Raw genomic sequence first — 69878 nt, forward strand, 5'->3', positions numbered from 1 at the left:
AGTGTTTATAAATGCAATCATCATTAACTAATAATTCAGAGAAGAAATTCAAGACATCACTCTGGTTTTCTTTCACGGGCCTCTCCTTTTTCTCTTTCCCCTGAAAGAACACATTCCTTTTGTTCTTGCTTCTCCTTCGGGATGACTCTCCTCAGATCATCTTACCTACTCTCATGGTTCCGACAATCCACTGCAGGCTGGTGACAGAGCAGTGGTTTTTGCTGTCACCAGGTATCTCTAACTTGATGTTCCACAGCCATCTTAAATTTCTTCTAAAACTAGACTTCACATACCCTCTCTACACCCTAAGAAGCAATGACTGAAAAGGGACACTCTGTTGTGCTTTTTTGTCTTAACTTAGAACAAACAATATATGTGGAATATTTTTAATGAAGAAGAGACGATTACTATGCCTATGTATTATGTTTAGAATCAGTCTAACCGGACACACAAGAACTTAAACATGGTTATGACAAGGGGAAAAGGCATATGTTTCACTTGGACTTCTTCGTGCGTTCTGGATTTCGTGCCATGATAAGTAACACCTCTTCAAAGACAGTACAAGTTGGTCACGCGGGAGTTGGAAGAAACAGGTGAACGGGATGAGAGGACACTTATCCTAATAAGCACAAAGTAATGTAGAGAAATGCTGAATCAGGTATTATACAGAAACTAATATAACATTGTATGTTAAATACACTGGAATTACAAATAAACAACCCCAAATAAGTATAATTCTATAAATAAATAAAAGGGACCCTTTCATCAATCCCATCGAACCCACTCCCAGTATCGGAGAATAATGTCACTCTCCCCACCCTGTTGCTGCTAAGCCTCTGCTAAGCATGTCCTCAAAGGCACATCTAAGTACCATATTCTGTTGAAATACCCCAAAAATGGATCCTTCATCCACCTACTCCTTCAACAAAGATCCTAAGGACATATAATAAGCCGAGCGAGGGCTGGAGATAAAAAGATGAATGGGATCCTATCCATACAAACCCCTCAGGAAGTCCCCCAGCCTAGGGACACAGCAGCCACGCCACACATTTACATAGCATTTTGTGAATAATTCCTTAAGTCTTTTGCAAGCATTTATTTGGGCAAGAGATCATAAAATATATTTTTAAAATAACATAACAAAAAACACATTTGAATGAATACAAAATTAAATGACAGGAAGTGACAGAATTTAGTGTTTATAAATGAGATCATCAATAACTTTAACAATTCAGAAAAGAAACTCAAAGTGTATTTAAAAGTTGTGACCATGCTTTATAATACTTTGCAATAAAAAAGTATTAGGCTTTCAAAGGTAATGCATGACAAATTTTTCAAAAGATTTCATAATGTACTCCTAGACACTGTCATACATGGACAAGAAAAAAAAAAAGACAAGAACTTTGGCAAGCAAAGTATTAGTCCTTAGCAGCTTGGTAGAATTTACTTTTATACAAAGACTCCTCAATTTACATTTATTCTTGTTACAGGAGCAGAAAGTACTGATATGCCAAGCGGAGTCTTAGATAGCAAAAATAATTATTTTAAAAAGCCTGTACTCTATGAAAATGTGCACCACACAGCATCTGTAGAAACTGGGTAAATGTAAACCATGTGATTATTAACTCTTCTAAAGAAAACTAACCCCCAAATCTCACATAATATCCCATTACCCACATCTCTTGTCTGAAGATAGCCTCAAACTTTACACTGATGTGCACCGATTATTAAAAATTCTTACCTCCATTACTAAAAATGTTTCTGTGAAGTCCCTTGGCAGTTTTTTCAGTATTCTACTAACAAGACATATCATGATCAATAAACGATCACAAACTTTAGAAAGATGTACTGAGGACAGGGAAAGGACGACCAAGTCGGAGGTTTCTGCCTCCAACCCCTAGAAGAGCTTTTTACTTTGAGACCCACAGCTCCAAGAAGACAACTCAAAATTCCTTACATTTAAAAAAATACTTTGTCATGAATAACTGAATAATTAGATTTCTAGGAAAATGAGGCCTTTAAATTAAAATTTAGCAAAACTGACTATAATGAATTTTCCTCCAATCATTTATGAATGACAGAAACCAGTTGAAATCTTACATACAAAAGATACAAATACTGCATTATATGTAGTGAATATTGGCACATACCCTTTTGTATTTAAAGCATAAAATGCAATCAGCAAATCTGATGCTCTTAAGATACATTTATGACACAGCTCAAAAAAACCTCTACAAGGCCTGGAAACTGCCCACAGTCTAAGGCTTCCCAATGGGTTTGTAGCAAGCATCAGGTTGCCAGAGGCGAATATCAACAAGAATTTGATTGAGTTTTTGCATCCAGAGATCCCGCTCTTCCTTGGTATCTGCAGACAGCCAGTTCCTATGGGTGCAAACAAAAAAAGTCAGGATCCTTTCCCCCATTCCATACCGCCCTGTTCTCTTGCTGGGGGAGGGGAGAAAAGGCTAAACAAACAGCTAAAATGAGTTACTCTTTACTAGTTTTTAACAGATGCTAATCAAAAGCCTGTAAGGCTTTTCAGCTGCAATAAAGGAAAATAATCCCCATAGGTTGGTTCACGGAATCAAAATTCACAGTGATCCTGTTTGGTTAATGATGGAGTTTCCACACTAAAGACAGTCACTGTCTTGTACAGGTGCTCTGGCCTGAAGGACAACCACTGAGTGTGGGCCACTTCCTAACAAGAGCTAGCACACCAGGTCTTTATCTGGAAGCTTCCCAAATCCTCAGATCTGGGCTCCCTGAGAGCTGGGATCACCAGCTTGTGGACTTTCCCTGGGCTCTACAAGTAATACTATTTTGCACTATTTCCCTTTATTTTTGTGTTAGTAGAACATGGTTATCTACAATAAGTGATCTGAAGATCACTTTGACTTTGTCTACCCTAACTTCTCCATCCATATCAGGAATCACTTCTTTGCACCCATATTTAGCCATGAATTGAATAACAAGTTGATAGGGTAGGTCAGAGTAAGCAAGAGGATAATTCCCTAACTCACAAGCCAGATCATTCTTCTAGAGAACAGCAGTTGTCAGGTCTTTATACTGTACTCCTTCTGCATCTGTAATTTCCCCACATTGGTACTAGAAGTAGGATAAGCAGTGATCTGATCATCTAGTGGATGGAGATAACACAACATGTACAACAATAATAGTGGCCATTTCCTGAGCCCGTTCCATGAGATCGAGACTGTGCTAAATGTGTTTACTCATCAATCTATCTCTATCATCACTCTGTGGAAACTGATGTTTACATCCTGACTCAGTGTCTTGTTACCAAATGTAACCATGGCAAGTCACTCAACATTGCTGGCCCTCACTCGTAACAGTTCATTTCCTTAATCTCTAGCCAGAAATTTGCAGAGTAGCCTGAGATTGTTTCTGTAAGTTACCTGATTTCACTGAGGGCATTTTGGGGATGGGAAGGAAGGGGCATGTAAAGTTTCTTTAAATAACACTTGCCTTCTCAATTATACACAAAATCTTCAAACTTAACCCAAAGTACATTAGCTAATTGCCTTGAAAATGGCTATACTGTGAGTATACTGGAAAACAGGATTAGCCAAAATATAGTTTGAATGTTAGACTTTTTTTTTTTTAATTTTTAATTTTTTATAAACATATATTTTTATCCCCAGGGGTACAGGTCTGTGAATCGCCAGGTTTACACACTGAATGTTAGATTTTTAAAACTATATTAATTTAGTTAGAAGATTGTTCTCTTAGTGATCGTGTGGGTTTTCTTTCTTCTTTAAGACCGTACTCTCTTCAAAGACAAGGACCATCTTGGATATTTCTAAAAGTGGTTAGAACGTAGTGGGCAATCAATTACTTACTGGACATAAGTATTTCTGTTTATGGTGTAATACATACTTGGTGACACAGAGTGTGTCCCTGCATTGGCTGACAAGAGTCTCTCGGTCATCTTCTCTCTGTGGTCGGACAGTAATTAATTCAAATGTATTGCGTCTTGCACAAAATTCTCTGTTGGCGGGTTCTATTTGATGGCTTGTACAATTGGCCAGATTTATCCTTCCTATGGGATTCTTTAAAAACAAATTAAAAAACAATAAACAAGACCATTTACATCAATATGCATTAAGCAGTATTTAAGTTGGTACAATCTAAAAATTTAAAAAGTCATCAATGTAAAGGTTGAAACTTAATTATAATAGGTTTAGAGAAACATATTTATTATATTATTATATCTTGCTAGCAAAACGGAAACTCAAAGTGCCAACTAGAGCTTTGAGCCAACTTAAAAAATAAACTCTTTGTTATGGATTACTCAAAACAGATGCAGAATTAAAAGAGCAGTAAAATAAACTTTCCATGTACCCATCCACCAGCTTCAACAATTAGAAACCCAGATTAGGGGCGCCTGGGTGGCTCAGTGGGTTAAGCCGCTGCCTTCGGCTCAGGTCATGATCTCGGGGTCCTGGGATCGAGTCCCGCATCGGGCTCTCTGCTCGGAAGGGAGCCTGCTTCCTCCTCTCTCTCTCTCTCTGTCTGCCTCTCTGCCTACTTGTGATCTCTGTCAAATAAATAAATAAAATCTTAAAAAAAAAAAAAAAAAAAAAAAGAAACCCAGATTACTTTGTAATTCTATTTATTTCTATTTCCCAGTTTGGGAATAATAAATAATCATATTTGAGCAATAATATTAATTTCTTTGAAAATGAGATACTATTTATCATAAAATTCTATTATCAAATATTAGAAACAAAATCAAAATCACTATATTCCTGTGATGGCTTTCTATTACTGTTTTATTCCAGATTTAGGTAAGTCAACTATTAATAAAAACAAAAGTGAATTCAACATATTTCTGGCTAAATATGTTATTAAAAATAGTATGAAACATTCTAGGAGAAAAGACAGACAAATATATGCCTTAAGGTATTTTAAGAGGGATCAAATCACAGGGAATGGAAAAGAATGAAAGTTTTACACACACACACACACACACTCACACGCATGCATCTTGCAACAAGAACTTTTTTTTTTTTAAAGATTTTATTTATTTATTTGACAGACAGAGAACACAAGTAGACAGAGGCAGGCAGATAGAGAGGAAGGGAAGCAGGCCCCCTGCTGAGCAGAGAGCCCGATGTGGGACTCGATCCCAGGATCCTGAGATCATGACCTGAGCCGAAGGCAGCGGCTTAACCCACTGAGCCACCCAGGCGCCCCGCAACAAGAACATTTTTAATGGCTTAGTAAACATACTCAAAGGGGCATCTGGGTGGGTGTGGACACCAGCGGGAACCTCTACAGGAAACACAATATGAAATGCAGGGCTTTCAGCACTGACCAGAACTATTAATATTACCTTTCGTTTCTCATCATCTGGATAAGTCCAATAAGAGATACAATTTCCAGAAAGAACACACCATCTTCGATGCCAAGCACCAAAACCACTAACATCTTCAAATATGGTCTGAAAAGTCAATGAAATGTTAACTTGAGAAACTTGAGGATCGATTAAATGATAAATCTACATGTTAAACTTCAATACGTTGATATACTTCATAGCTCAAAATCAACTTACATGATTTGCATCATCCTTTACCCTAATAATGAAACTCATTGATTGCTAATATCCAGAAACTGACCCAGATTTTCAAAATCATCTATAAGCATATAGCATTTAAGAATTTCCAGATATTAACCTCAAATCAATACCTCTATCTAATTTAGACCTTTTTAAAGCATCATATCCCAAACCAAATGCTCCTTAAACAAGAGAAAAGTGCTTTAAGTGATGTAGGGTAGAATAATGAGAATATCATACTTTATATGTTGACAAAACCAATAAAAGCTTATTAAATTAGACTTATTTTATACAAAAGACTGGCATTTAACTTCTATTCAGAACAAAATAGGATTGGGAAAGAGTTCAACTCATGATTTTGTGCCTTGACGGATTACTTTGATAAACGTCAGAGCACCCCGCCTACTGCTGAGCCACAAAGCACAACAGAGTAGCATTTGCCGGCAGTCAGGTGGCTGCCGGCTCATGCCTTAGAAACACAAGCTACATTCTAAAGAGAGGTGAAGCAGTCATGTCCATCAAGGTCAGGACTCTGGGAAAGGTAACTAACTTGGGGCTTTTTTCCATGGAAGTACTTCTGCTTAAACAGTATAAGCTGGAGCTGCTCCCTGCCACCTCACTATTCTTTACTTGTAGTCCTAATGAGCCTTAATCACACAGAAGTCTTTCCTTTGGACTTAAAAAGGAAAAAGACGTCCTTTAGGAAATACTATTTGAGAGAACAAAGCAAGGTAAAATGAAACAGTGCTAGAGATCAGAGGTTGGCAAACTTTTTCTGTGAAGTACCAGAGAGTAAAGATGTTAGACTTCGTGAGCCATCGGGTCTGTCACAATTACTCAATTCTACAGTAATGGTAAAGCAGTCATAGATAGTGTGCAAACAAATGAGCCCATGTTCCATTAAAACTTATAAAAACAAGCAGCAAGCCACACTTTGCTGACCCTAGCTAACCGATCATCTCAAAGCACATTTGTGTCTGATTTCAGAATGCATTCGGCTTTTCCACCTTCACATGGATCAACTAAACTTTATACAACCCTAGGATAGCAGACATATATTCTTCTTGATTCACTAATTTGTGTGAATTTGCCTAAAGTTGGCTTGAGTTAGAAGAGTACAAGCTCTAGCCATGGAGGAAAGTTACTTTGTGTGAAGAAATGTTTCTATGAGAGAACTAAGCCTGAAATTTATTAGCTTAGTTAATTACCCCAAATTAATTAGCTTGCTCTAGCCACATACTCTTTTACCCCACCTTTCTTCCTTCTTCCCCAGTTTATCCTCTTTCCTCCCCAAGGCATGTTTTTAAGCAGCACTGGCTCACAACCATTCAAGGAAAAAAGACAGGAATGTTGCTATTTCAATCTCAAGCACAAAATTAGCATAAATGACTCACCAGCTCCCTCTTATGTTTATGCTCACCCTTTACATCATAAAGCTAATAGACAAGGAAAAATTTGACGGGTAAGAAGAGCACATTATTATTATTATACCTGACTACAATCAGAGAAGAATAAGAAGAGGACAGCATTTTCATTTTTTATAGCTGAGGAACGTTCAGGCCAAGAAAACTAAATGACAACACAAAGCAGAACTGGAACCTTCTAGCTAATCCGGAACTTCCTGACTTGCCGTTCATCGGTGAAGGCAGAACTAGACTAGCACCATTTTAGAATTACTTAGCAAGTTTTTTTGGTTGGTAGTCACCTTCCTTCTAGCTGTCCCTGACATACCAGGAAGGAAAACTGAACCAAGCAACCTTAGTTTCGATCACTAGCTCTATTTTATAGAGGGTACAAGTAATTAAAAGGCACTGTTTGGCAGGGGATAGAATTTATTTGGGGAGTTCTGAGCAGTTTCTTACCACATTTTTGCAAATGTGGTTGTGATGAGAATGGGCTATAGGGTCTGAGACAGAGTAAACCTGAAGAGGGCTAACTAACACTAACTTGTTGAGAGCCCAGCTCAAAAATTCAGTCAATCAGACATTATATGCAAATGAACTAATGGTCACAACAATCTGTCAGTTGCTAAAGGTATCTATAGTAAAATATGAAAATATTTACATTAAATAAAGTCAGAAGGTAAACACTGCTTTCCATCAGAAAATGTATAAAACACTTTTTCAAAAACATCTAGTGCCACCTACTGGCTGTACATGTGAGCAAACTAAGGCAGTCTGGTCTACAATCTGGTTGGCCACAGAGCTCCTCTGTATCATTCAAATTCTTGCTTCACAAGAAAGCGAGGGATTAGATTTCCTCTACTTTGTGCACCATACCCACAATCTTCTGTGTACGCTATACATACTTTTCTCATCTGATAATCAAAAAAGTATATAGCCTTGAAAAAAAAAGTATAGACCCTTGAAACAGCCCAGAGGTCAGGGGTGCCGAAAATCCACATCTAACTTTTGACTCTCCCCAACCCCCACCAGAACTGAACTATTAATAGCCTATTGTTGGCCAGAAGCCATGTCTACAATAGAAGCAGTCAATTAACATATATTTCACATATTACATGTATTATAGACTGTGTTCTTAGGATAAAGTTAGTCAGAGAAATGAAAATGTTAAGAAAATCACAAGGAAGAACAAATACATTCACAGTACTGTATATATTTACTGAAACAAATCCATGTATAAATGGACCCACATAAGTGTTGTTCAAGGGTCAACTGCTCTTCTGAGTAAGATCAATCCCGTGAACGATGGCTTGGGTTTCATGTCTTCTCACTCTCATGACCTCGTTCCACATATCACTACTTAAATCTAGTGCAGGTTCCCCAGCACGTCTTCAGTCTCTCTGCCCTATTAGAAGCCACCCATCTGATTTAAAGATTCTCAAGTCTCGCTGATCTTATTAAAATGTCAACCAAATCCTTCTTTCACCCTTACATAGCTCTGCAGGTACCATACTCTCTCCTCTGCAGCCAAACTTTGTTTCACAGAGCTGCTGGCACTCTCATTCCTCACCTCCTACCCTGTCCATAACCATCTGCAATCCAGCTTTGTTCTCTGCCTTGTAAAGGAGTCCCATGGTCTCCGATAGTAGTCCTGATCTAAGTTGACCACTCCCTCTTTCAGACTCTCTCTTGGCAACCATGCCACACACAGAGCCCTCCCTGCAGGCCCCTTTGAGAGCATCTCTTTCTAGGTCTGTGGCTTAAATGTTAGTGTACCTCCTGGTTCTGCTTTGCTCAGCCCTCCCTGCACTTCAATTACTATCTCTATGATGCAGATTTCCAAATCTTCATCTCAACCAAAATGCCCATCTTGAGCGTCAAACTCAAGATCTTTTAGAGTCATCTAAAATTCAGATCATTTAAACTTAACTCATCCAAACTTCCCTCCTTGGGGGATGAAGGAACTGGCATGAAAGAACTTTCTGGGGCAATGTTCTAGATCTTAATAGAAATTTGTGTTATAAAATGTATGCTTGTGTCCAAACTCAGGGATGTACACTTGAGATTTGGAGGAACATGCTAATGTCTCCAGTATACTTTGAAAATTCTTTCCCTCCAAAAATGGTATTTTCAGCAATGGCCAGAGGGGTAGCTAGAAGGATGGCTAGGTAGCAGATACATGATAAAACAAGGAGAGTAAAACACGTTAAAGGCACCATCTAGATGGTGGCTATCTGGGTGTTTGATGTAAAATTCTACCAAACATTGCTGTATATCTGCAATTTTCCACAGTAAAATTCAGGGAGCAAAAAACTTTTCCCCAAATGTGCACACTTGCTCCTTCCCCAAGATCCCTTATCTCAGTGGCATCGTGCCACCCAACAAGTTGTACAAGGCAGGGATCTAGGTGACATCCTTACTTCTACTTTTCCACCTCCTCTGCTGCAGTCAAAACCCCCCACGCCTGCCCTCCCTCCTGCTTCATCTCTCCAGGACAGTCCCCATCAGTCCCCATCACCTCTCATGGAGTGACTGTCTCCTCGCTAATCTCCTTCAGAACCACCCGTTTCCATCCTCCTCTCCGCATGGCAGGAAGAATGACTTTTCTAAACCTCAAATATATGTTATTCCTCTGCGTAAAGTCCTTCAAGTGTACTTGCTGGCTTCCAGATATAGTCCAAATTCTTCCAAAGGCCCTTTAGCCCTCAGCCCCGTCTCCCCTAAGTACACTGTCCTCTGCAGTCGCGCTCCTCGCTGTCCCTCCTCCCCACACACACCCAGGCCCTAAGCACCGCTGAAGGACGAGCCACTCACTGTCTGTGCCCTCCTTATCTCTGGTGGAGGGGGAGAGGGAAGGGCACTCCAGGCTGGCTTACAGGCTCTGCCCTTTGTCCGGAATACTTCTTCCCCTCTTTCTACCCGGCTAACTCACTCACCAGTTTACAAGCTACTTCCAGTGACTTTCTTTAACGCCCCTCCAGTTACCCCCCGGCACTCTATGCTCCCACCAATTACAGCACAGCATCGCACTTGCCAGTTTACTTATGCTTTCTCCCTACTAATCTAAAAGCTTCTGAGGGGAAGTCTTATTTTTTTGTGGCCTGCCAGTTTCCAGCACCAGCACAGTGACTGACACAGTGCGGACGTGCATTCATACATTTACTGAACCGATGAATCGTGTAGTCACATAGGTTGTCATTTCTATGCGAAACCAAGTCTATACATCACAACATGGAAAAAGGAAAATACAGATTAAGTGATGTTACTTACCAGGAAACCTCTTTCTTCAACACTTGAATTTACTTGACATTTTATTTTTAAATAAATATGACCTTCCAAAGGAGATAAAAAGGGCACCTGTGAAGACAGGGGGTAAGTTATTTGCAAAACCGTTTCAAAGTGTGATTTTTTTTTCTTGATAAAACATGTATAAATCATGTTTTATGATTAAAGAAGATTATGCCTTGAAAGCACAGTATTTTCTAAAGCTGGAATGTAAAATAGGTGGCCCGAAAGTCCACTGGTTCCTTAGCAACAAATGCTTTTGAAGAACAAATTCATTCAAGGTAGAGTTTGATAAAAATAGAACCCTAAGTTCCAAGTTAATTGATAGAGAAAACATAGATTTAAGAAGAGATTACATGTGTTTATCCATTCTCCATCAACAGAATATATTCCACTGGTAAATTAATACATTAATACTCAGTAGTAAAGAATAGTGAGCTGCAGAAATGGAAAAGCTGATCCCCAAATTCATATGGAATTGCAAAATGTCCCCATTATTAATAACCAAAACAATCTTTAAAAAGAACAAAATTGGAGGAATCGTACTTCCTAACTTCAAAACTTAATCCAAAGCTACAGTCATCAGCACAGTGTGGTAAGGGTGTAAAAGAAGATCTGTAGACCAAAGGAACAGAACTGAGAGCCCAGAAATAAACCCATACAGCTATGGTCAACAGGGGTGCCAAGGCCAATCAATGGGGAAAGAGCACTCCTATAAGCAAACAGTGCTAGGAAAACTGGATTTCTACATTACAAGAGTGAGGTTGGTTCCCTATCTTCCATCACATACAAAAATTAACTGAAAAGGGATCAGTGACCTAAACCCATGAAACTCTTAGAAGAAAACACAGGAGTCGATCTTCATGATCATGGATTCAGCAATAGAGTCTCAGATATGACACCAAAGCATGAGCAGCAACACAAACAACAAAATCAATAAATCAGCAAAATTGAAAGCTTTTCAGTGAGGATTCTCAAAAACTTAAAAATGTAACTACTACATAGCCAAACAATCTTCTAGGTATTTATCCGAAAGAATTAAAACCAGAGTCTCCAGGTATATGGGCACTCCGGCATTCATTAAATTCTTCACAAGAATTAGAGGGGCAAACAACCTAAATGTCCCTCAACACATACAGACAATATGGTACAGAACCCTTTCTCCCCATTTCGGAGTATGAAAACTACTCTAGGCCACGCAGAGCCTATTCTTCTCCAAGTAGGAAGCTCGTCTTCCCGGCTCTCAGACTCTCCTGTGAATGTGCAAGTTCCCTTTGGTGCCAAAGGCCATAGCCTGCAATTTGCACAGCAGATTTTGAGAGCAATTGTGTGTCTTTTCCATGTTTGTTCTCGTAGCCTACTGCCAACTTCTATCCAGGCATTCAACCAACAGTTGCTGAAAGGATACTCTTTGACCAAATAAATACCCAGTTTTCCTATTTAAAAAAAAAAAAAAAAAGGAAAACGTGGCACATAGGTAACCCCTGGATTTTCAAAAATCTGCCCACTTGACTTTTACCAAAGACTTATGTTAGTACCTGTCTTTGCTAACTGAAAGAAATCTGAAGAGGATTTTCACTTTTATGAAAAGAGGCAAAAAGCAAAACGAGCATTTAGCGTTTGTGTTTGCAGCTAGCTGTTCTGGAGGCAGCGTGCACCCCAAACAGCGAGAGTGGCACCCAGCTCTTTCCCTGGGGACCACAATCAGCACCTCAGCACGAAGCCACCAGAACTCTGAACTGTGTCTGTGAGCATCTGTGCTTCGTCTCCATTTGTTCTGTGCATCTGTTAGCAAAACGTGTGTCTTAAGGTACCAGAAAAGCCTAAGAGAATTTACTTTTTTTTTTTTTTTTTTTAAAGATTTTATTTATTTATTTGAGAGAGAGACAGTGAGAGAGAGCATGAGCGAGGAGAAGGTCAGAGGGAGAAGCAGACTCCCCATGCAGCTGGGAGCCCGATGCGGGACTCGATCCCGGGACTCCGGGATCATGACCTGAGCCGAAGGCAGTCGTCCAACCAACTGAGCCACCCAGGCGTCCCGAGAATTTACTTTTGAGTGGAAAAAACTTTTTAGGTATAAGGCTAGTTTTCAACAATTCAGTCTTCCAACACAATAAAGAGAATTTAAAGGGGGAAATCTTGGCCAGAAAGTGTAGATTTCCAGAGACTAATTCCATGAGACAAACCTCTAGCTTTCTGAATTTAAAAAGTATCATAATGTAAAATCAAAATATTATGTGCCTCATTATCCTTCTTGTTATAAATTCCCTTGTTCTTTTCTTTTCCATGTTGTCAGTTTTAAGTTCCTCAGGCTCTCAATCTTAATTAATAGATTTCCACGTTTAACCCAGGGAATGCTACTGGTAAAAAGAATCTCATAAAAATGAGAAGAAAATGTTCACTCTTAACTCTACAGCTATAAAATGCTGACAGTATTATTGGTCAGAAGCTTGTGCCAATGGGTGAATTGAGAATAGTCACAAGATGGTCAATATCACTGCCCCCTGCTGAGTGTAGGAACATGGGAAAATGTATGAGCCTGTTAGGTTTTCTGTTTGACAAAATGGTCTTGAAGATATTCACACTTCTAAGATTATTGCTAAGATCTATAAAATGTAACTCTATAACTAGCATGGCTGTAATTTTTTATACAGTGGGATATTTCTAAGAGAGGGGCGTACTGTTAATAATTATTAAGCCAATGGGCATACACCAAGGATAGTTTTGGGCACAGCAGAACACCTAATCACTCTTCCTATAACCTTGAAATTCAACAATGCTAATTGGTTGTTTTACTTCACAACTGTTTGCCCTATTATTATTTGAAATGACATCTCTATTTCCGGTAAGGTGTAAATACCTATGAGGGTTCTTTTAGTCAAAAGATGGGCTTCGAGATATTATTCTCTCTTTATCTGTGAAAGTATAATAAAATCTATGGCTATTTTGGAGTCTCTATTCAAAGAAAGAATTTGAGAGCCTGTGACTCATGGCAATTCATAATTTAAATTGCAGGATATCAGATTTAACCTCAAATAGGAAGGCAATCGCTATCAGTGGTATCCTAAATCCATAGAGCAAACAGTCTGGGTAAACTTCAACAGAAATTCCATTCTGAAGGTGATCTCAAGAGATAACCTTTGTGACTGTTGTATTGTTGGTCACAGCTCCAATAAAATAAGCAAACACTCGCTTACATCACTGGAATCTGGTAGGATATGGGTGACTTGTGTGTTCTCTCAGTAAATGAAGCAGGGTTATTGTGTGAGTATAGACTTCCATTTTTCTCACCAACTTGAAAGAACATCTAACTTAACTATTTTAAATATTCTCCTACATCAATTATAAACTATTAGAATAAACATTTGCTTCCTCCTGCCATTCATAAAAGCACATTTGAGACAAATTTTATATATGATTATATTGTATTTGATTCAGAAAGAGACTTAAGAGTATTAGACACAACCAATTAAATTGAGTGATTTGATTTTGTACTGAATCATGTGGTTGGCTATTTAAGTTAAGTTTAATTTACTTTAAGTTAATTTAAGTTAATTTAAACTTTAATTTAATTTAAGTTTCTTAATTTCAAAGAAATTAAGAAAATGGAAATACCGGATTTTTTAAATTTGTAAATGTGATATTTTGAATTAAAATGGCACCCAAACAATTTTTCAAAATGAGTCTATTTAACATACATCATTGAAACCTCTTTCATTTTAAAGATTAACAAAATCTCTTACATGCAGAAATTGGCATTTTGTACATTTCTATATACCCAGGGAATGCTTGTAATTGATCTTTGCAAGGCTAGTAAAAATCCTAAAAAAAGACCTAAGACATATGATTATATTTAGTATAATTTTAGTGTTCAATGCATTCAAAATCACTAAACAAACCATCATCTACATAGCAATGTACCTATTAGCCAACTGAGACCAGTTTTATCTGAAACATTACCATAGGTCTTTCCATATACGGGAGGTCAACAATATTGAATACTGAGTAAATACTGAATACTGAATACTAAATAAACAAATAAATACTGAATACTGAATGAATACTGAATATTAAATACTTTTGTTTTTAGACAATTGAATACATTTTAATGTTAGTTATTAATTTGGTATTTTAGTAGCCAGAAAATCAAATAAAAATGTCTACAGAATCTTAAAGAACTGTAACGTGAAAAAAATATAGAAGAAAAGCCCTAGTACCAAACATGCATGAAAACAAGAAGACTGTCAAAAAAAGCTTAAAAGAACTATGAGAATAAAGAAAAAGATTTCCACCTGTAAGAATCTAAAGAAAGAATAACGTATATCACATCCTTAATTATTTAAAATTACCAAAAACACATAAGAGTGGTTAGTGAAATGAATACATTGAGCCAAAACTTCAGGATTGATTTTTTTAAGCTCATTAGTTTCAAGCAAAGAAAATATAGCAACCTTTTCCTGGAACATATAGCCCAGTAGTTCTCGCTCTTTTACATCATAATTTATCTAAAACAAACAAAATAAAAGACAAAAAGAAAAAAAGACCCAAGATCACTCAATTTGTTAAACTAGCTGTATTACTAAATAAAAAGTTATATACATTTTTAAAATTAGCATGTTAAGATAAAACACATTTATGCGTTAACAATAATCAAAATTTAAAGGTAGTCTGTTTTTTCCCTATTAACTAAAAGACAAATGTTTCATAGAAATTTAAAGGTAGATTGTTTTAATCTAACCTTATATTCTCTACTGGGAAAACAAGATCCCAGAGAAATGAAGTGATTTGCTCAATGTTTAAAAGGAAATTACTAGCAGGATCAGTACTAGAAACCAGACCTCCAAATTTTTATACTTCCTCACCTCCATATTCTGACTAGGAAAATCTCTTAAAATATTTAACAATATCCCTGTATTATACCACAGGAATCAGTCCAAGGACCAAAATTTGCTACCAGGTCTCTCACTCTTTGAATGGTTTCATTGGCTATTAAAAGTTTAGTCAGGGGCGCCTGGGTGGCTCAGTGGGTTAAAACCTCTGCCTTCAGCTCAGGTCATGATCGCAGGGTCCTGGGATCGAGCCCCACGTCGGGCTCTCTGCTCAGCAGGGATCCTCTCCTCTCTCTCTCTCTCTCTCTACCTGCCTCTCTGCCTACTTGAGATCTCAGTCTGTCAAATAAATAAATAAAAATCTTTAAAAAAACCAGTTTAGTCATATCACATTATGGTGAAAAAGCACTCAATAGGGACAAACACTGAACTTTGAAGCTTTTAATTTGGGGAGGAAAGTATGGGAAAGAAGTCCCTTTGATTTATGAATACTCTCTAAGAAACTAACCTATCCTTCCCTATATTATCAAAACTAAATCTATTAAATACTATTCATTTCAAAATATCAGTTCAAATGGGCAAGTTACCATGTTTAAAACTGTAAGCTTAACATCTACATGCAAGAAGTAATACTCTCGTAGTCAGAAGTAACATTTAGAATAAATCAGTATACACTGTATACAAAGCAGTACACACTGCTTTGAAGATTTAACTATTAAGAGAGAAGAAAGAAATACTTCCAACATCAAAAATGTAGGGACACCCACGCCTAGTTAAAATTTACAATTCTAAGAACATACATTCTCACCCAAAGATTTCAAATACTTGAAAGCTCTGGGTTATTTCCATTGACCTAATTTTTCTAAAAGCAAATAAATACATAAATTTGGAGTACCTTGTCCAGAGCAAATTTAGTGTTTCCTACTGAAGACAATGACAGCGTATAAGATCCAACCAAGGCAAAGTTGCTGGTGCGCACAGCATTGAGACCTCCTGGACTGGCCATGACTGGAGAGAAAGGAAAGGAAGTTTAGTTCAGAGTGACTTTTGTGAGTGTAAATAACAATTCTTCACCACAGCCCAACAGAAAGAAATTAGTTTGTCACAGAGAAAACTGCCTCATTCTCCTCCATCTCTAAAGAGTGAGAGAAAACAATTTTCCTAAAAGAGATGTGAAAAACCTTCATTGCTCTGGTCTAGGATGACATAATTAACAGCAGAGACTGAATCTACAAAGTTCTTCTCAGTTACCTTCTTATGCCAAGAAGAAGAGACCAGAAGCCCAAAGGAAGTGAGTGAAACCAGCTCCATTCTAATCCCCTCCGAAAAACTAAAGCCACTCTAGAGAATGCCTTTCCTGGCTTCCTGGCACCCAGGCTCCCAGTGAACTAGAAGGATGCTTCTCTGACATAATATAATGCGAATCATGATGAGCAAAGTTAAAAGAAGTAAAGTTCACAGTGTGGAAAACACAAAACCAATCTACACAATGACAGAAGTTGGGGTGAAGAAAGGAGCCAGCAGCTGCAGCTGTAGCCAGGGGACTGGGTATCACACAGCTACTGCCTCCTAGATGGAGCCTGAATGTCGTGAGGCCAGACAACATCTGAGAGCCTGCCATTCTGCCCGGTAATCTCATATATTACTAAAAACCATACAGAAAATATTACTCAAAGGAGACTAAGGTGAACACTCATCAAGATGCCCATATGTATAAAGCATGTGCACCACTGCTTAACTCAATTCCTTATTCCAGTGTTTGAAACAGTTCAAGATTCACTCACCTGAAGAATGAAGGCTGCTTTTCTAAAAGAAAAAAAAAAAAAAAAAATCGGAATAAAGAAGTATAAGTTACTTCCTTTATTCAATACAAAGATTTAAGTATTAAACATTAAACTCCTTAACACTGCAAAGGCTACACTTCAGAAAACAGTATTTTTCCCCTTCTTAAGTATTAGATTTTCTCCCCAGTAGTATATTTTAAAGATTTCTACAGTGCTAAGGGATTAGAAATGGCTACCAATTTACAATCCTGTGTGTAAGATGCAGATTTCTCAATGGAGCTAAATTTTTTAAGAATTTACTTACTGTGGTTATAGATGTGAGAAGTCGTTTTGGAGTAATCGCCTAGAAGAAAAGATTAACAGTGTCTTTCCCAGTGTCTTTCCTGCTAAACATTATGAGTCAGAGCTTAAAACTAACCAACCTTGAGATACTCTCACATAGAAAATAATCCTGAAATATGAATACCTTATTCTTGAGTCCTCCATTAAAGGCTTTCCCTATATTGTCATTCCTGTTTTTATTAGAACTAAAATAAAATTTTGCTAGATGATGACTTAGGAAAAGCACAACCCAGAGCCAAGACTGGGAAAGCTAGAAACTGACATGCAGACTCTACTGTTTCTGCCTGCATGTCAGTCCCAAGTGCTGGTTAACCAAGAACATGGCAGGCAAGAGTGCAGAAGAAAGGCCTGAGACACATTTCAGCATGCTATCAAAGCTGGTTGTCAAGTAAGTGTAGAGCAATTAAAACTGATACAGCTATTGTTTCTGATAATAATACTTCTACCATGTTTTTCATTCTCACCTTAGACTTATATGCCTTTTTCTTCTTATCAGGGCCTGAGAGATCTTTCTTTTGTACCTACACACAAACCCAAAGCATAATTAGTTTAAGAGTTAATATCTCTAAGGAGAACATAATATTGGTTATTTGGGAAAGCTTTCACTACTTACCAAGCTATAAACTTCAATATTTATTTCAAAGTCATTGGACACATCTTGTCTGGAAAAATAAATCATTAAATAAAACAGTAAGGAAAACATTGACTTAATGCCATTAAAAATGATGCCCCCTAATAGTGTTGCAATATTTTGGGATTAAAGGAATTCACAGTGTTTATAACTACAGGCAGTTTTATAAACCATCAAAGAACATAAAAATTAGTAAGAGCAGTCTATTTTTCCTATAATACAAGCCAAATCTTTTCTTTGGTATTTTACAACTCAAGATCTTTAATAAGTACTTTTTTTCTAATTGGATTTTGATTCTGAATTTTCATAATAAATTTACAAATTTACTAAATACATCTTTTCAGTGAGCTGGAATATTAAGTACATTTACGATTTAAAACATATATACATAAAAATTAAGGTCCACATTTTATATACATATTTATTTATATATATTTATATAATATATAATGTGGACCTTAATTATTTTTATGGTACATATGTAATATGTATTTATATTTTATGTATTTACCAAATCATTAAGTACCTATAGTCACATGCAAGAAATGTGCTACTCACTGGACAGAAATACCAGAAACATATAAAAGATTTAAATCAACAAACTGAAACGGAGTCATTTGTCCATAGAAGAATGTAGATACCACATTTCAAAGACTATACATTCCATCTGTATTCTCTATTAAAAGAAAAATGTGTTTAAACCATCAGAAGCCTAATTTACTTACAGAGTAAATGTAGTAGTGAATGTCAGAGCATCACCATTAAGAGAATTTGAAGTACATGCTAATGGTGTGGCTACCATATTTTCAGGTCCTGCTTTTAGTATAATTAAGAAATAGTAATTTGCTGCATCTGCAAAAAGTAATCACATTATGTAATAAGCACAAGCAAAGTCAGATTTGACTAATCAGCATTTCAGAAAACCAAAGGAAAAAGTAATACTGCGACCGATTTATGTAATTTACCTAAAAATTACTAAAATCAACTTTCCAGATACAAAAAGCTAAGTAAGACACATAAGCAGACAGTCATAATCATCATCAATAAGCCTCATCAAGGTGTCTTCCTATAATTTATATGAACTGAAATGACATCACTCCATATCCCTCAGTTTCTGCTGACTTCAAATTTTACCTATTGATTCCTAATTCTTTAGCTGACGATATATTGTTCAACAATATAGGCCTCAATATGTTCCTTAAAATATTATATTTCTGTGAAAGTTCCTTGGAGATAAATTCTAATAAAAACATAAGAGTGTTTCTTTACCATGTTAGTAAATACCCACGTTTCAAGGTACGTATTATATTACCAAGATTTCTTCCAGACCACACCAAAATCAGACAACAGCAACAATCAGAACCTATGTTACCTTGTTCCTAAAGAAAGCTCCATTCTTTATTTTCCTTGTAGCTTAAATTCACTTCTTACCTATGTCTAGCCCTCTCTCTCCTCAAACAGAATGGCCCATGCAAATGAAAACATAAAAGAATCTTAAAAGAACTACACCAAAATTTAATGAAACTTTGATTTTTATTAAGTGTGGTATAATTACCCTGCCCTCTTTTCAGATTCTGGTGCCATATTCTCCTTTGCCCACTTTGCTATGATTTATCATAGCACACACATTTAGGAAAGTTTACTTATTCAATCTAGAGTGACAAAGGCAATAATAATTTCAATAGAACCATCTTCACTGTGGTGGTCATCTTCACCTCTACAACTAATAATTTTTGACAGAGATAGATCACAAGTAGGCAGAGAGGCAGGCAGAGAGAGAGGAGGGGAAGCAGGCTCCCGCTGAGCAGAGAGCCCGATGCGAGGCTCGATCCCAGGACCCTGAGATCATGACCCGAGCCGAAGGCAGAGGCTTTAACCCACTGAGCCACCCAGGCACCCCTGGAATGAATTTTAAACAGAATAAAGTAGATTCTCTTCAATGTCCCATTACTTTCCACAATAAAACTAAATAATGAAAGTTGAAATGATGTGCTGTATCAAGACATCTCATCTTGGGAAAATACTTTATGTTCAAAACTATGTTTAGGGCACCTGCGTGGCTCAGTTGGTTAAGTGTCTGCCTTGGGTTGAGGTCATGATCCCAGAGTCCAAGGATCCATCCTGCATCAGCCTCCCTGCTCAGCAGGAGTCTGCTTCTCTCTCTGCCCTCCCCCATCACTTGGTCCTCTCTCTCTCTACCAAATAAATAAAATCTTAAAAAACAACAACAACAACAAAACACCTATGTGTAACTCACCTCCTTTCAGTTAGAACCCTGTTACCGTGTAGATCAGCAACCCCATATACGCAATTTTCCCTTGGTTATTTTTATGAATATATCTTCATTAAAGGAACTAAAGCCCAAGATAACAAGCTGTGCATCTTTTTGCATGCTCTACTTGCTCCCATTTGCATAATTCCTATCCAGGTAAGGCCCATAATTTAACCTAGGACCCAGAAGTGATGCAAATAAAAATCACCATACCTGGTTTCTGAACCGTACCACAGACGAAATCTGCTTTTAAAGGCAAGCGGATTTCTGACAAAGTAACTGATCCTTTGGATGGGACAAATTCACTTGGGGCAATGGGACCAGCTTTATTCTTCTTCTGAGGCCCTTCATTCTTCAATTTATTCAACTCATCAATCAAAAGGGCTCTCTTCTCAGCTATGTAAAAATATGCAATATCACAAATATGAAAACTGTAACTGTACATGAGACCAACTCAAGAAAATGTACTTAAGATCAAAGACAAGATCAGTGCTTCTTTATAAAACAGGTGGTAGTAGTTGGGTAAAACCTTGACTGCTCATCTTTTTATAATGTCTTTATAACTTAATGCTTGAACTTTTTGCCAGTTTTCTCGTATGGTATAATCTCTGTGCACTAACATGCCCTAGCATTCCTCAACACACATATACAACTAAACTCACGCACTTTTTTTTTTAGCTCCATGAAGATAGGTGCTAAGACAGAGTGTATGTATACGAATACACACACACACACACACACACACACACACACACAAACACACACACATATGTTCATATATTCATTTTTGGCATACTCTTCACAACTGCATATCTTCAAATGCATTCCAATTCTTTCACCTTTTGTGCAAACTCCATTTTATGTGCAGAGCATTCACAAGTGTCATAAGAAACACACAAAAACACAGATCAACCGAAATAGAAAAAAGCCCCTTCTTTAAAATAGAGATTTCTAACTATCCTAGACAAAAGAGTCTTGTTTCTAGTGTAGCACACGTACTTGCAATGAGGAGAAGTCTTTCCGCTTCAGCTTCTTCTAGTGACCCTTTTCCATGATCTTCGTCAACACAACAGTTAAGGGCCTGGCTAGCTTGATAGATGACTGTCTGCTGCAAATTTATTTCATTATTGAGTTCCTAGGGAAACCAGCAAAAGGAAGAAAAAACTCACATTTTTAATTGCCATTTTCACTTTATTGAAACTTCAGTTCTAACTAAGCCTGTTGGATAATTTCTGAAATATCCAGAGAGTAAAGTCAAAATGTTATTATCTCACCATTCAAGTGTCTACATTATGCACCAAAAATATTCAACACGCTGTAATAATTATACTATAAACAGTCTTTCTCATGAAGACTTTCCACTCATACTTATTAAAATTATAATTGGGAGCACATTCAACAAAGTATAAAGATTTAGACATTATTTGATTCATTTTATTTAAATTATATATATTTATACTTTTAAAATTGCCTTCCTTAGCATACAAGAACATCTAAGAGCAAAAAAATTTCACACTTCACTACCATCCAACTTAGAGTTGGACTTTAAGGATATATGACAAACGTTTAAATATTTCAGAAATATCAAACAATATCAAACAAGCAACATTTCCAACAGAGAAGTCCTTCCTTTCTCAAGTTACACTGAACTCAAGAGCAATTTACTGAGCTCTAGTGTATCAGACAATGCCCTAGTCACTCAGGGTATACAGATGAGTAAGGCTGAGCCCTTGTCCTTAAGGAGTATACAGTCTTGTACAGAAAAACATTCCAAAGCTCCTTTCCACAGAAGTACATACCTGCATTTTCTGTTTGATATTAACTTGACCAGGAAAGCCATTCTTTTTCTCATCTAACTTGGAAGTAACGTCTTCCTTCCGAACAATCACCTGCTTTATTGAAGGACGTTCTGTTTCTTTGAATCTTTGAGATCTATATGCATCAATGCTTCAGGAAATAAGGTATACTCTATTAGAAATCCAGCAACACACTGAGCACTCTCTTTTACTGAACAGGTGGAATGCAAAATGCCATTTGGTAAAAGAGAGGCTGAAAAAAGTCATTCCAAAGTTTTATAGGTGAATTATTAATAACATTATAATACAATTTGCTATATCTAACCATGACCCTTAGTGACTGAATCCCTTCTGAAATGTTCTTACCTATAAAGAAGATCACGATCTTCAGAACCAATGCTATCACCTGACTCAGCTCGAGGGACACGGGTTCTCTGGAATTTTCCCGGCTTTGGACTTTCATCACTTACACTGCTGTCTTTCAATTCCAATCTCGGTGAGGAAACCAAACTCTGCAGTGAAACACATGAGGTATTAGTAGGTTTTATGGATGACATGGATTCTAAATGATAATTCTGAGGAAATGAAGAAATTCTCTATTATTAGGAAATAAACATCCAATAAGCCAACTGATGCATCATAAAACCAAGCCCAACTAAAATAAGTTCCTAAATAGTAAATGAATAAAAGTTCAAAGATAGCTAAAACCGGGGTGCCTGGGTGGTTCAGTGGGTTAAGCCTCTGCCTTCGGCTCAGGTCATGATCTCAGGGTCCTGGGATCGAGCCCCGAATCAGGCTCTCTGCTCAGAAGGGAGCCTGCTTCCCCCTCTTCTCTTTCTGCCTGCCTCTCTGCCTACTTGTGTTCTCTCTCTCTCTCTCTGTGTCAAATAAATAAATAAAATTTTTTTTTAAAAAAAAGATAGCTAAAACCTACATCTGCAAGTGTCTTAAAAAGTATTTCTAATTGCATCAACTCGCCAAGCTGCAGTTATTCAATTTATGGTGATAGCTAATAATTGTAGTTGACTGTCCATAAATGTTAGTTCTCTGTCTGGTGCTAAATACTAATATACTAATGATATAATATTCACATCAGCCTGAACTAGTTTTAACCTCCTTTAACAGGTGAGGGAACTGTGGTAAAGAGGTTGAATAACCTGGGCCAGAAATAGCCAATGGCAGAGCCCATACATCTGGCCTTTTAAACCATGTCATGCTGTGGATTTTATCTAAGGTCACAGGAAATCACCAAAGCATTTTAAGCTCTCTTTTAAGAGAACTGACATCAGAGTTCCAGAATTCCCCTGGCTACAGAGGGCCAAATCCCCATGTACCAACTAAAACAAAAGGGGATCCCATTCTAACAGTTTGTATCCCAAGCCTGTTAACATTCCGTCTTTCCTTACCTCTGGACTTACCACACCAACTGTCTGTGCTAATGGAGCGAGTAAAGACATGGAGGAGATATTCAGTGCGTCTTCCTGTTCTTCATGGTCCATCTCCTCTTCGCTCTTTTCCATATCTAGCTCACCTTCCACCAGGACATCACTGAAGATGTCATTAATCACTTTTGAACTATTGATATCATCATCATCATCCACACTCATCTCAGTTTCACGTACCACTTCTGAAAAAGATTGCAGTAGGTAGATTCTGTGACTCAGATCTTTAAGAATTAAAAGGACAGCAGAGCAGATCTCACGTTCATGCGCTTACTAAATATACAGTAAAGCAATAAAGGTTGAAACTGTCGAAAGTTGAGTCAATGCTTCGGGTTTAAGAAAAAATATTAAGGAAGAATGCAAATGGCAAGGTAACAGCCAAAGGCTTCAGACTCAGGAAAAATGTTCTTTCAAGTCACTCTTTTTCTATTGTTGGGGAGTTCCCTTTCACATGGCAGTGAATAATAGGGAAATAGTAACATCACCTAAGGCAGGGATCCCAAATAGTCTTCAAGAGCCACTTATTCCTCTAAGAGTGTGGAAGAACAACACATTTCCTTTCCCTGTGAAAGTGAGTGATAGCCTTAATCAGATTTTCACAGGGGTCTATGACCTAAAGATAACTGTTAAAAGTGCTATCTCTTTGTGCAAGCTAGAGTATTTCCTAGTTAAAAGAGAAAGACAGAGAGATTTACAAAATCAGAAGACATTTTGAAATACAAGACACTATATATTTGAATATGTGCTTCTACCAATGTATTAATAGGAAATAAAGCATAAAAAACCAACCAGTCTGCTGCTCGACCTTTGGCTCTGATGTGACTTTTAAAGACTTATCCTCTTCTAAAAACAATGTGATTTTCAAAGGGCTAGACTTCGTCATTTCACATTCAGTGAAACCTAAAAAAATTGTAAGAAAAATCATATTAGTTTATGTTAAGAACCTAGAATTTTTCAGTTAAAGAATCTTATGTATTCTTTTTTCGGATTATAAAACTATGCATTTCAAATCTAGAGATGTATGCAGAATCCCCCCCAAACAACTGTCCTCTCTTCACATTCCCATTTATCTCTTCCTCCCCAAAGAGAAAGGCAATGTCAATATTACAAGGTTACTGCTTGTTCTTCCAGTTTTGCCCCTATGTATGCAAATATGAACATCCTTTTGTTTTATCAGAAAGTAATCATACTATGCATTCTGTTCTGCATTTTGTTTTTCACTTAAAAAAAAAAAAGTGTCAATAAGAACACTTCAGAGATTAGCAATATAAGAAAACTACCTCAACATAATAAAGGCCACAGAGAAAAAGCCCATAGCTAACATGATACTCAGTAGTGAAAGACTCAAAGTTTTTCCTCTAAGATCAGGAACAAGGCAAGCTTGGCCACTCTTACCTCTTCTATTCAGTGCAGCTTTGGAAGTCCTAGTAAGAGCAATAGGCAAGAAGAAGAAATAAAAAGCATCCAGATTGGGGCACCTGGGTGGCTCAGTAGGTTAAAGCCTCTGCCTAAGGTTCAGGTCATGATCCCAGGGTCCTGGGATCAAGCCCCACATCCGGCTCTCTGCTCGGCAGGGAGCCTGCTTCCCCCCCTCACTCTGCCTGCCTCTCTGCCTACTTGTGATCTCTCTCTGTCAAATAAATAAATAAAATCTTTAAAAAAAAAAAGCATCCAGATTTGAAAAGAATTAAAATTACTTCTGTTCATAGAATAAAATACTTAGGGGAAAAAAAAAAAAGTGAAATACTTAGGAATAAACCAAACCAAGGAGGTGATAGATTTATATGCCAAAAGCTACAAAACGTTGCTGAAAGACATTAAATAAGACACAGATAGCTGGAAAGACATCCCATGTTCATGGACTGGAAGACCTAACATTGTCAAGATGTCAGTACTACCCAAGGCAATCTACTGAGTCAATGCATTCTTATCAATAACATTTTTTGAAGAAACAGAAAAGTCTATCCTAAAATTCATATGGAGCTTCAAGGGACCTTGAACATCCAAAATAATTTTGTAAAAGAACAAAATTAGAAGACTGACATTTCCAGATTTCAGAACATATTACAAGGCTACAGTGATCAACACATTTGGCACAAAAACAGATCCATAGACCAATGGAATAGAAAGAATAGACAGCCACAAAACAAAACCTTACATATTTAGACAAATGATCTTTGACAAGGCTGCCAAGAGGATTTGGCGGGGAAGGAAAGTCTCTTCAACAAATGATGTTGGGAAAACTGGATATTCACATGCAAAAAATGAAGTTGGACCCTTATCTGACACCATATACAAAAATTAACTCACAATCGATTAAAGACCCAAATAGAAGACTCAAAACTATTAAGGTCCTATAAGAAAACATGGAAGGAAAGCTTCATGACAATGGATTTGGCAATTTCTTGGGAGCGACATCAAAAGCACAGGCCACAAAAGTACAAACAGACAAATGGGGCAATATCAAGCTTAAAAACTTTTTTTTTTTTTTTAAAGATTTTATTTATTTACTTGACAGAGAGAGATCACAAGCAGGCAGAGAGGCAGGCAGAGAGAGAGAGAGGGAAGCAGGCTCCCTGTCGAGCAGAGAGCCCGATGCGGGACTCGATCCCAGGACCCTGAGATCATGACCTGAGCCGAAGGCAACGGCCCAACCCACTGAGCCACCCAGGTGCCCCAAGCTTAAAAACTTTTGTGCATCAAAGCATATATTCAACAGAGTTGCAAAGACAACCTACAGAATGGAGGACAATATTATAAATTATATATGTGATAAGAGGTTAATGTTTGGTTAATATAAAGAACTCCTAAAACTCAACAACAAAAATAAAATATCCTGATTAGAAAATGGGCAAAGGACTTGAACAGACATTTCTCCAAAGATGATATAGAAACAGCCAACAAATATATGAAAAGATGCTCAACACCACTAATTGTAAAGGAAATGGAAATCAAAATCACAATGAGCTATCACCTCACACCCCTAAGGATGGCTACTATCAAAAAACCAGAAAGTAACAAGTGTTGACAAGGATGTGGAAAAACTAGAACCCTTGTGCTGTGTTGATGAGATAGTAAAATGGTATGAGTGCTACAGAAAATAGTATAATGGTTCCTTCAAAATACTTAAAATAGATCCACTGTATGATATAGCAACTCTACTACTGAGTCTATGCCAAGAATTAAAAGCAGGGTCTCAAAGAGACATTTGCATACCTATGTCCCTAGCAGCACTACTCACAATAACCAAGAGATGGAAGCAACCAAAAAGTCCACTGATAGACAGTGGTTAAACAAAATGTATATATACATGATGGAGTATTATTCAGCCTTAAAAAGGAAGGAATTCCAGTCACATGCTAGGACATGGATAAACCTTAAGGACACTATGGTAAATTAAATAAGCTAGTTATGGGGTGCCTGGGTGGCACAGTCAGTTAAGCGTCCAAGTCTTGATTTAAGCTCAGGTTGTGATCTCAGGGTCATGAGATAGAGCGGCGTGTAGGGCTCCATGCTCAGTGCAGAGTCTGCTAAAGTTTCTCCCTCTCTCTCCAGCCCTCCCCACTGCACTCTAGGTCTCTCTCTAAAATAAATAAATCTTTTTTTTTTTAAGCTAGTTACAGAAAGATAAATACTATATGATTATACTTATATGAGGTTTATAAGGTGGTCAAATTCATAGAAACAGAAAGCAGAATGGTAGTTACCAGGGGCTGAGGAGAGGAGGAAATGGGGAATTGTTGCTTGATGTATATAGTTTCAGTTCTAATGATGAATAAATTCTGGAGCTCTGTTCCACAACAATGTGAATGTACTTAACACTACTGAACCGTGAACTTAAAAATTGTTAAGATGGTAAATTTTAGTAATGTGTTTTTTACCATAAATTTAAAAAACAAAAAAATGTTTAAGTGTCTATGATATGTTAAATGTCATTCCATACAAAGCTCACTTATTGTTTTAAGCAGCTACATAATATGTGGGGACATGGATTTAGCACCATTTATTTAAACAGTTTTCTGCTGATGGACATTGAGGTCATTTACACTTTATTATTATTACAAACAGTGCTGCCATTCATCTCTTTGAATAATCATCTTTGCGCGGTAGTTTTAAGAATTCAACTTATAGAAACACTTATAAAGAAAATAAACTAAAGAGCATGCACACTCCATAATTCAACAGATCTTACTGAATCTTTCTCAGGGAAAAAAAAAAAAAAAAAGAGTTGTACAGTGATTTATCCTCCCATGAAGAGCATGAACTCTGAGTCTGAAAGGAGAACTAAGGAAGAAGCATATTGCACAGCTAGAAATGAAAGAATGAGTAGCAATAAAAAAATTAATCTATCTTTTTACATTAAAGCAGTATTTCTGCTTTCCGATGCAATTTCCAAAACTATAGTAGATGGAAAGCTTCATTGTAAGTGGAGCAGAAGTAAAAAATGCTGACCTGTAGGTTCTGTGTTGGAAGGTTTTCCCGGTGTCTGATTTTCTGTCACCTTTTCTGTTACTGGAAGCGATGGGGTGTTTGACACAGCTGGATGTTTTTTGAGGGGGGTGTTCTGACAGTGAATTTCCTAAAAAAGCAAATGAAGATGTCATTTCTCAACACTACAGATTTTTTTCTTTCTGCATGTTATCAGGTGAAACAAACACGAGTCATAATTCTATATAAACTTCCTCAAAACAAAATAATGTATGTGAAAGGTCCCAGCAATGTTTAGAACACAAGAAACCGTTGATGCTGGCTCAGTATTCTCTGTAATTCCCAGGATGTACTTAAAGAGACTAGGAGGCAAGAAGGAAAATTTGTATTGGAGTAGTTTTAGATAAACTGATTAAAGTGCAAGCCACACGCAGAAAAAAGCAATTCCCTTAGGCCACTTATCTCATCCCAAACCTATAAAATCTACTGACAGTTCCTACATCAAGATTCCCCTTAACATTTACTCAGTGGGTAAAAGGCAAAGAAAACAAGAACAAAAACAGAATGTGGAAGGAAAAAAAGGAAAGAAAAAGAAAAAAAAAATCACTCATCTGAGTCTTTCTTAATCATTGACAAGGCTGTGGGAGACAAACATTCATTGTTTTTGAATCATGGGTTTTATGATTAAAGCAATAGAAGAAATAATCAAACAAGAGTAAGAAGAACAGCAACTAATGCTTAATAGAGCCTAATATGCACCAGTCACCTTTCTAAGCACTTGACATTATTGCCTCCCCAATCCTCCCAATAACCCTGCAAGTTAGGTGCTATTACTTCATTCTAAAGAAGAAAAGATAGACACAGGAGTTAAATGACTTGCACACTTGGCCGACAACTGGGAGGACCAATTTACAAACCCACATATTCTCATTCCATAACTAGTTCCAGACTATTTTGGCTCTTAAGATAGAAGGAGCTGTTGATGCATGTACACAGAGTAAACTACCGAATGTTGCGCTGCAGGCCTGACTGTGCCGGGAAGGCACAACTCCCCTACCATCTTCTGGGATACACACCCTGACAACATAAGGGACAGCCCCTCCCAGCTCCCTAATGGTAATTCCACGCTCTTAGTAATTAATTCTCTCCTCCTGCTCCCGCCATCCCCGCTTCTGCAGTCCCAGACCTGCCATCCTCTGGGTGGTTTGCATAGCCACAAGTACCTTCTCGCCAGCATCCTGGCCCCTAGCTGCATAAATGCTTCCATTTCAGAGACCCCCACCACCATTCCAGTTCAGTCGTGCCCTGGAGTCAGCCTCTTCCCTCAAACCCTCCAATCTCTCTTACTCAGGAATTCCCACCAGATCCTACTCTTTGGCCTCATGGGGACTTCTGGCCATTTGATGCTTTTCTTCCTGTTACTCCCACCTATTTTTTTACACCTCCATCCTGGTTAGAGCCTTCAGTTCAACCGCAATCTCACTAATACCTTCAACTCCCTCACCTCAACTATACTTCCATTCCTCATGTCTAGCAAACTCCATCCCTGGAACAATCACCTTCTCCATGTTTATATCCAGGTTCTTTGGACAGACCTAGAGTACTAGGACTGTATGCTCTCATACCCCCACTTGAGTCTCCACACTACTCTTCTGTCCTTCTCTTTCTGGGTCAGTTCTCCCTCCCGTCCTCCAGAGTATCACATCTGTCACCTTCCCTTCCCTAAGGATGAACAAAACAGAGGTAACCAGATAGAAATTCTACCAGTTTTCTGTCATCACAGTTCTAAAATCACTTGCCCCCAAACACCGCTTTCCTTCTTCCTTCTTCCCACAGCCGGAACCTGTCTTAATCCTTTCCCTTCGTGGTGCTCCGGAGTTCATCCAGTCCAGTCTTACCTCCTGAAAGGTTTACCCGACCCTATCAATCAGCATCACTTATTCCTCTATCATAAACCTCTTTTTTTTTTTAAGATGTTATTTACTGATTTACATGTGCGAGTAGGGAGGGACAGAGGGAGAGGGAGAATCCCAAGCAGGCTCCATCCTGAGCATGGAGCCTGACGTGGGGCTGGATCCCATGACTCCAAGGTGACAATCTGAGCTAAAATCGAGTGAAATGCTTCACTGACTGAGCCACCCAGGCACACTATAAACCTTATTTTTGACATTAAAACTGACGTAAGTCTCTTCAGAAAGAACAAAACAAACACGACACGACCACAAACACAAACTGGGCTTCCCTTCCTCATCCCCTTCCGGCCATCACCTCCTTTCTCCCTTCCCTTTTAGAATTAAACGTCTAAGGACTGCCTCCACCCTCTGGCCCCGCTCCTCACCCACCACCACCTGCATTCTCCCCTCACCACTTCAGCCAAACTGCTCTTGCCAAGAAAAAAGCTCTTTCTTCCAAAACCCAGTGGTCTCGGCCCACACATTTGACAACAGATACTTGCTAGCAACCATCCCTTCTTTCTGAAAGGTCCTTTCTGCAAAGAGTATCTCCATGCTGAGTACCTACTTCACTAGGAGTAGGTCAGACTTCAAAGCCCTTTCTTTGACTCTAGCAACACCACACTCAATCACTTTTTCCTCCCACCTCTTTGCTCCCTCTGTGGGTACCATGGATGAGTTCTGAGTGAGCCAGACCCCTAAACTCTGTTACTGTGTTCAGAATGTTCTTTATATGCAAATGTGCAGCCATCCGGGGAGGAATTCCGCAAGTGTAGCAGGAATTATTTAACACAAGAGTTTCAGAACTGTTGTCCCATATCTCCAGGGATGAAGCAGAAAAGCCATGATATGATACACTGGCTACCAAGTGAAGAAGGTGCTTCAAACAGAAGACAGTAATCAACAATGCCAAATGCTGCTAGTAAGTCAAGTTAAATGCCTAAAAATTGATTACCGAAGAGCCCCAGTGAATTTGATGAGGAAGTAGTGGTGACAGCCTGAGTGGAGAGATCCAGAGAGAAGGGAGGAAAGAATGTACGCAGCAAGACATAACTCTTTTGGAAGAGCGAATGAAAAGGAGGTAAAGAAAGAGAAGGGAATAGGGGGTCCAGAGAGTAGTTTTTATTTTAAGATGAAAGATAACAGCTTGCTGTATGCCGATAGGAAGGATTAGCTCATTCATTCCTTCCTTCAAGGACAAATTTATGGAGCTCGTCCTGTGAGCCAAGCACTAAGAACACAGATAAATACAGATAAGGCTCTAGTGGAAAGCAAAGGTGAAACAGTTACAAGAAGATAAACATTCCAGCTGAGATAAACAATAGGATGACAGGGTGAGAAAAGATGGCCCCTGAGGAAAAGGGCCTGGTAAGGGTTTCCAGAGGGGACTGAAGTTTGACCTACTCCTAATGAAGTAGGTGCTCACCATGGAGATACTCTTTGCAGAGAGAAATAGCAAGGCAAAGACAAAGAGATCTGAAAACATGGGTGCATTTGAGAAACTGCAGTCTGCATGACCGGACTGACACACACATGTGGAAGAGCAGTGAGAAGCCAGATTCTAGATGATTCTAGATGGCAAGCCAAGCACTATAGATGGTTTTCTGATGCTGGCTAGGGAGAGCTTTCTAAGGACTTTAAGCAAGGGAATACACAGATACCTGCCTTTTAAAAATATTTCTTATGGGGGCACTTGGGTGGCTCAGTGGGTTAAGCCTCTGCCTTCGGATCAGGTCATGATCCCAGGGTCCTGGGATCGAGTCCCGCATTGGGCTCTCTGCTCAGCACGGAGCCTGCTTTCCCCTCTCTCTCTGCCTGCCTCTCTGTCTACTTGTGATCTGTCTGTCAAATAAATAAATAAAATCTTTAAAAAATATATATTTCTTACAGTGCCTGGGTATCTCAGCCATTGAGCATCTGCCTTTAGCTGGGGTTGTGATTCTAGGGTCTGGGGATTGAGCCCCACACTGGACTTCCTGCTTGGTGAGCCTACTTTTCCCTCTCCCTCTCCCCCTGCTGCTCCACTGCTTGAGCGAGTTCTCTCTCTCTCGGTGTCAAATAAATGAATAAAAAATCTTTAAAAAAATAAAATTGCTCTGACAGGAGAGTAGCCAGACTAGAATCAAGGTTTTCAATACAAAGCTCTGGAAGTGATAGGGAAACAGCAGAGGACACAGTGGATGTGTATGTGTTCAAGTGTGTGCTAGGGGAAGATGCAATAATAAGAAGAAGGAGGCAAGGAAGAACTCCCAGACTGTTTTAGATGGTGAGGTAGAGAATGAAGCCCTAGGTGAAGACAGAGGCTACACGGAAAATATACTGGTGAGAAGTGCAAAGAACTCTATCAGCCAACCAGGCCTGGAGTTCTGGAGAGAGGAATACAACACAGCCAGGCACATTAGCATTTCGTGAGGACAAGGAAGAGATGTCCCAGAGCAAATAAGAAAACAGGGTTAGGTCAGAACCCTGGGAAACATGATTTGTTAAGCAAGAGACCTGATAAAAACCAAAATCAATTAAAGGTCTTTCTTATAGAATACTGGTTAAATGTATTTTTCTATTTCAACTGGTACCACTTTAAATATAATTCTATTATTTTTAGCTTAAATGTATATCCTAATACAGTATTTTGTACATAGTAGGCATGTAAATGAAACACAAAGTAGTTTATAAGTAGGAACTTTGTTGAAAGCTGATTAATGAAATCTGACAGTAATCTACCATCATTAATGAAAAAAGTAGATTCTGAGAAACATTTTAGAACTAGCAACTAAGTAGAATACTAAATGAAATATGAAATCAATTGAAGATGAGAACTGAGAACATGTTTTAAAATTTTGATTCTAAGTAGGTCATCAGTGAATACCGATTGGGAGAGTAGCACAAGAGAAAAGCAGACTAGGTATGAACTTTGAAGGGGTTTATGAATGGAAAATGGCACAGTTAAAAGAAACAGGATAAAGAACTCTTTGACAATGCAGGACCACAAGTTAGATCCCGGCAATACTTCCATACCAAGTTCACTCCCATTTTTCTTGTTTACGCTACCTGTTTGGTTTCTAGTTGTTTGCTTCTTGAAGTTTCGCCTTTTTCTGCACTCCATAAATTGCCCTTGTCAAATCGGCCACGGAGACATGCTAGTTCTTTTTCACGTTCCTAAAACCACCAAAAGCTCTGTTTTATACAAGAGCCAATAGTATGTTTAAGAATAATATTCAGATACTACTAAACTTTGCTTGTCTTCAGGTTTGAGATTTAAAAAAATCACAGTATGCATGGAACACAAGACAATAATATTTCTAATTTGAAATAAGCGATACAAGGAACCAAGATGCTATTTATCTCTGTCAGAAAGACTGATATCGGAATTTACAATTTGATTTCTAGGTTCTACGCCGAGAACATGTAATGAATAATGTTAAAAGCAGTATGCCAGACCTGCTTGAGCTGTTGTGCTAAATGAGTAGTAGATGAAGATGTATTTTGCTGGAATAATCTTTCCTGGATGGCCCTTGTATTTGGAGTGATAACGGGGGTTCTGTGGGGTGTACTCCGAGCAGGACTTTGTTTGCTGTGTTCTTGACAACGCTCCCCAAAGCGTTCCAGGAAAGGCTTAATTCCTGCTCCTCCTACAGAAAGCACACACATTTTGGAGGCTATTTATAATAAGTAACAATTATAACTTGTATTGAAAAGGTTCTAAAATCCAGCATGGCTCTAAAATGCTTTGATTCTACTTAGATTACTCATTCAGAAAGTAAAAAGTATGAAAACAGCTTTAAAACAGAAATTTACCATATTATCCTATCTAATTCCGTGTCTTAAAATTCATTTATTAGATTTAGTTCTTTAAAGAAAGAAGAGCAAGAATTTTTAAAAGGTAGAGTGAGAGGACAGTGAAAATTAGAAAACCCTTCAACTAAATAAGCAGAACCTAAATGACTGGAAATTGACTGTATGTATATTAACAGTATTCCCTATCACCAAAGGGTCCTCACCATGATAACCCAACTACTTCTGTTTCTATAGCCCAATTTATTTTATCTTGGTTTTAGGAAGTACAATAGAAAATCTAGGAATTAAATCCTTTTTCTCTCTCAAAAGAAAAATTAGAGATTATTGACTTTATCAAGCGATATCTTGATTCTATAAAGTCTTAAAATAGTATTCATTTGAAATAGTATGAGGTACATTTGAAGTAGAACAAATGGGATAGAGACCATAGAGAAAGAGGTTTCTCTCTATCCGAAATCAGCATTTTCTCCACAGAAGGCCAGACAGTAAATATTTTGGGCTTTGCAAACCATGTGATCACTGATGTTAACTACTCAACTCTTCATTGAAGCATGAAAGCAGCCACAGACAGCGTGTAAATAAATGGGCATGGCTGTGTTGCAATAAAATATAAATGGGCATGGCTGTGTTGCAAAAAAGATAAAAGGCAGAATTTGACCTATAGGCATAGTTTAAAGACTCCATGTGTCACTTTATACCATATCTCAAACCAGAATGCCTTAAGAATACAAAGAAACATAAAAATTAAATATCTCTGAGGTCCCAGTAACATATACTGGGCATACCCAATAGCCAAGAATTAAAAAAAAAAAAATCCTTCTCATCGATTCCATAAGTCTTTGAAAAATTGAGAGTAACTAGTTCTAGTCCATGTGGGGATGTTGCTAATTGTCCCCAGGTTACTTCTCACTTCAGCTCATCTGGAAACTGATTGCTGGTTTCCTGGAATAACTAATGGATATCCACTCTCATTTCTCTGTCTACTTCTCTTTGATGAGGAACTACAGTATCCAGAGAGATTATATTTTTAAGAAGTTAAAATTTTGAATTAAAAGTCTTTTCAAAAGCAATTCTATTGAAAAAAGAATATAGTTCAAAATTAACTGTATTTCCATATATTTGAACCTTGTTTTTTAGTCCTGTGTTTCTCAACCCATAGCATGTGAGGGTAGGGTAAACCAGAAGGTGTAAGTCCCCACAAGATGAATACAGATTTCCAGGAGCATCATTTTACTACACGGGTTAATTTTGAACTTTCACATGTACATGCTCACACACAATTTACACACATATAAATATAATTGGGAGTGGAGCCATTTACATACACATTCACTCTCCTTTGCTATTAGGGGTGCCTTCATATTAAAGTTTGCAAAGCATTGCTCTGCACTCTTGGTTACAAAAATGTTTCTTCATTATGCCCTTACAATGTGATTTTCAGGTGTATATGCTGTGTCCCCATCAAAAAGCATAGAAGAAAGTATCTACCATGGTCATTCTAGAAAAAAACCATGTTTAAACTATTAACAAGCTACATACTTTGACCAGTAAATAGGCAAGTCCCCACTAATGAATATTCATTCAATAAATTAAGACTGAATTTGAAGAAGTCTCATTTTATACATTCATGTGCTTGCCATGCAGACCAACACTGTGCAGTTCACAACTGGATAATTAGAATGCTGAGAACAGACACCCCGAAAAGAGTCAGCACTAACTAGATTTTTTTAAAAAGATACATAACCTGATGTTGCTGCTTTGTCTTTAGATTGAGACTGCCGACAAGTTTCTCTATTTAATTCTTCTTTGGGCCGAAATGTCTGGGACACAGTTGACTTTTCAATTGGTTTCGATATCTCTGTTTTCAGGGGACTTACAGGAGTTTTCTGAAGTAGCTCAGGATTTTGTCCCTTACAATTTTTAGCATCAGTAATGGCTGTAGTAGAAGATTTCACTGGGGAAGAAGCAGCTTTCTGAAACATGATAACACTTCAGGTAAACTACAATATTCACAATATCGAAAGGTAGTCTTATAACAAAACGAGTCTATTTCTATTTGCTTAGTAGCCTTTATGTAAACTTACGGAAAAAAAAATTCTCCTTAATAGATCGAACCAATTTGAAAGGTTTGATAAAAAGTCAACTTTGAAAATGCTATTATTAAAATTATAATATGTGATTTAGCATGTATAATACACTGAGGAGTAATTTCATATAAGGGGTAGGGTCACTCCCTATTTTAAATAACAATTTCTTTCTGATTATCTTACTAGCACCTTTATAAATTTTAACTGTATGAGACCACACTGCATATTTTTGTATTTTAATTAAGTCAATATTAATTCAACGCAATCATATCATGTACTTCATGGCTAATTATAACATATTATTAAGTGCTACGTGCCAAGCACTTTGCTAAAGGTTTTATGCACATAATCTCATTTAAACCTCCCAATAACCCCTTCTTTCCCATTCTGCAGATGGGAAAACAAGGTTTTGCAAGATTAAGTAACTTGTCCAAAGCTACACTTTTAATAATGTGGCAGGGATTGAATGCAGGTCTATCTAATTCCAAAACCTGGCTCCACATTAAAAAACAATGCTCAGAAACATACTTTTTTTTTTTTTAAGATTATTTTTGAAAGTTGATGATGTAATTCATGTGCAAGGTAAAACTATCAAACATTTCAAAAGGATATATGGTAACATTATCATAACCACCCTTAAAAATCCTGTTCTGCAATTTGCCTTTTGAAAGCAACTTGAGCTACTAGTTTATTACATGTCTTTTCAGAGAAATTCCATATCTTAGATTTATACGCATACATAAAACGTTCTACAGGGAGAATAATGTTCAGTGCTCTCCCTGATGACTAAGAGGCGCCATCATTCCATTATTATACACCTTGGAATCATATGAAATTAATATAATTTACTTGTCAACAACTAATTTATCTTAGGCTAGGCTACCAAATTTAGGATTTTTACTTTCTATGCCACCAATTTCTAAAAATAGATACAAACACACTACATATATGTGATAAAATACTTTATATACATTATCACTCATAAGGAAAAAAAAATGATTTCCAAAGACCAATATTGCATTGCTTACCACAGAGCTGGAAATTGCAGCATTATTCAGAGATACACCCACAGCACTCGAGGATGGAGCTTTATTCAAAGAGGCCTCGCCATCCCTTTGGGAACAGCATGTAGCTTCCTGCTTAACACTGCTGCTATTGATCCTAGCAGATGCTCCACTTGCAGAGGAAAATTTGGATAAACAAGTGGTACCAGGCTGTTCTTGTGCACTGTGTTGCTTTGCAGATGAGTAATTTACATCATCTTCCCACGAGCAAATAGTTGCTGCAAGGTTGGCCAGACGGCCCCTTCTTCCAACTGGAGTTGCCGAGGCATCCGAGAGGGCTGGTTTGGGAGGGGAGGCAGCCTTTTCCTCTGATGGCATTGGGGAGATGACTGAGCTCTCAGGGATATCATCTGGAAATGTTTTCAGAAAAAGACTTAAAACCCGTGTTCAAGAGTTATGCATATGTGTAATACCAAGATCACTCCACTCAGAACTTTTAAAAAAGAGTTAGGAGGTTTAGGAACTAATAGAAAGCTCTTGATTGTATGAAACTACCAAGCTGCTTAAATTTGACAATATCTTTTCAAATCAGATGATACTTCATCCAAATTTGAAAAAAAAACAGGCGAACTTCTTACACCTATTTTTTCTAAATCTTAATGGATTACAAATGCTCGAAGATACCGTGCACTTAGGTCATAATTTTAGAATTCATGATGTTACAACATCACACAATTTAAGATTACATATTCCACAGGCACGTTTTGTTTTAAAATGGATGAGACCAGTGCTGTACAATAGAACTTCCTGCAATGATGGACATGTTCTAGATCCATGCTATCCAGGACAGTAACCACTAGCCACATGTGGCTCATGAGCCCTTGAAATGTGGCTAGGGCAACTAAGAAATGTTATTTCATTTCAATTAATTTAAATCTTTGGTTAGACTAAAATGTTGCCCACAGTTACTTCATGTGTATAGATAGATCTCGAATAGTAATACTTAACTTATGAAGACCTACAGGCATAAAGCACATATAGGGAAATTAAAATTCCACAGCACTTTCTACTCCACAAATTCAGTCAATGGAAGAGGTATCCTTCCTACTGTCCAAGCCTTATACTTCGGCCTGAATTCTCAATTCTACCCCTCTAAAACTTCTTTTCTTCTCTGCACATAAATATGCTCATCTGTATCTAGCTCTGTCTTATCTTCGAGCTAAAAGTAAACACCCTCCCACCAACATACACCCCTTTTTAGCTACTGTCCCTCTAGCCCTACACAATATTCTCTCGCTACTAGACACCCAAACTGGCCTCTGCCTCCCCGGCTGCCTTGAAGTTGCCTTCGCTGCTGGCACTAGATGCCACTACACATTGCAGGCCTTGTGTTTCCATTGGTGGCAGCATCCTCTACTAGTTCTGCTCTTGGGCCATATCCTCCATGGGGTCCTTCTACCTACCAACCACCTCCATTTGGCTATCCCCCGGCACCCCAAATAACGTATGTGATGCTGAAACTACCCCAAACATGTTCCTCCTCATTGTGGCCTCTTCCTCCTTCTCCCTTCTCCTCCACCACCACCCAGACATCTAGCCCAGAGATCCTCCTCCTAAATCTTACAGATCCCACCTCTCCTCTTCACTCCTGGCCTTCATCATTCCATACCAGGATTATAACATTAATCTTCTAACTGGTCTTCCTGCTCCCTCTGCTCGAGTCTCTGGCCTATTCAATCCCTTCTCAATTCTGATGCCAGAGTGATCTCTCTACAGCATTTGTCTACTTAAATTCTCCCAGTATCTCACCATCACCTCCTGGTTAAATTCCACAGGCTCTAAACCCTGCTGCTTTCTTCAAACTTATCTCTTGCTTTTCTACCAGAAAATATCTACTCTTTATGTATGTGCTCTGTTTACATACCTCTGTGCTTCTTAGGCATCCTATTACTTCTGCCTAGGAGACCTTCTCCATGGTCTGAAGCCAGTAGTCCCTCAGTGTCTTGCATCTGCCTTCCCTAGAAAAGCTTCCCTGGCCACCACCGACCCTGTGATACCCTTTTGCATACCTCTATCGCGTCCCTGAGAATCAGACCTGTCCTCTAAGCAGATGACAGCTTTACTGTCATATTTTAGGAATGGGCTTAAGAGACCTTTAGCTCTTCTAACTATTCTCTATCAGAAAAGAAGCTTCAGTTAAGTTATATTTTAGTATAATCCCCCATTTAACTGGTTTATACCCACAGTTCTGGAGAGCATACACTAACTCATTCATCACAAACACTTTATTTTCAAGTTTCAGTACTTAAAATTTGACAGGTTATGATCCCTTAAGAGATTTACTTTAAAGGCTGAGGTAAGCATTTGTTAACATTTGTTTTCAAAATGTTCAAAGTCACTGTGGCAATGCTTTCTGCCCTAGAATATTTATGGCCTTGGCTGATCTTCTCACCATGCATTATATCATTAAACCCTCTTTCTATTTCCCATAGAGATTTCTTGCCAAACAGAAAGGAAACATCCTTGTATTTAGGCACATTTACTGATTAGCCTCCCCAGGAATCATAAAGAAGCACGGTTAGCCCTGCCCACTACCAAAATCACTAGGTGTTTAAGAGACAGCATGGGATATCTGCACCCTGATCTATACCCGAGAACATCAGGTGGGTCACAGCAGGCAAGGGTTGAGCCCTAGAATCCAACAACTGAGGTTGGAATTTTAGCTGCTAATTCTGGTAAGGAGTCTTAGCCTCTCAGAACCCAGTTTCCTAAAAAAAAAAGAACACAGTTTCCTCTTCTATGACATGAACAAAAAAGTGGTATGTATGTCCTAAGATATTTATAAGAATTGAATGTTATACTATATTAGAACAAAAAATATTTAGAATGCCTAGCACTTTACACAGTAAGTATTGACTCTTGAAATTACCATCACTGCCAAAAGGATAATCTTAAAACACTCTGCTATCCGATACTTACCAAATTTCAGACCAAAGAATTGACATTTATGAAAGACTGCCTAAAATTTATGTTGTCCATCCATTTCTTCAGATCACTTGGTCTCAATTCTGGCTATGCACCAGAGTAAAACAGATTTTTTTAAAAAAAGACATAAGTACACCCCAGGGCTCCAGCATGCTCCTGAGATTACAATCCAATGGTCCAAATGTTTCTGTTACACAGGAGTCAGGCTGAGAGCCAAAGCTTGAGGAACACTTCCTTGGGTAAGGCCCAGCTGTCATTGTACAATGCTGGCTCTCTTCGGAACTGTGTTCACCAACTGAGCTTGGAGCCAGGCCATCTGCCTACCTTGAGTAACCTCACACACGAACTACCTTCTACAAAGTCATCTTTGAGGACCCAGGGAAGAAAGTTTTCTTAGGTCTTAGTTCCAGCCACGGTTCTGCTTTAATCTTATAAATAGTAGTGCAATAACTGATGGTGTATAACCTCCTTGCCTTGGCTGCTAGCAAGTTCATAACTCTGGCAAGTGAGGAGGACCTGAACGCCTGTATTTTACCCTCCCCTTCTTTGTTCTTCCTTCTCTTCACCCAAGAATTTCCTTATTTTTGTTTTGTAATATAGTTCTTTTTGTGAGTCATCTCAAGGCTTTTTTTGTAATGAGATAGGAGACAAAATTGATCATAGAACACATAACCCTGCTGATTTGCTCTTAGACTCTCCATCTGAATATGAGAACACAGAGGCAAGGATCAGGTCACTTCATGGGTTTCCAGCACCCTGACAAACATGTGTCGTAGGTGCTCAGTAAATGTTTATATTTTCTCTCCCCTCTATTAAATAGCATTACATACCTTAACCACTCAAATTTATTTAATTAGTTAATCCGCGAAATAGGATTTCTTGCATACAGAGCTAAAGGTCAGCAATGCTAATAATGACGAGGGTATAGTTTGTTCTCTATTGTGTCTTATTGCAAATATAATTCTGTTATGAGACCAAGCTTCTGGGAGCTGCTCTAAGAACTTCAGCAGCATCTCCTTCAATGAGAACACAATCAACTGATAAATATCCCATTGATATACAAACTATTTGTAAGTGATGGATACTGAGGAGATAGATAAAACAGAAGCAGTGATCTTTCGTGTGTTAAGTGATACCTCAAATTTGCATCCAAGTTGAAGCATATTGAAACAGATTTTAAGGACCAGGCCATCGTATCATTCATACCTGTCAGATCATTATTATCCCAATGGCGCCGCTGCTCTGCCAGCTTTTGCATTCGTGTTTTCACTGAGGACCCTGCAGTTGATTCCAATCTCGAGTTGAGCCCCCTCCTCACTCTGGGCACTGGGACTGGGGCCACCTCCGAAGCACTGACAGGAGCAGGTGCTTGAGGCTGCGCCTGGGGAGCCGGAGGACTTGGAGGACAGGGTTTTGCAGAAGCAGACTCAACTGGTTTTTCATTTTCCAAGTTAGAAACTTCTGCTACTTCGGTGGTGTCAGAACAGCGTTTCTTTGATGGTGATGGTTTTGTACAAGATTTCTCTAGATTAAAAAAAGGACACCCACCCCCAAAATTTCAAATTTCTGTAATTTCTCATAGCCTGAAAAACCATCAGTAGGTACTTAACAAATTACTAAAATGTGATGTTTCTCTGTTCTCTTTAAATGATTTTCCTTACAACAAGAAATATGTAAAATTCTACTTTCAGTAACTTAGAAATCTGGTATGAGAGATTTCTTTCTTTCTCTTTTTTTAATTTTTATTTTTTAATTATTTGACAGAGATCACAAGCAGGCAGAGAGGCAGGCAGAGAGAGAGGAAGGGAGGCAGGCTCCCCACTGAGCAGAGAGCCTAACTTGGGGCTTGATCCCCGGACCCTGGGATCACGACCTGAGCCAAAGGCAGAGACCCCAACCCACTGAGCCACCCAGGCACCTCCAGAGATTTCTTTTTAAGCGAACATATAATTTATGGTTTTAAACACCTGAGTGGGGATGCCTGGGAGGCCAGCCAGTTAAGCATCTGCCTTCAGCTCAGGTCATGATCCCAAGGTCCTGTACCAATTCCTTGCTCAGCGGGGAGCCTGCTTCTTCCTCTGTCTCTGCCATGCCCCCTGCTTGTGCTCTCTCTCCCTCCCTCTTTCTCTTGGACAAATAAAATCTTTTAAAAATTAATTAATTAATTAAAATAAAACCCCTGAATGAAAAGATATTCAAATAATATTCTCAAGGTATAGGACTAATATTTTATGTAGTCTTAAGGCATTAGGAGGGGACCCTGGATGGCTCAGTTGGTTAGGCTGCTGCCTTCGGCTCAGGTCATGATCCCAGGGTCCTGGGATCAAGTCCTGCATTGGGCTCCTTGCTCGACAGGGAGCCTGCTTTTCTCTCTCTCTCTCTGACAAATAAATAAATAAATAAATAAAACCTTAAAAAAAATAAAAAGACACTAGGAAATAAAAAATGCATACACATAGAATAAACAAACATTTTGAGTGATTTTTAAAATCATACAGCCATATCACCTCATTTTTAGATAAGGAAAACCAAGCACAGAGCAATTATATTACCTTCCATAAAATGACACAGCTAAGGGTCGAAACAGGCTTTGTGTTTCTTAAAATAATCTTCAATGAACAATAATAAGCAAGGTTAGAAGAGAACCTGCTTGAGGTTTGGGAAAGGCAGGGAACCAAAAAAGCAACTCAATTATCTGGTTAATACCAAGTGAAGTTATTGGCACAAATGTTTTCATATTTTTATAACATTTCATATTTTAAAGTGCCATGGACACCTATAAAATAAAAAGGCCTAAAATAAAAAGGAGCTACCCAAACATGAGGCATATTATTTCTACTCAAGAATGAGTTTTAATATATCTCCTGGGAAATTAACATTTTAGAATATAGGAATGTAAATTGCATATGAGGCCAGTATCCCTGGCTGTCTGACCTAGTATTCTCGCTCTGGCAATACCCAAAGTTCTGTTAAATGGGGGCCATGATTGCCCTCAGAGACATCAGTGTAATTAAAGAGACATTCTGAAATTTTCTCATCTTCTGTAATTCATTTATGATCTTATGATTTTTTGAAAGTGTTCCTATTTTAACATGCATCACCACTTGAAAATACAGAATTCAATATATTCTTATATAAAACAGTAAATATTCCCACCAAAGCATCAAAACATAGTTCCAAGCACTAGTTTTAAAGTACATGGTACACCACATTTCATTGTATAAACCTATGTCACAACGAAAACAGAAAAAGATCCTGGACTGGAGCTAGGCCTCTGTCTTCCTAACCAACTACCATATGTATATAATATATATACCCACATATGTAATATACATACCATGTACGTCTGATATATTTACCACACAAATATAAAATATATACCAAATATATGTGATATAGATAGGATTCCCTCTCTTCAAAATGTATAGCTATTTGAAAATAAATTCCCATTCCATGGTTAGCTTACAAAGTAATCGTGAGCCTGCTCCATGCCCTTATCACTTTTGTAATATTGCTTCTGCTTTCTGTGATGCTCTCTTTCTATATGCATTTTTAAAATTTATGCTGAGGAAAATGATTATCTCCAGACAATTCCATACTCAGGGAAAAGATTAAGGCAGCTAACTTACTGATACAGGCTGGGGATGCCAGGATTTAGGAAAGAATAAAATAAATTTCTGGGTGATTTTAGGTTAGTTTGTTTGTATATTTATTTATTTTTGTCTAATTCACCAGGTCTTAGATTAACCACCTATACCTTCAGCCTAGCTCTAGAGGGCTGGTTCAACAGACAGAGGATGAAAAGGCACATTAAATTTCAAGCCTCCACAAGCAGGTCTACCATTTGTTAACCCGCTCGTGCCAGAGACCATCTGAAAACTTGGTAGTCAGCTGTTCCCGCACTGTAGAGGTAGATAAACTCCAAACCACTACCGTGTATGTGTCCTCTGCTCCTTTACTTTTCTCCCCTTGGGGGTTTTAAGGGTAACTTTGGGTTGAGGAAAATTATGTTTGACCAATTAGTTTGAAATATTTATTGGATACTCTGCTCTGGTCTTGTAGGTCTAGGCCTAATACAATCAGTCTGAACTAGAAGGCTGACCTTTTCCCAGAGGCTATTATTACATTTGTCTCCCAAAGACCTGGATTTTTCTACATGCACAATAAAATGGGGCTTATCTCTTTTAAAAGATGCCAATTATATTCCCCCCAACCACCACAGTCTTTTACCTTCACTACCAGGTAGGGGTTGTTGGTTACTTGCTTCCGAAAGTGGCTCTCTGGCTCTCTTAGCGTGAGTCATGGACCTTGCGGCTGCCGTGGGCCTTTCGGCCATCTTTCTCTGGAGGTTCTCTCGCCTGGCACGGGTTCGTTCCAGCAGTTTCTATATATGTAATACAGCAGCGTTAAAACACAAGTTTAGTCAAAAATTTGCAAAACTTAAGGTATCTTCTAAAATCATCAATTACCATATAAGATAACAGTTAAAATACATTCCAAATGTGAAATCTTATGTAATTTAGGTCAAAATTCACCAAATAAGCACCCCAGTGTCAAAATTATCACAGATGTAATATAAATAAAATGGTTAGGTTGGTTGTATGAGATTTAAAATGGCCAGAAGTTTTTTCTGCTTCCATCCAAAGGTAGAATCTATTTCCACACCCTTGCGTTGGGCTGGCCTTATGATTCACCTTGACCAACATAATGTGGCAGAAGTGATACTGCATGACTTCCAAACCCAGGCATCAGAAGTCTTGCAGTTTCTCTTCTCACTCTCTTAGAATACCAGGTGAAGCAGCCCAGGTCAAGCCTGCTAGAGACACTTGGCCCAGCTGAGAGCTAGCATCAACCACCAGACTTGTGACCATCCAGTCCCAGATAATTTGCTAGATCCCTGCAGACTCCGGCATGACCCCGGGGGACACCACTGGAAACAGAGCCTCGCTGAGCCCAACGCAAATTACTGAGCCACTGAATCACGAGAAATAACGCGGTGGTTGTTTCAAGCACTTCAGGGGCAAGAATAATAGTCTCTCAAAGCTGTTCATTTCCTAATCTCATCAACCTGTGAATGTGTTACTTTATTTGGCAAAAGGGACTTTGCTGATATGATTTAGAGTCTTGAGATGGAAAGATTATTCTGAATTATATGGAGAGGGCAATACGTAATCACAGTTGTCCTTATGAAACAAGAGTCAGGAAGGTCAGAAATGTGACAACAGAAGCAGAGCTTAGAGTGACGGGATTGTGGCTTTGAAGATGCAGGAGGGGGCCACATGCCAAAAAATGCAGGTGGCCTCCAGAAGCTACAAAGGGCGAGGAAACAGATTCTCCTCCAGGGCCTTCAGAAAGAACACAATCTTGCCAACACCTTGATCTTAACCCAGTAAAATCCATCAGCCTTATGACCTTCACAAGGTAATAAATATCTATGATTTTAAACCACTAAGCGTGTGGTAATTTGTTTTAACAACGAAACTAATACAGCCACTAAGATTTGGTATAATGGTAAACAGCAAGAGATAACATATTTAGTCTTTTGAAAACATGACATTTCCTAAGATGAAAAAAAAAAAAAACTAAAAAAATCCCATATTTTATTTAACTCAATATGAATATATAATAAAACAATTTTAAGTTGATATCTTAACCATTTCATAAACTCACGATTACTCTGTTCTTACTCTGAATCAACTAATGCTTCCATTTGAACCAGCATGGTAGAACAAACACAAGACCCTATAAAACAATTCCTTTTCTTTCAAAAGTACACAACTAAAGGAGGCATGCAAATTATTGGCTGGAGTTTATATGCTGCCCCACACACAGATACAGTGTTAGTGAAGACTAAGGAACTAAACTTCCATTTGAACTTTTTAATTTCCTTAATTAATATAGAATAATTATTCTTTAAAATTCCTCTGAGTATGCAAAAGAAATATGAGCTAAATTTGGAAGGTACAACTCTCTCCCTTAGGAATGATTTCCTAACTGAAAGAAGTGAAGCTAAATCTAAATGCCATGTCACTTAAAGAGTTAATCCATGAACCAAATGTTGCCCAAGACACAAGTCCTTCACCCTTTAAATAAAAGTCTTCAACAAACTCAAAAGTGGTACTGTTACATAAATTCATATATATATGATAATTTCCCCATGATAAAACATATCACTCCCCAGATACAAAACTAGCTTAATTTTATTCATTCATGGACATGCCCACATTCCATTCTGGTTAGTTAGAATACTTGTGAGTCAGTATATTTTCAGTTACTATGAGCAAGAGGTTGGTTACAAAAGAATGTGGCTTTGCCACTCAAACATACACAAGTACTCTATTGTCTACATTAGATTCAAAGATTTCAAAACTTTAAGAAATTTGAGAGAGATAAGCCAAAGTTCCCTTATCTACAAAATAAGGACTAAAGATTGATTTAAAAGAAATTATATATCTAAGGAAGATAAACTCAACAGTTCAATAAGTCTAAGTCTCTATAATAATGCATCAGAAATTCAAGGGTTCTTTATTTATAAGATACATTCCTTCAAACATTACAGATCCTTCTTTAAATAAAAGAGGCATAAAAAAACTGCAGTAACTAATGGAACTGGGAAATAAGACATTCCACATGGATGAATCTAAAATAACTGAAGCTTATAGTCTAAGCAATTTCTGCCACACACACGCCTGAAATCATTTCTGACAGAAATCTTTCTAGGAGGTATTACTGATTCCCCTACCTTCTCCCCCCCCCCATACCTTCTTAAACAGAGTACACTCAACATAAATTAACTTATTATTTTCAGTATACTCTAGCAGCATTCTTTCCCATGTCAATACAGAGATTTTCACTTACTTTTCAAAAATAAGAGAAAGTCCATTCCACACAGTAACAGCATGTTTATTGATTGCACAAGAGAAGATGCTTTACAGAATATTTTAACTGTGGCTTTTCTCTTTTAAGGATCCTACACAGAAAGCTCTGACTTGGCACACCTGGCCCTGGGTTCCCTATGGCAGTGTCAATTTCGGACTCTCTCTCTAATAAATAAATGAAATCTTAAAAAAAAAAATTAAAAAATTAAAAAAAAAAAAAAAAAGAAATGGCAAGGCTGGATTCAAAAATCAGGCTCCAGAGTTTGGGCTCTTAATCAGTCTGCTATAAACTGTCTTTTAAATGGCTCAGTCATTAAACATCAGACTCTTGATTTCAGTTCAAGGTCATGAGTTCAAACCCTGCATTAGGCTCCACATCCGAACTGTCTTTTGACTAAATCCAATTGTTCTTTTTAAGAACGTATTTTTTTTTAAGATTTTATTTATTTATTTATTTGCCAGAGAGAGAGAGGGAGAGAGCAAGTACAGGCAGACAGAGTGGCAGGCAGAGGCAGAGTGAGAAGCAGGCTCCCTGCCGAGCAAGGAGCCTGATATGGGACTCGATCCCAGGACGCTGGGATCATGACCTGAGCCAAAGGAAGCCACTTAACCAACTGGGCCACCCAGGCATCCCTCTTTTTAAGAATTTATTGTCAGGAGAAACAACTTCATATCACCGTAACTTTTTAAATGTTATCAGCTGGTCATAATAATAAACATCTGCCTCCACTGCTTGTTTGTCCATGAATCAAGATGGCTTCCTTATTTCTGGTTAGTCCAAGAAGAATATAGAAAGACACTGCCCTGTGGACTTTGTCTAGAGTCTTATTCAAAATGCAAAACAATGAGACACTTAAGGAAATGTGAACATTGACAGAATATTTGATGCTATTAAGGGATTGCTATTAAATTTTAGGTGTGATAACAGCACTATGATTTTTTTCAACTGTTTAGTGTTTAATGATAAATACTGAAGTATTTATGTATGAAATTATATGATCTCTACAATTTTCTTCCAAATGATCCAGTAGGAGGGATTTGAGGGGAACACAGTGAAATAATATGGCCATGTGTTGCAGGGTGATGAGTCCATGCGGAGTTATTATACTTGAGAATTTGAAATTTTCTACAATAAAGGAAAGAACATGGCTAAAATGTTCTAACAATTACTGTTGTATATAATTATGTGTTTGTAAAATAATTTGCACTGAATGGCTCTTTTTAAAATTTTTTTCAACAGAATGTTATTGGATGTGCTTGATGTTAGGGAAACATCTCTCTGAATAGGAAAGAACAGGCCTGCACTCATGAAACTCACATTCGTATAGGAAATATATTCAACAGGTAAATGCAAGTGAGATGAGCGCTGTGAAAGGTGATCTGCCCTTTGAAGAAGGGATATCAAAGTGAGAGCTGGAAGTTAAATCAAGCAGAAGGGACAGGGAGAGAAGAGTGTGCCATACAACACCAGTGACACCAGGGTGGAGAAGCAATCAATGCACAACAGCCTTGTTTGAGAAGAGAGTCTAGGGGCTGTAGCTTTTTCAACCTGAGTCACCAAAAGAATTAGCCCTTATGCTCTGACATTAATGTAATGAATTAACATCTCTCCTATGCTTGCAGGATGGCATGGTTATGAATCACATTTAGGAAAATCAACAAAATAGTTTCTCAAATCATTTTCTGTGGTTCTGATAAAGAACTCTAGTTGAGAAAACTACTTTAAGTTATTTTAAGTCCTTTTAAGACAAAGATATGTATCAGTTCACTTGCCTGTGCAAAAATGTTATGAATGCTATCATTAAGCACCTAGTCATTGGAACCAACTCAAATTTTCCACTCATTACCAATTAAGGAAAAGATGTCAAAGCTGTTTATTCCAACTGCAACTGATCTTTTTATAATGTAAACCATACATGTTTCTGAACACACTATAAAGCGAAAGCTTTCTTCAAATAAAAGTTTCTTTCAATGGAGATTTGTACTAGCTTCAGAATGACATTTTCAAGTAAAATGAAGTACAATTTTCAACCAAGTTTCAAAATGTGTTGTTCCTGTCTGTTACTTAGGAAAATAAAAAGAATATTCAGGACATAGGGCTAATGTTTTAAGGAATCCTATCCTAGCTTAGTAACATAAAATATCCTTTTTAACTTCATGTGAAAAATATATGTTGCATGATCAGCCCTATTTTTTAAAGCTAATACAAAATGTGTTCTGCATTCTCGGTCAGTCCTTAAGATTAACTAATGTTTTCCCCTAAATGAGAATTTGAAACAAAAATAAATATTATGTTTGAATCCAAGTAAACTATAACTGCTGAAACTTTTACAATCTTAGACTTATGGAATTATAAACTACATCTCCCCAAAAAAGTATTTCTACTCTCCATAGCATTTAAGTTTTTGAATCTAGTATCGAGACATTTTTAGGGCCACTTTGCAACAACTCAAGAAGTAACAGTTTGAAACTTGCACAACAACTTACAGAAACAGGAACTGTTCTGGAAGTACAGGGAGTAGACAACTGGCAACACAAAACTCAAGTATGTCCATGTACATTCTCAACAAGACTGGCCAGTAATAGAAAAATAATTTGACACGACATAATTAATCCATATTCAATTTCCAAAGGACAAAAGACAAGTATTGCTGTAATGTTATGCTCCATAAACACACACAAAGAGGCTTCCTATTTCTTTACTCTGCTTTTTTAAAATTGTCGGCTTTTAATTTTGTTTGTATATATTCGGCCAGCACTGTTTCCTTTCCGTTCGAGTGTCAATCCCGGGGATGAAACTTCTTCCCAATTTAACTGAGTAATCAGACCTGAAGAAACTATTGACTCTATAGGAACGGATGCAATGATTTCAGGTACTGGCTTATTTTAACGTTTTGCTGTCATTTCGTTAACAGCATCCTTGAAATGCAGGGCATTCTGCCGGCCGCCTGAACACCGCAAATCACATTCCATTTGCAGGCGGCGGCTGCACACTGCACGGAGTCATTCAAGCTCCAGACTCCACCCTACACCTTATCCCGGCTTTCACTTCCAGCAGGACCAGTTCCGCCAGGCCTCAGGCCTCAACCTCCCCCTCGGAGGGGACAGGGCACTACGACCGAGGGGCTTTACAGTAATCCGGGCTGACAGCAGGCTTTTCGCTACCGCCTTTTAGGACAGGCTCAAAACCACCCTCCCGAGGCTTCAGCGGCAGGACCGCAATACGTCAACCGCGGACCCACAGCAGCCGCGGAGCCGGCGGCGTCCTCCCCCCACCCCCTTCTCCCTCCGGCTCCCCCAGGCGGACCCCTGCACACACACGCTGCGCACGCGCGCGCACGCGCCCTCCGCCCGGTGGGCCCAGAGGTCGCGGAAGGTGGGAAGGGTTAGGGTAGGAGCCCACAGTGGCGATGGCAAGCTACCCCCGCAAGTTTTCTCACCTCGGTAAACGGGTCCATCGCCCCGGGCTTCTCCTGTCGGTTGCGAGACGACGGAAACGGTGGTTCAAATTCAGAAAAAGAAAAGTGAGTCTCGGTTCAGTGTGTCACTTGGAGAAAACCAGAAGGCCGGGGAGGGGAGGACTCTCCCAAACTCCTCTCCTCTACCCCCTAAGCCTCCAGTGTCAGAGTCGGCCTCCGGCGGCCGTTCAAATTTGAATTTCAGCGCCTGTACAGCGCGCCTGCGCGCGGGGCGGAGCGGGACACGCCTCCGTCCGCCCCGGCTCTCGGTCACGTGGCGGTGCCGGGCCGCGGGGGTTTCTGAGGTTAGCGGACCTCCTCTGGGTCACACCCCAGCTCCCGAGGCCGGGGTGCGGCGGAGGTGCGGCTCGGCGGGCGCTCCAGCCGCCTCCGGGACCCGAAGCCCCACCCCAACGTTCGCACAGGCACCCTGTTTAAACTGATCCTGTGGAACCTTCCCGCCTTCCCTCTTTACTTAATATAGGATTAGCAGCCCTTCTGTTTGAAATCCCACTGGCCTGGTGACCTTCTTTCCCCCGCCGCTACGTCGCCCTAATGGGGGCTGTGGGCTTGACCCTCATGAGAGGTTCCTCTAGTGGGATCCCGGATATTTGAGGCTAAGGACCCACCTTGGGCGCTAGAGATCCTTTCTCATTGGGAAGTAAGGCTAATATGAACAGACTGAAAATTTCATACACAGAACTCCTGTGCTGCCTTTCTATCTTAAATCCCATCCAAATTTATACAGTGTTAGAGTTGGAAGGATTAGGAAGCCATCCACCTATGTGCTTTTACAGCCGAGAGCGGGGAGACCCTGAGACAAGTCAGTCTTGTCCAGGAGAAAGGAAAACCCCATTCTCAGCTCATGGTCCCCTTCTCCACCACGAGATCAAGCTGGGTCTCATGATTGCTCTTTACGGATTACTCAGAATTGCAAAATACGTTATGTAATTACTGTATCAATCATTTCTTCTTCAACAAGTCTGCATTAGGGCTTGTAAAGACAACAGTTCCTGACTTGTTCACTTGAAAAGTAACTCCATGTAGATGAAGAAGTTACTGCCTAACGGCAGAACAAACCAAAACTATTTCTCCCAAGTAAGATGTTTTGGTATATTTAATAACCTTTCCATCCTAGCAGTCAGTAGACATTACAAAAAAGTGTTTCACTAATAATCTCTCTAATTTGAAATTTAATGGTATAGGTTGTAATAAAAAGAATTCTGAGTGTGGAGCAGGAAGAAATTGCTTGGGATTTTGACTCCCAAGGACCATGTGACCTTAGGCAAATCATTCAACCCACTATTTTTAAAACCTTTTGAAAATACAGTTGAAGCTGACCCTCTACCTAGAAAAATGCCCATTTAATCATAAAGTATTTGTCACAGAATTTCATGAAATTCATGGCCACCAAGTTAGCAACATACTAAAGGTTTAGCCTCTCTAGATTTTAGCTTACTCATCTATAAAACAAGAATAACCAACTGCCAGGGTTATTAGGAGGATCAGATGAAAAACTGAAACAGAACCAGAAGTATTCGTAATTAGCCATTACTGAAGTGTTTGGTGTATCAAATTATTAATACTTAAAATATGCTACTTATGAACCAATGAGGAAAAGAAGTTTGCATTTTTGCTAGACAGGAAAGTATATGTGTTGGAGGGGAGAAAGAAAATGTTTTAAACAATATTGGAAAAGAAGTCATTAGAAATTTATATAGTCTGTGTGCCTTCCTGCCTTGGCGTCTGTGAGCCTTAGATTTTTTTTTTTTTTTAAGATTTTATTTTTTGACACAGAGGGAGAGAGATCACAGGTAGGCAGAGAGGCAGGCAGAGAGAGAGGGGGAAGCAGGCTCTCTGCTCAGCAGCTGAGAGGTGCTTGATTCGAGGACCCTGAGATCATGACCTGAGCCAAAAGCAGAGGCTTAACCCACTGAGCCACCCAGGCACCCCAAGCCTTAGATTCTTTATGACCAGATTCTAGTCAAGACTAAAAGAGATACATAAAGCACATAGAACAATAGAACTACTCCAAATCTTTATCTTGCTTCATAATCCCCTTATGTCTTTGTGCTCTACACTGATAATGACCACCGTGAAGATGATAGCAACCACCAAAACAGTCGCTGCAACATGTTAAACACCTCCCAGCTGCCAGAAACTGTGCTAGATACTCGTCTACTCTTCCTCTAAAAGAGTATCAGTATCAGAGTCGGCCTCCTGCAGCTGTTCAAATTTGAATTTCAGCCATTGTCACCTACCATGTCTCCTTTTTTTCCATTCTTACCCCCTGGTACTTCATTCTTCAGTCTATAAGCTGGAGATAAGTTTTCTCCTTTTGTGTTATAAAATATTTCTGGTTTACAAAGAAGTAATGAATAAAACATAACCATGTACCCACCACCTAGCTTAAAGAGATATATAATTTTATACTTGAAGTCTCCTGTGAGCCTCTTAATTCCATTCACCTTTTCCTCCTGAGGGTTAAAACTATTCTGATTTTAATGCTTATCATTCCCATGAAATTTATGTACTTTCATTACATCTACATATGTATCCTTAACAATATATTGTGATCTACATAAAAATTTTTTATTGTATTTTTCTGCAATTGTTTATTTTTTTGCTCCATATTCTTTTTATGAGATTCATCCACACTAATAGTTGCATATCATTCATTTTCAGGGCTATATTATATTATATGAATATACTTGCAATTTATGTATCCATTATCCTGTTCGTGGATATTTAGCTCATTAACAATATTTCATTCCAAAGATTCCACGATGCTATAAATATTTTTTAAAATTTTTAATAAACATATAATGTATTATTAGCCCCAGGGGTACAGGTCTGTGAATCTCCAGGTTTACACACTTCATAGCACTCACCATATTGCATACTCTCCCACCACCATCCCCCAACCCGCCTCCCCCAGTCACCCTCAGTTTGTTTTGTGACAGTAAGAGTCTCTTATGGTTTGTCTCCCTCCCAATCCCATCTTGTTTCATTTATTCTTTTCCTACCCCCCAACCTCCTACCTTGCATCTCCACTTCCTCATATCAGGGAGATCATATGATAGTTGTCTTCCTCTGATTGATTTATTTTGCTAAGCATAATACCCTCTAGTTCCATCCATGTCGTCGCAAATGGCAAGATTTCATTTCTTTTGATGGCTGCATAGTATTCCATTGTATATATATACCACATCTTCTTTATCCATTCATCTGCTGATGGACATCTAAGTTCTTTCCATAGTTTGGCTATTGTGGACATTGCTGCTATAAACATTCGGGTGCATGTGCCCCTTCGGATCACTACGTTTGTATCTTTGGGGCATAAGGTGATGCTATAAATATTTTTATGTCTCCTTTATACTCATGCAAAATTTTATCTATAGTAATGTACCTAGGAATTATTTTGATAAATATATTTAAATATTATTACCAGATATTAAAAATAAATTTACTCTTCAAAATGATTGTCACAAGTTTTACTTTAGTCAGCAGTGCATGAGCTTGCCAGCTACTTCAGTGCCTCCCTAGCACATGGAGACTTTTTAGATTTTGCCATTCCTGTCTGGGTGTACTTCTCTTACTCCTGAACTTGAGCATCATTTCATGTGTTTATTGGTCTTCCAATTTTCCTTTTCTGTGAATGTCAACTCTATATGCTTTGCCTATTTTTCCATGCACTTCATTTTTTCTTATTGATTCATAGACTTTTTGTTGTTTATTTAGTATTTTCTGGAAAAATAACTTTTCAGCTTGCAATTATCTTTTCAGGATCTTAGTTTCAGGTTTATCTTTTAGGATGTCTTGGATGTACTGAAATGTTTAATATAAATGTAATTAGATATATGTATATTTTTCTTTAGGGATTGTGCTTTTTATGTTTCAAGAAATCCTTCCCTACTCTGAGGTTGTAAAGATGTTCTCCCATATTTTTACTAAAAAGTATTGTTTTCATCATTTTGTCTTTAAATTACCTGGTTTGATTTTTTTTTATTTGGAAACCAAATATCTTTTTTTTTTTTTTTTTAAGATTCTATTTATTTATTTGACAAATAGATCACAAGTAGGCAGAGAGGCCGGTGAGGGGCGGGGGTTCGGGAAACAGGCTCCCTGCTGAGCAGAGAGTCCAATGTGGGGCTTGATCTCAGGACCCTGAGATCATGACCTGAGCCGAAGGCAGTAGCTTAACCCACTGAGCCACCCAGGTGTCCCTGGAAACCAAATGTCTTAACAGTACTTACTTGTCCATTCTTTCCCCCCAACCTGTAATGCCACTTTTGTGATATATCAACTTTTTATGTACATACTGTAGGTCTATTTTGGAGCTCTTTATTCTATTCAAGTGGTTCGTTTTTCTATTCTACTTCTATTATCAAACTGTCTTAATTTTAAGTGTTGATATCTGGTAGGCAAGTTAAAAATTAAATTGACTTGGTGAAATGACTTGGCTCATTTGGCTCCTTGTTTTTCCAATTTAGGGTTAGATTGTCAAACTCCACAAAGAGAAAAAACATCCTCTTGAGATTTTTTTGGAATTGTACTGAATTTATCACATAATTTGGAGAGTTGACATCTTTGTGATATTGAGCCTTTCCATTTGTGAATGTGGCTGATCTTCATTAATTTAAGTCTATTTCAATATTTTCCAAAAATGTTTATAATGTGCTTCCCTACAAATCTTTAAACTGATTTATTCCTTTGTACTCTTGTTGTTGCTACTTTTACATATCTTTTTATTTGTTTTTAAATCATCACTGGTATGTAGGAACATAAATGATTATTGCAAACCTACTCAACTATCTTATTAGTTTTAGTAATTTATTTATAGAGAAGGATTTTTTTAAAAAGATTTTATTTATTTATTTGACAGACAGAGATCACAAGCAGGCAGACAGGCAGGCAGAGAGAGGGAGAGGAGAAAGCAGGCTCCCTGCAGAGCAGAGAGCCTGACACAGGGCTCGATCCCAGGACCCTGAGATCATGACCTGAGCCGAAGGCAGTAGCTTAACCCACCGAGCCACCCAGGCGCCCCAGAGAAGGATCTTTTTAAAATGTAAATTGTGCAGTGTCATTTCTTTATTCAGAGCTAGTTCATGTCTTTCATTGCAATTAGAATAATATCCAAATTCTTTTTCATACCTACAGGGCCCTAAATGATTCAGACTCCGTTTTCCTCTACAATACTCTCCCTTTTTTTCACAAGGCTCCGGCCTCATGGGCTTTTCTTCTGGGCAAAAAAAGTTCCAAATTCCTTTTTCCTTCAAGAATTTTCTACCTCCTAGATGCTCTTCTAGATCTATACATGTCTGGTTCCTCATTAATTGAGTGTGAGATGGAATGTACTACCTCCTCAAAGACTTCCCTCTTTGGGTAGCCACTCCCTTCCTCTCTGCCCCCTCTCCATCAGTTTCTATCCTATTTTGCTGATTTATTCTTTTCATCCCATTTACCACTTATGTGGAATTATTATTATTTTTTAAAGATTTAATTTATTTATTTGTCAGAGAGGGAGGGAGAGCACAAACAGGGTGAGTGGCAGGCAGGAGGAGAAGCAGGCTCCCCACTGAGCACGGAGCCCCATGTAGGACTTGATCCCTGTACCCTAGGATCATGACCTGAGCCTAAGGCAGATGCTCAACCGACTGAGTCAGCCAGATGTCCCTATGTGGAATTAGTTTTGTTAAGTATTTATGTTTATTATCTGTCCCTCCTACTAGAGTGTAAGCTATTGAATGGCAGGAACATATTTATAGCTATAACTCAGCACCTTCTGGGAACATAAGTTCAGTAGATGTTTGTTGAATGAATGAGTATAAAATAAGCATTATTCCTATTTTAGAGATGGGGAAACCAAGATACAAAGAGACTAAGTGATCAGACCATCACCTAACAATTTGAATCAAATCGGCCTGACTTTAAATCCTATATTATACTTTTGACATTTTAATTAATTTATTTGGATCACCAAAGACAACAATAATGATGTAAATATGCCCTCAAGCTACATCCAAAGGCCCGAAAAATGACAACCATGCTTTTCTCTTGGAATTGCTTTCTTAAAAAAAGTTCTTTTTTAACTGTTGCAAAGAAATGTATGCTGAAATCACATGATTATTAGTAGTTAGACTGTGCCCTTTGGCTTAAATGATGTTATCAGAACTGTCTTCCCTGTTTTTTATATGGAAATCACAACCTCTCAAGTTATTTAGGTAAAGACCACAGTTTATTACATTAACTTAAGAATAGAATCAAGGCTATGTAGATTAAAGGTGACACTTACTAATGAGTATTTGCTGCTTCTGAGATCCTTACTTTTCAAAAAAGGAAATAATAATCTTTCACAGATAAAATTAATGGAGGGCTAAAACCACAAGAATTTGAAAGCATTTACTTGATAAAGACACTCCAAATGTTATGTATTTACAGTTAATTTTTTAAAATACATTCATACTAATTCTCATTTCATTCACAAAATAATATAATGATGTCAATATTCTTATTTTTATAGGGAGAGAAAAGTCCAAGGTCTAACAACAAGGCAGTGGCAAGAAGGATTAAAGTCAAGTTCTCTACCTCAGGTTATCTGGCTGAAAGGCCACTTCTTTTATATATTTATTATAATGAAGAAATAAGAACAATCAAAGAATGTCTTATACATGTTATGGAAAAGGCTGTTTTATTTATTACTATCTTTGCTATTAATGGTCCCTAGCATCACATTTTAATGCTTCTTAGCATCAGATTTTTTTTCTTTTCTAATTTAATCAATGAAAACGTTTCATATTCCAAAGTGAAGGAAAACAAATTGTGCTTTCTGAACATATTGTACTGTTCTTAAAACCCGATGTAACAACAGTCATACTATTTTCAAAATTTATGCAGTTTTAATCTCCTTTTTACTTTCTCAAGTGGTGAGGAAGGGTATTAAGAGAATTCATAATTAAAGGACTACAGCAAATCCTTTCATAAAGAGGAAAAATTCTTTTATTTACTTTTCACACTAGAATTTATATATTGATAACTTTACCTTTTCATACCTAGATTTTTTAATGCTATATTCACAGAGCCTATTTTTAGATGTTTAAAATTATCCATATTAAAGAAAGGCAGTTCTTAAATATTACAGAGTATCAGAAGCCTATGTTTCTTAAACATCAAAGTCTCTCTATTGGATATCAAAAATAAAATCTTCTTAAAATGGATGTCAGAAGAAGATTCAGTGTACCCCACTGACGTCTGTCATGAACTTCTTTATCTTCCAAACACTTCAAAAATTTCATTCACATACTACTTTTAGACAGGGGCTCTTCTACTCTCTCATTAATGCTCCCAAATTTTGGCATTTGTGACATCCACCTTCACTCTCTACTTGCATGCTTTTCGAAGTCAGGCACCATCCTGGTCTTTCTCAGACCATTCAGGTCTGACATGTAACAGGCCATTGAGAAATATTTGCTGATAAAACATTTGGAAACAATCATCTCTTCTGCCCTGACCTCATCATTTCTCAAACCTTCCAACTAGACTGATGTCCTCCTGTCTTCTGCTCAGCCATCACATGTATGGCCATACTTGGTTGCTAATTGATACTTGGAAGACTCCATGTCTAAAATTTCAAACTCCCAAACTGGCCTCCTGATTGTAATCTCAAATCCTTATCTCTTCTCCACTGCTGCTTACTCTTGCTAACCCTGCAAGCCCTGCAACCCTAACCTTCAATATATTCTCATTTCCTAATTTTTTTTTATTAACATAAAATGTATTATTAGCCCCAGGGGTACAGGTCTATGGATCATCAGGCTTACACACTTCATAGCACTCACCATAGCACATACCCTCCCCAATGTCCATAACCCTACCACCCTCTCCATACTCCCTTCCCCACTGGCAACTCTCAGTTTGTTTTGTGAGATTAAAAGTCTCTTATGGTTTGTCTCCTTTCCTAATTTTTCATCAAATTAAAAATGTTATAGCCCATGCCCTTTTCTATGAGGCCACATGCTAAGTAATTCAATCTATTGTGAAAAGGGAGTTTAAAAAAAAAATTAAGAGCTGGGTAAGGAACACCTAATTCAGCCCCTTAAAATAGTACATGAGGAAACAAGAAGATTATGACTAAGATTTTCAGAACTTGTTATTGGCCTTTTCCAGGTCTCTTCCCCAAACACTGCCCAACTCCTTTATGTCTTACCTGTTTCCTACCCAACCAATCCCAAGAGAAACCATTTCAATATCATTTTCTTTGGGCCCAAGACCTTGCTGCTTTTAACTTCCCAATTTCTAACCTTCTATTTTTTTCTATTTTTCTTGGCTTGCTAAACATTGAGCCAATTCCATTTCAAATTTATCCCAACTAACTGGATGTTTCATGTTGCTCAGAATCCTCTCATTCTTATCCGTTTAAATCCCTATCAAATTCTCTTATCAGTTTCCCATCCCACTCTCTTACTCTCAGCAAATGAGTTTACTACTAATTTTGCTTAACATTTAATGCCAAGGAAAGTGGCTCCAAGAATAGACAACTCTCAATCATTTGCTATTTCCTGAACATACCCTGCTCTGCTACATCCATGGCTTTCTCACCTTGATCCTTTGGATATATCTATATGAGGCTGGTTGAATCTTATGTCTTGGAAGATTCCCCACCTAGTTCATTTTCCACTTCAGTACTCAATTTGCACTACTTTATTTTGATATGACTTCAGACTTATAGAATAGTTGCAAAAGTTTTATATATATACACATAGAGAAAAGTGGAATTCCAAGATGCTTTTAACCAGATTCATAATATATTAACATTTTATTACATTTGGTTTTTTCTCATTCCCCCTCTCTCTCTCTCTCTCTCTCCCTCTCTCTGTACATGCACATACACAGATATACATATTTACATATATATGTGCATAATCTAAAGTATTTAGGGGTAAAAGGGCATCATGTCTGACAGCTAATCTTAAGTCAGAAAAAAACACATGTATACACACATATAGTTGTATAGTTATGTATATATTACTCTGCGTGTGTGTGTGTGTATTGTATATTTTATACATATACATATTATATATACAAAATACATTTATATATATACATAATATATACATCTTATTAAATATGTATATTTGAGAAAAGAACTTTGTTGGCTCCTTTTCCTCTGCTCCATTACTAAATGACTAAAAACTCTAAATTCTACCCTGACCTCTTCTGTCTACCTATACACACTCCCCTGGGTGATTTCATTAGTCCCACTGACTTAAAATGCTGTCCTTATACTGATGGCTCCCAGATTTATTTCTTTAACATGAACTCTTTCCTGAGCTCTGAACTCTAATATCCAACCACCTATTTGAAATACTGACGTGGACTTCTAACTGGCATATTAAACTTAACATAACCAAAATAGAATTCCCCACTCAACATGTTTTTCCCTCATCTTTTTCATTTCCATACATAATACTACTATCCGCTCAGTTGCTCAAGCCAAAAACCCAGGAGTCATGTTCAATTCCTTCTTCTTCTCCTCCCCATATACTCAACCTACTGATCATCTCCTCCAAGTATATGCTGGGTCTTCTACTTCTTAGCTTCTTTTCAGCTCCTGTTCCACTCCAAGCCATTATCACCCTCACTTGGCCCACTATGAAGTCTCCTATCTGGTTTCCCCACTTCCATTCTCACCCTCTTACCCATTGTCCTCAGAACAGTCAATGAGGATCTTTAAAAACAAATAAGCCATATTATGTCACTGCCCTGTTTAGAATCAACCAGTGGCTTCTGATTGCATTTTGAATAAAGTCCAAATTCCTTTTGCTGGTCCCTGCCTACCTCTGAGGTCTTTTCTCCTACCACTTCCCCCAGCTCACTGGACTGCAATCATGCTGACCTTCATATAGTTCCAGGATCATGTCAGGATCATTGCCATCTCAGGGCTTTTGCATTTACAATCCCCTCCACCTAGAATGCTTGCCTCCCCAAACCCTCTCCCCCCACCCCCCACCCAGCCAAATTTACTGTGGTTGACTCTTCAGATCTCAGCTCAAAAGTTTCTTTGTCAAAGAGGCCTTTTCAGACCGGCCTAGGACAAGTCACCATCTAGCATTACTTCCCTGATTTACTATACTTCATAGCACCTATTATAATTATACTTTGGTTAACTTGATTCTTGTTTGTTTCTCCCACTGTAATATATGTTCTAAGAGAACTGGGACTCTCACCACAGCATCCTTGATGTATGTACTCAAAGACTGGTTGATATGTATACATCATGTTTACGTATGTGTGTATGCACTATCAGGAAGTTCTTTGAGGGTAGGTATCATATCGTCTTCATCATCTTTTGCTTTGTATAAAAGAGGCACTTAACAAATCTGTGGAAGAAGTATACTAAAACACATCATGATTTTTGCAAAATATAATAAAGGCAGGCAATTTTTTTATCTGATTAAAAATATTCTTCCTCTCCTAGTCATTTACAACAAACAACCTATCAAAAAAAAAAATCAGTGTTTTTCAGGATTTTTGTGCTGTTTTCATTGAGGTGAAAAGGCAGAGGAGGTTTCACATAGTGTTCTTTGATTTGTCTCCCACTTAATGCTTTTCATTCTCCTGAAAAAGACATACTGAAAACATTCCATTCTTTCAATACAGACATCCTAAAAGCATTCAAAAGTCACTCGAAATTTTTTTCAAAAGCCACAGAAACCAACTATTCCTTGGATTTTTTTTCCTTTTATGAGTCAAAAAACATTGTTCACAGCTTGCCCTGAGGTTTCTGTTAATGTTTGTTAGAATGAGGTGTTCCTCTGTTCTTATACAATAGCAGACTGCTGCAGATGAATTTTCCTCAACTCATTTATTTTCAAAGACATAGAATTGCTTCCAATAAACAGGAAGTAAAAAATATTTTCTAGAAACTTCAACCCCCCAAACTTTTAAATTCTTATGTAAAATTTAAGTGAATATTATTTTATTTTTTAAAAGATTTATTTATTTATTTATATGGCAAACAGAGATCAGCAGGCAGAGAGGCAGGCAGAGAGAGAGGAGGAAGCAAGCTCCCTGCTGAGCAGAGAGCCCAATGTGGGGCAGTTCGATTGCATGACACTGGGATCGTGACCTGGGCTGAAGGCAGAGGCTTTAACCCACTGAGCCACCCAGGCGCCCCTAAATGAATATTATTTTAATTGTTCTAATTTCTTTTAGTTACTGAGATAACTTCTTAAGAAATTAAACTTTTTCTCAGTTTCAAGCATAATGTATATTTGATCGGCCCTAAACAATATGAACCTTTTCTATAGAAGATGAAATACTGTAATTATTTGTCTTTCCACTAACATTAGCAATACTTTTTTTTTTTAAAGATTTTATTTATGTGACAGAGAACACAAGTAGGCAGAGAGGCAGGCAGAGAGAGAGAGAGAGAGAAGCAGGCTCTGCACTGAGCAGAGAGCCCGATGCAGGGCTCAGTCCCAGGACCCTGGGATAATGACCTGGGCCGAAGGCAGAGGCTTTAACCCGCTGAGCCACCCAGGCGCCCCATTAGCAATACTTATTAATTAGCAGCCTTCTCAAGTCTTCCCCATCTCTCTCTTCCTTTTTCTTAGTCTTTACTATACAACTCCCCCATTCATAGTAAATGATCAAATGTGTTTAAGTCTTTTAAAAGGAGGTCGTTGGTCTGTTTTCTAAAACAAAAACAAAAATGAACCCTTCTTATTACAAAGATGTTTTGACTTTCTTTCAGAAACTCCATGGATCATGAAAAGTGTACATCATGTACATGGAATATACAGATTAACATAGGAGTTAAACAAAAAAAGTTACTGATAAAATAAGAAAAATATAAGCTCTTTTCCATAACATAAAAATCCCACCATACAGAAAAGAATTTCTATCAAAATTCCCATTTTTCTATCATTTTTCATATGTAAAATTGAATGGAAGTAATCATTAAAGATATTCAGTAATCAAAATGATCTGCAATATAATATTGGCAGTGTACGTAAAAATGACTATGAAAGTAAAATGAAATATAACATAGTAGGATAACTATAATGGCATCCTTAGCTACTGTTGGAAAACCTAAGTTTAATAAAACTTTAAAAAGAGGGGAAGTGCATCCTTAAAGATAAATATAAATTATTAAAATCAGTTTTATGAAAATGGAGTAGTAATTGATAATCAATCAATTCTTTTGTCTCAATATTAATGGTTTATATAGAAACGGATATAAAGAAAAGTTTCTCAGAAAGATGGAATTGTTCATTGTTCTGGTGGATATGTAAAAACAATGCTGACTCAAAAGCAGCCAAGTGGACAGCTGCAGATGCTGTACCCAATGGAAATACTAAACAGGCATAGCACAAATCAATAATTAACAAAGCAGATGTACAAAGCTTGATGAGGATGAATAATTGCATAGGCAGGAATGGTAAAAGGAGCTGATAACAGTACGAGTTTTGTAAGAAATTAGATAAACTCTTTGTATTCACAAATTTGTTAACAAGAGTACTTCAATGCCTAATAATACACAAAGAATATGCATCTTTTCAAAACGCTTTGATTAAATTGATATGCACCTTTAATATCACTTATCACTAAAGATTATTTAGAAATCAAAACTAGGGGCACCTGGGTGGCTCAGTGGGTTAAAGCCTCTGCCTTCGGCTCAGATCATGATCTCTTTTTTTTCCTTTAAAAAAAGAAATCAAAATTATCCACAAGGAAATATTGGTAGAGTGACCATAAAAACAATTTTTTTTAAGATTTTTATTTATTTGACAGACAGAGATCACAAGTAGGCAGAGAGGCAGGCACAGAGAGAGAGGGAGAAGCAGACTCCCTGCTGAGCAGAGAGCCCGATGCGGGACTCGATCCCAGGATCATGACCTGAGCCGAAGGCAGAGGCCTCAAGCCACTGAGCCACCCAGCACCCCAAAAAAACAATTTTAAAAGTAAAGAATGAAATAATGTTCTAGATGCATCTAACTACAGAGGTGCCAAATTGTTTATTTTTGGAATTCTTAAGTTTAATGGTCTGTTGAGAGAGGTAAACATTTAGGGCACATCCTTTTCTAAATTTAGTGTGTGTGTATGTGTGTATAAACCCTTTCCTAACTAGTCAGTAAGTTTCTTGAGGATAAGTATCATGTTTTATAATGTACTCTAAAAGTACTAAGCCCAATACCTTATATGCAAGTACATATATTTTGTTTTCTTCAGAATATAATGAAAATGGACAGTATGATTAAGTATGCTTCAGTAAAAACATTCAAAGTAAATTCTTTATATAAATGCTAAATATATGACTTATAAACATCTTTTAGTTTTTTTGAGAACTAACAATTCTTAAATTGCAGTGACTTTAAAAATTAGAAATTTGGAGTGGTAATAGATGCATTTTTATAGCAAACTTGGAAAGCAGGTTTCAGAGTTTTAGTTAAATAAGGAAGATAGATATATATTCATTTATAGTCTTTTATTTTCCATAGGACTTATGTTGCAGGAGTAACTGCCCTTATGAATGCAAAGATTCATTGCTCAAAACTATCAAGCGCTCTTAACCTGAAGATTCTTTCTTTACATCCATTTTATATCATTCTATTTTCTTTGAGTTATCATTGAAAATGCATACTTTCTATTGTCTACTTAGTCATTAATTTACAAATATTTATTGAGTACCTACTATGTGCCAGGCACGGGATGCCTGGGTGGCTCAGTTCGTTGAGCAGCTGCCTTCAGCTCAGGTCATGATCCCAGCATCCTGGGTTCGAGTCCCACATTGGGTCCTTGCTGGGCTGGGAGCCTGCTTCTCCCTCTGTCTCTGCCTGCCATTCTGTCTGCCTGTGCTTGCTCTCTCTCCCTCTCTCTCTCTCTGATAAATAAACTATGTGCCAGGCACTATTATAGATGTTGGGATACAGCAGTGAACTAGCAAAAATCACTTCACTTATGGAAGTTTTATTTGAAGGCTGGAGACAATCAAGATAAATCAGTAAAATATTTGATTAAATTAGTGTTCAGTACTAAGTGGAAAAATGAAACAGAGAAGTAGGGTAGGAGATCTGAGAAAGAAGTAGAATTTTAAATTGAATGGCCAGGAAAGGCCTCCCTGAGAAGTGATGTTTGGATCAAGTCCTGAAAGAGGTGAAGGTGCTAGTCCTTTGGCTGTCTGGGGGAAGAGCATTCCAGGTTGCTGGAATCCTAAGTTACTAAGGCCTTGAGGTGAAACAGTGCTTGACATTGTTCAGAAATATCAAGGAGACCAATGTGTTTGGAAGAGACCAGGGCAGAGAGCGGGGAGACATGACATCAAAGGGATGACAGGAGACTAGATCATAAAGGATGTCATAGGTAAGAATGGAAGCCATTGAAGTGTTTTGCACTGAAGAGTGACATCTGATTTTTCAACAGGATCACACAGGCCACTGAATTTTGAGAATAAATTTAAGAAGGCAAGGGTGGAAATATGGAGATCATTTAGGCTATAGCTATAATCCAACAAGAGATGGTGGCTGGAAATAGAATGCTGGCAGTGATGATATGAGAAGTGGCTGGATTCTGGATATATTTTGAAGATAGTATTCGCAGGAGTTTGAGACCAAATATGATGTAAGGTCATCTACTATTTGTGATAGTTAAATTTCCACTGTTCCCTCCTAAACTGATCGCAAAGTTACAAATCCTCACACGTTTTCTGTCATTCTTAGATTATGTTAACATAACTTTTGTTCCTGAGTTTGAAAACATATTTGTGTCCTGTCTCAACCTTGAGGAAGGGTAAAGAGAAAATTTGACAGTGCCAGGACATTTGACAGTGCCAACACCATCTTATGAGCTCATCCTAAACTGTAAGCTCGGAAGACTTAGTTCATTTACTTTATGTCCTCCAGGCTTGTCTTAGAACTTTGCACACATCAGGCTCTAAAAGTATGTTGAATGGTATAGTCTCTATACCATATATTTTTCATGGAATAACAAACTGAAAACAACATCCAGCGGTATCAGTTGCACAATCATAAATTAAAATGCGTATTTTAGTGGCGCCTGGGTGGATCCGTCCGCCAAGCGCTAGCTTTCTGCTCAGCTCAGGTCATGATCCCAGAGTTCTGGATGAAGCCTACCTGGGGCTCTCTGCTCACCGGGGAGCCGGCTACTCCCTCTCATTCTTCCTCAATGCGCTCTCTCGCGCTCTCTCTCAAATAAATAAAATATTTAAAAAAATAAAATTTCGTGTTTTAGTATTAAGGCTATTAAGCTGTAATACTCAATTGATAAATGTATTCCAGTTTCCTCAAATAATGAAGATGCTATCAACGCCCTTCAACCTAAAGTTGTTTTAGTTTTCCTAACCTTTTAACCAAAGGGTGGAGGAGATTGGTTTTGCAATTCACAGCGGGAGCTGTCATGTCACACACTCTCTTGTGAAGCTGCTGCAGTGTTAAATCCTCGAATACGGTACAGACGTCTATAGAAATTATTCGACAAAATGCGGGTTTCCAGAGGCGGAAGCCCCAAGCCTCTCCCTGGACCCAGCCCCCACAGACCCCTGAGGCACGGGCCTGCACTGTGCACGCCGGGAGTTGTAGTTTTCTCTTCCTTCTCTCACTTCCTGTCGACTCCGGCCGCCAGCGCGCTAGCGCCCCAAGCGGTGCGCAGGCTCAGCGAAGCGCGGCGCACGCGAACGGCGAGGAGCGTTTCCTAGCAACGGGGGCGCGGCAACGTCACGGCAGCGGGTTCTCAACGCAGCTGCCCACTGTAGAGCCGCTGCGTGTACCTTCCGGCACCTGCGGGCTGGAGGGAGCGCTTTCCACAGCCGTGTCCGAACGTTCTTCGTCTGTCCCTATCCGCTTTATCCTGCCTCAAGTCGCGGAGAGCAGCCTTTCGCCGCGACCCACCTCTGAGGCCCGGGCCACAAGCTAGAGGCGGGCTGTCCGGTTCCCGCTGGTCCTCGTCCCCCGTGCCCGTGGAGCCAGCTAGCCGCCCGCGGCCTCGGCGGGACGATGCTGGAGTCCATTCGCGTGACGGGTGAGTGCTGAGAAGGTCGGGCCCCTGGGCTGGCAGGGGTGGCCAGCGTCCTCCGAGCCGGTGGCGGCGGGTGTGGGGCGACGAGGGGCCCCCACCGCCCGGAGGCCGAGGTAACGGTAGGATGTGGGCTCCGCGCGGGGCGCGGGCGCTCAACCCGGCGCCAGGAACATTGCGCGGCGCGGTGGAGGCGCTCGGGGAAAAAGCGCGGAGCGCAGACAGGAAAAGGGTCCCCTTTCCTTTTGTCGCTTTTTATCAGTAAGCGCGTGCATGGAATCTAGGGAAATAAATTATGATATACACATTACTGGCCCTACAAATGTGCTGTCTAAATATTTGAAAGCGTATTAGGTATTATAGGGTATTGGCGTCTAATTTTCTAGAATGTTCAGAAAAATCAGAGCTAAGCAAAAGAACACATTCCTGTATGAGTGTTTACTGTGTTTATTTTCTCTCTATGCTTAAGTCAGTGAGAACGTTTTGAGTTGGTATTAGTAGCAGAACTAATAGAACACCTGAAGAAATGGGTGTTCAGACCCCAGGTTAGAAAGTTTACTTGCCTTTTATTAAAAAAAGAAAAAAATGGATGGATGTTAACCCTTTAAATATTATCTTACGTATGAGAAAGCTTTTCTTGACCATTATCCTGGCATTTATTCCTGTATCAACATTCCTGCAAGACCGGATTCATGGTAGTCCAGTATCATGACGAAAAACAACAGAGTAAAGGGAGTATCCTCAAGCTAGTGTCAAAAAAAGGCCGGAATTTTTTACTAACAGGTATTGCACTACCAAACAGACCTTTTTTTTTTTTTTTTCTATCAGTTTTTAAATTCTAAACTGAATTCTTTTCCAATGAAAATACTTGTGGTCTTAATTTTATGGTGTTTTATGTCCTGCTCGGTTTTTTAAAATAGGGAGCTGATCTTGTACTTTAATCTCATCCTTATTTATGTTGTTAGGAAGCACAAGATCTAAAATCTAAGAAGCAACTTAAATTAGCATTAGAGTTTTTTAAAATATAATTTGATGTAGACACTATTTTTTCATCTTAAATTACAATGAAAAATTTGAAAGGTACTTAAAAATACCGTACCTTCTTTTCATTTTAGAGCAGGGTCTCTCAGCTTTGGCACTATTAACATTGAATTAATGGGTAATCCTTTGCTGTGGAGGACTGTCCTGTGCATTGTGGGATGTTTAGCAGTATCCCTGGTCTCTACTCATTAGATGCCAGTAGCAAGCCCCCCACCCCACACACAGTTGTGACAACCAAAAAATGTCAACAGACATTGTCACTGTTCCCTAGATGGCAAAATTACTTCCCTCCCCACTGCCTTGAAGTAAGATATAGTTTTATTCCGTCAAAGTGAAGGTTTATAGGCACCAGTTTAGACATAATATCAATTAAAATAATTTTCTCAAAACCAATCATTGTAGAAAGAGAATACGATTATGATAATAATAGTATTAGAAAGTGGGTATTCTGAACAACCAGCAGCGAAAGAAAGTGGATCTCCTCCTTTTCAGTAGGTGGAGTTGGAAGTTAAAGGAGAGGTGCTTTATGAAATAGTAGTCTCTTTCCTCTTGTCTTAACTCCATTTCTGTAATTTAGCAACAAAAATCAACTCTGCATGTTGCATACCCTGAGATAATTTCGCAGTGAGTTTCTGTAGTTCAGTAAGAGTTAAAACCGCCATTGAGGCATTTAGAAATAAAGTTAATATTTTAATATAAATATAATATATTTAATATATAATATAATTAAAAGTAATTGGTCAGGTGGTTTTTCAAAATAGTTTATTTCTTTTTTATAGTACTTAACTAGATAAACGAAGTTTCAGAACGGTATGACAAGCAGTTTCACTAATATACTAGAAAGCCCAATTTGGACAGCTAGAAACTTTATGAAGAGAATATAGCTGAAAACATGCCCCCCTTTTCCCTTGCTATCCTCTCACTACTCCTTTATACCTAAGAAGCCCATGTTCTTCTGGTGGTTTCTAATCTCAGGAGTAAAGCAATTAAATATTTCTGAAATCTCTTCCTGTATAATATCTTTTGACTTATTAGTCACAATTTCATATAATCTAAATATAATGTCCTAGTAGAACTGCTGACTGGGGAAGTAAAATAAGATGTCTATGCTATGTGTGCTGTTTGAAATGGAATCAAATCAGAAAAGTTTTTGTTTGCCTTCTCATACCTTTTTAAAGATAGTTTATTATACTAAAGCCACTAAAATGTTGATACTAGAATGTAGAAGTAATTGCTTACTGTTAAATTTACCTTGGAATTCCAAATGTAAAGATTCTAAATATTTTCCCATTTATATTATTCTATGGAGTATTTCTGTAGGAGCTGAATATAATATTGAATATAACCATACTGGTAGTTAACACAGGCTGCTTACTACAGCTGGCACTGTTCTTAGCACTTCACGTATATTAGCATTTTTAATCTTCACACCAATACTATGAAATATGTAGTAGTATTACCCTGCTTACGGGTAAGGAAACTACAGCACAAAGAAGTTAACTTGGTCAAGGTCAAAGCTACTAATAAACAGCCATTCCAAAGACCATTTTTTCAACCACTAGGAAAGGCAGAACACTATTACAGGGTTGCTTGGGTGGCTCAGTGGAGTTGCGCATCTCTCTGCTCAGCAGGGGGCCTGCTTTTCCCCTCTCCGTCTGCTTGCCTCTCTCCCTACTTGTGATCTCTCTCTCTGTCTCTCTCTCTCTGTGTCAAATAAATAAATAAAATCTTTTAAAAAACCCACACTATTACAGTGACTATATGTTGATTTAAGCCGCGAAGTTCAACATGAAAATCTCATTTAACATCAGTGGTATATTATCTGATAGTTTACTCAGGTGTTGTTTTTTAAGTCTTTATCACAGGCAAGCTGTAAATAAGTTTTGCCTGGAAAAAATCATACTTTACTTGATTATAAAATTTTCAAGATAGAAGACATCTAGCTCATTTAGTGAGTAACAGAAAGCTGTTCAGAAACCATATTGATTGTTATTTTTTTTATTTCCTACTGCCCATATTTTGTCTGACATGTAAGTGATAAGAAATGATTAATTAGTCATCTAGAAATGAAGGGCCTTTGTAACAAAAGTGAATGTTTAAAAATGCTGGAGACAAAAGTGATCTTAAGGCCACTGTTTTGCCATATGGGATGAATACACTTAGGCCCATAGCTCCTGATTGTATTATAGCAGTAGGCACCTGCCATTAAAACTTGTCTTCAATACCACTATTTTATTTTTTTAATGCCGTCTTGGTATGATTCTTTTTCTTAACCTTCAGGCATTCAAATCGTGTATCCTTTCCTTCCTCTCAGATATTATCTTTTCCTGGCTACCTCTCTGGCCATCCTTTCATAAACAAGGTAGGGATCGAGCAAGAACAAACAGGTGTATGCCATAAGGAGACTTAGAATTTCAGTATGGAAGAGGCCATCATACAAACAAATGTAAAACTGCTACTGTGACAAGTGCTTCAAAGAACCTTCCAGGGAAGGTTATCACTGAACAAGTGTTATTTCAACTCAAGGGAGAGTGAAAATTAATCTAACATAGGGGAGGAAGGGCTCTCCAAACATAGGAGACAGTGTATGAAGAGGTGTTGTGTCTGGAGAGAGAATGGATGGGTGTGAGGGATTGACAGAACGAAAGGAAGCTACTAGAGTGGACTAATTAAGGGGAACTTGGTGCAAGGAGGCCAGAGAGGCAGAGTGACCTGACCACAAATGACTTCTTATGCCATGGTTAGGAGTTTTGTCTTCATTCTGAGTGGAAAGCCATGGGGAAGTTTGTTTTCTGGCATGTTTATTGTTACTTCAGATGGTGTTTAAAGTGGTGTCTTTAAACATCATCTTTTTCTGGC

The 69878-nt window shown here is 38.2% G+C and overlaps 1 protein-coding gene across 4 annotated transcripts; it reads right to left on the bottom strand.

Moving 5' to 3' along the window:
* Positions 1 to 1081: 1081 nt before the first annotated feature.
* Positions 1082 to 50298, bottom strand: ANLN (anillin, actin binding protein). Of its 4 annotated transcripts, none has more exons than XM_082750729.1 (25): positions 49929 to 50155; positions 43841 to 43994; positions 40817 to 41134; positions 36650 to 37035; positions 35279 to 35507; positions 33178 to 33368; positions 32788 to 32895; positions 27812 to 27938; positions 24149 to 24259; positions 23336 to 23544; positions 22284 to 22429; positions 21921 to 22068; positions 21121 to 21256; positions 20335 to 20517; positions 18575 to 18701; positions 17832 to 17880; positions 17683 to 17739; positions 17181 to 17219; positions 16877 to 16898; positions 15988 to 16100; positions 14715 to 14768; positions 10249 to 10335; positions 5354 to 5461; positions 3895 to 4067; positions 1082 to 2382 (listed from the first exon to the last, which is right to left on the bottom strand). In XM_082750729.1, exons 1-25 carry the CDS (start codon positions 49944 to 49946, stop codon positions 2259 to 2261), a joined length of 3417 nt encoding a protein of 1138 aa, XP_082606855.1. In that variant the 5' UTR covers positions 49947 to 50155; the 3' UTR covers positions 1082 to 2258. The 4 variants fall into 4 exon arrangements, with proteins under 4 accessions (XP_082606855.1, XP_082606854.1, XP_082606857.1 ...); XM_082750728.1 differs by having other exon boundaries at positions 23324 to 23544; XM_082750731.1 differs by lacking the exon at positions 14715 to 14768 and having other exon boundaries at positions 49929 to 50298.
* Positions 50299 to 69878: the final 19580 nt, after the last annotated feature.

This window comes from Mustela nivalis (genome assembly GCF_964662115.1).
Source record: "Mustela nivalis genome assembly, contig: HAP1_SCAFFOLD_1771, whole genome shotgun sequence".
Classification (NCBI taxonomy): domain Eukaryota; kingdom Metazoa; phylum Chordata; class Mammalia; order Carnivora; family Mustelidae; genus Mustela; species Mustela nivalis.

Coding starts and splice junctions, on each gene's coding strand:
- ANLN (XM_082750728.1), bottom strand. Junction 37,036..40,816: donor GGATAATAATGATCTGACAG/GTATGAATGATA, acceptor AAACATTTCCAG/ATGATATCCCTGAGAGCTCA. Junction 2,383..3,894: donor GACACACTCTGTGTCACCAA/GTATGTATTACA, acceptor TTGCACCCATAG/GAACTGGCTGTCTGCAGATA.